Below are 72,089 nucleotides of genomic sequence, written 5' to 3'. Positions count from 1 at the left end.
ACAATGACTCTATTTTCTACAATTTTTAAAATTGTAGAAAAAAAAACATGCCTCAGAAACATGTCTCAGAAGCCATGTGCTCACGTAAATTTTTATGTGTACAAATATCTGTCTGCAGTCTCTACCATCCCCCCTGTTGGCACGTAGTCCTTTTTCCCATGTGTCTGTCCTGTAAGATAAGAAAACAAACATTTTGGCACAGTTTTCGCTCTTTTGTAAGAGCATTCTGCTGGGACGCTAGACATTTGCATCACAATTTGGATTGGAGCTTGTGTAGCTGCCTTTGCTGTGCTTTCATTTCCTCTTGACACTTGAGTCCTGTGCTTTGGTACGTGCCTCACACTTGCACACAGTCACTCCCTGTGGGACTAAAATAGAGTCTAATAGGTTAGACACCAGTGATGCATGTTCAATTTGTTTACCTGTGGGTGTCAGAAATCCTTCCACAATGTCCCAAAATCATGTACAACCCCGAAAGCATCCTGCACCATTTATACAGACAGCAACCTGCTGTTTTTTGTTCCATTAGGATTAAGGAAACTGCATGAGGAACTAGTAGGTTACAGTCCTGATATCCCTCTAATCCTCTTGAAGCTAATAGGGCTAGTGATGTAGCTGCCATTGCTTTAAGGCTGTGTGGCAGCCCTGCGGCAACAGTAGTTTCCCCCCATGTTTTTGCAGCAGTACTGATGACATAAACCTCTTTTTTTCACAAACAGGTTGAGTAAAGGGTTGTTGTGGGTCTACCAAGCCCAAGGTCGGGGCTGTGGTCCATGCTTGTTTGAGTTTCACAAAACTGTCATTTCCTTCCTCAGTCCAGGTCAGTGCATCTGTAAGTCTCAGTCCATGGTCATGTGTCATCCTCTGCAGAGACTGTGCCATCTGGGCATAGTCAGGGATGCCCAAAAATGCCATCATTTGTTTTTTTGTGCTTGGTTTTGGAATTTTTAAGATGGCTTAGATCCTGTCATCTGACATTCTCTTTCCTTCTTGGGAAATCAGTTGGCCTAGGAAGGTTACTTCCTTTTTTACCCACTGCGGTGTAGAAAGACTGGCTTTGTGGCCTTGTGTTGCTAAATACTGTGGCAGTGCCACTGTATCAGTCTTACAGGCCTCTTCTGTTTCTGCGCACAAAAGGAGAACATCCACATACTGAACCCGTTTACTACTGCAGGGAGGGTGAAATCCCTCCAAGTTCTCATGTAGAGCTGCAGAGTACACTGTAGGTGATCCTACATAACCCTGACTCATTCTTGTGAATGCATGCATGTTTTTTCTTTAATTGTGAATGCAAACCAGAATTGCTAATCTGGATGTACTGGTATGCTGAAAAATGTATTTGCTAGGTCGACTGCAGTAAAACACTTACTGTTATTTGGTACCTGTGTTAGGATTGTGTGAGGATCAGGTACTGCCTGGCATGGACTGCATCATTCACTGCTTTTAAATCTTGGACAAACCTCCAAGTCATAAACTGGCCTTCCTGCTGTGCCTTTTTGACCGGAAAGATAGGTGTGCACACAGTTGAATCTGGACATGGCAAAATTACTCCCTTTTCTAGTAATGCATTACAACTGGTGTTATTCCCTCAATAGCCTCTGGTTTAAGTGGATACGGGGTTCTGCATGATCTGTAATCAGATTTAGGCGTCACAATTATTAAAGGTGCTGCATTATTCATCATACCCATAGTTCATTTGAAACATCTGTCAGCCTTGGATCAGAGACAGTCAATGATGACTGACATAATTTTGGCCTCTTTGTGAGAGTATATGCACTGCATGTAATCCCACAAATATAAAACCAAATGATTTAGTGAGATTTATAATGGGCACCAGTTAGCAAACCTGACTCTTTTCCTTCTCCACTGTTTCTCAAATCCTTCATCTGGTCCTGGAGTGTGTTTGACATAAGCAGTGCAGTGTAAATCTTCAAGTTGCATGCAGTCTATCCCACTGGTGGTTACATGTTGTTTAGCAAAATCTCTCTTTCTGCCACCAACAAATTGGTCACTGATAATTCCACTGGGGAAACAATTTTCTGAACCATTAACATTTCTATATCATCAAGTGTGTGTGTTTGTCTCACCCTCTTCCAGGTCTCTTCCTGTCCCCACTGGTTCTTCTTTGTTACTTTATCGTTGGCTTGTTTTATTACCTAGCATACCCCAGCACATCAGCGAGCCAGTCTCTGTCCACATGAATGCAATGTTTAATCGCATTGTTTTTGATTTCTGGTAAAGGTCCTTCAACAAGGCTGGGCACTCCATGGAATATCCTGGTCGAGTGGTCAGGCTGCATCACCAGTTGCTTCCACATGACCCATGCCAAAGCCCAGTTTCCATTTCAGCAGTCTCTGACTTTCTTCTGAAGTCAGGCGATGGTGACACATTAGTTCCTGGATTTGCAGGCAGAATTCACCTCCTCCTACCTTGGAGGGGTGTTGTAGTTCCTTCAGGTCACTGTGTCTCCATGGGCGGTACACATGCATGGTTAATGGCGCACCATTCTGCCCTCCCTGTGGATTTGGTACCTCCACAATAGGCATAGTTACCACTGCTCCATCGGTTCCTCTTGGCTGCCTCAAAAGAGAGAACAGAATGTTTCCTTGGTGAGAGAGGTCATGTGATGACGGTGATAGTAGCAGTTGAGCTGGTGATGAACATGCAACTGCCACAGCTTCTACTCATGCATGGTGCTCTTGGCACTGCTGCTCAGCAGCATGTCGAATGTGGTAGGCTACGCCTGGTGGGGAGAAGAGTGGGTCGTCAGTGTCTCCCACTGCTGCTAATCCATCAAGATCTGGACATCTGAGGCTGCTGTGTGTCTGTGAGGCTGGCTGTGTTGGTGGAGGCAGGGTTCAACAGTTGGCATCTCCTTCAGGTTGTGACTGGTACGGGGGTGGTTGCGGTGCTGTTGCAGGGGGACAGTCCAGGACCAGCCCTGGGTGAGCTTTCTTATCCGCTTTTTCCTTATCTGTCTCTATTCTTTTTCATATCACTCACAACACTCTCTTTATCCCATACACAAAGGTCTGCCAACCGACATCCTTTTTGCCTTTCTTTTCCCTTTTATAGTTTACATAGTTGTTTTCTCAAATTTTCAGATTTTCAGTCTGATTTAAACTAAACAACCATGTGCTGGAAACCCACATTCATTCCACAGTTTCAGATGTGCACATGTCCATTCACCATGTTTATAACACATCATCTTTGCACAGCCTTCATAATCATTTTTGTCCCCTCCCCACACAAACGCTTTATACTTTCAGCCTCCACCCAACACAACTATCAATACAAGAATCTTGTGTACAGTCACACTTCTCTGTCTGCAGACACCTGTTTCCTGCAAGATAATCGATAACAATTCCATATATGGAGTCATGCCTGTCTCATACAGTTTCCAGTTCTTGCATTTAGTTTCCCTTTTTTCAACCATCACTTCTTAGAATCGGGGTCACCATGTATCATGCGCTACTGATAACCTTTCCTATTTCTTCTTTTCCTAACAGACATTTTGCATAAAACAGAACAATGTGATCACAACATATAAAGATCAATAGACAGGGTCAAGAGTGTATCATATTCTTTAAAGACAGAACTAATCAACTGAACACACTTGTACACCGGATTAACGATCATCAAAATATTAATATATGTATTTTCTCCAACAGTACACTTCTAATGATCATTTTTTTCCCCTCCACAGTGTGTTTCCATGTGCTCTGTGTAAAAAGTAGTATAAATAGGGAGCTGATGATGTCACAGTGTTTGCTGGGGCCAAAGTTTGAAAAGTAAAAAAAAAATCTGGGGGTGTTGAGTTAGAGTGAAGTGATCTCATCTCTGAGGCTAGCAGCTCCAGGCTACATTAGCTGCTACTAGCATACCTGTTGTGGAAATTTAAGATGAATTCACAGGGAGCAAGTTGTTTTTCAGAGTTTTATTGCAATATCCAAGGTACACATTTGCAAATGCAGATCTCTCAGTTTGGCTGAAAGAGATGCCTGAATGATTATTTGTACAAAATAAATTACATGCATCATAACACAATACAGTTGTCCTTTGTCCATTCACAGCTCAATCTAAAGGGGTTTCTGCACCTGCGTCTTTATCTGCTGAGTTTTAAGGTTGACAGCCGAATCACAACTTTGCCTTTGTTAACATTCTGGCAACCGGTGGTTGTAAATGCTCACACGAGAGGAAGAAGACACACTCTGCACTCAGCCATAAGACAGTATAGGACTAATAGAAGACCAGCCTGGTCACCAGAATAAAACGTTGGCATTGTATGTTTCTGCAAACCATGAATATGTTGAATCTCTACATTTCATCATGTGTAATACGTAGCATATCAACATTTCAACAATACATATATCAATGTTTCTGAAGTGACATAGTTCACATGAGATCTATATGAACTGACTTTCTCATTAGCAGGAGGAGGGGTCGGTGGATGGCTAGGAAGTTAGCTGCAGCAGAGAGCACGGGTCAAGACCACCTCGAAACCAATGCCCACTTCCCATTTCAACCAAGATGTTGACCCTTTTTCCGGTGACAAAACTGGGTGTCTTTAGTGAGATGTCATTAAGTGAGATGACATTAGCAGCCGTTTTTTTTATTTTATTTTATTATTTTAATCCAAACCATGATCTTTCCCTTCCCTAATCTTTCCCTAACCTTGTGCCTTAACCTAACCAGACCTTAACCCATAAGAACCCATGGTGACACAGGTGTCACCAACCCTTTCAGTGTTCTGGAAAATTCCTTATACAGCTTTATCCTTGATTTTAACTCATGAAGTCCCTAAGTGACATCTACTGAACATCCTGGTGCAGTCATGTGACAATGTGTGAATCTGTGTACCCATGTGACATCACTTCCAAAATGGTCAGCAAATGTGACAGAACTAGCTAATTTTAAAAAGCTTGTTTTTTGTTACTAAAAGGTAGGTTTCAACCCATTTAAAAATTCTGATGCTTTAATAAGACGTCCTGTATTACATTTAACCTGTTCTGACCACATTTCTTGAAAAGAATTGATATAAAACAAGTTAGGGAAATATCGTTATTACATATATGTTACATTACAGTTCTTTGACACTGAAGGTAGAATTTAAAAAAAAATTGTTCCTTGAAATGTGTTCCTTGTGGTCCATTTGGTCTGTTTTATATTCCCCATAATTTTCCTTTAAGGAGAAATGGGTCTGGGTTCTTATGGGTTAACCACAGTGTTGTCACATCATAAAACATCATTATTCAACTGATAATAGCCAACATTGAAACATAGACATTCAACATATGAAATGTAGACATTTCGATCCATGGTTTGCAGAAACGCCAACGTTTTATTCTGGCGATTGGGTTGAGAAGACAAAGAGCGCACATAAACTTAAGACAATAAAACATAGGAGTAAAAATATCCATTACGTAACGCACCACAATCTCCAGGTGCATTGTGGATAATGTGGGCAACATGTTTCGAAAAGGAAGAAGAATGTGTGGACTAATAAAGACAATATCTCTGGTTTTGCCGCATCAATTTTCATCCATTTCATTCCTTTCATCCAAAAACTGTCCATCATGAGTCTGATGATGTCACAGGAGTGAAATGATGAATCTGTGGAGGATTATTTTAAGGTAAACCTCCAAACACCAAGTAAATGGACTCTAAAAAAATCTCTTTACTTCATCTAAAGTGTGTGAAAGCTGAGAGGATCTGAGTCTTAATTCACTTCACGCATCTCGGGTCAGATAGCTTTCAGATCTCAAGAGATCCGAGTGTAATTGTATCTAAGGATCATTCTGGTGATTTACTATGTTTACGTCATGTTTGGATCTAAACCGACAATAAACTGATCTACTAACAAGTATTGTTTGTGTATCCAAAGCCTGATATATCTTATTCCTTTTGTGCTGTGACCTCTGTTGTTGTTCAAAAACATGACATGTTCCTTAATTATGAAGAGTTTGGTCACGTTAGTTTGTTTAAAAACAGCTCCAAAGACTAATAACAGCGATCATATTGTCAGTCTCTGAAAAGTATTTCTGTGTCAGGAGGAAAAATATAGAGAATCACAAGAATTAGCCTGTAAATCATGTCTGGATTTTATTCTGATATGACACCTGAAATGTTTGAGTGTAAACGTGTCTCACTGATCCTGCTGTGTTTGTTCCTTCAGAGGAAGAAGAAGGACTTGACAAGCTTCACTGTTCCCGAAGATGTCACCTTTGCTTACAGCCTGATGGAGATCACCACTGAGGACAATACTCTGGGTGAGACACAACTCTCTCTGTTACTGCGTCTCTACTCACCCACACAACACATGTTAGTGCTGCTGTAAATCACATCTGCACAGTTTGAACACATTCTTTTTAAAAAAAGACGGAAGCTATCTCTTCCTGTTTATCCCCACCTATTTATCAGTAATAATAGTCTATAAAGAGTAAATACATGTTTATAACTCTTTGTTATGTATTAAAAATCAGTCTATAAAGAGATAATAAATGGTTTATAATTCGCTATAATGTAGCTGTCAGCAGATATAAGTGTTTATTAATGTATTAGTCAACAACTATAACTCCTCCTGTTGACACCTTGAAGTATTTCCTGCTGTATGAACAAATAATGAATGACATTATAATAAAACACAGCGGTCATAATACAAAATAGGTCTCCATAGGAGAAGTAAATAAACACTTACAATTTCCTTATATCTGCTTATAACTACATTATAGTGAGTTGTAAACCATTTTAAACTGTTTAGATACTGATTATTAATGATAACAAACATGTTTACAGGTGTGAAGACAGGTGAGATGAGCACATTCTGCCTTCGGAAATATAAGATTCTTTTGTTTTTGTGTGTTTATACGTCTGGTGTTTGAATCTAGATAGACAACACAGGTTAATATAACAGCAGATGGAGATGAAGAGATAACTTCATAACTTGTTCTTCACTTTTGTTCAGGTATTCCACCTCGATTCATCAATATGGAACGTTATAACAAAGGTCTGTTTTTAGCTTTCTATCAACTTTTCAACTTATTTTTACTGAGAAGCTCAGTTCTGTTGTTTACTGCTCATCTCTGTCTTCACTGTCATACTGATGCTGCTGCTGTTGACTCCATCTTATATCCAATAACTTATAAATTGATACCATGGAAACCTCGGCAGGATGGTGGAAGGTCAGCACAGATGGAGACGACGAGACGCTGCAACAACTGACGGAAGGTCAGTTTGAGTCCTAAATGTCCTCACAATGTAACCTCATTTAAATCATATTCGATACCTGAGTTTCTGAGACTTCTACATCATCAACAAGATCAGTCATCACCTGAAAAACCTGGTGTTCATCATCTGCCACATGTTAGCTGCCCTCTTGTGGCGAAAACTGATTTTGCAGTGGTTTTTCTCAAAAATTGCGATAAAATTTGACATGTTTTGTGCTCTTTTTGTGGCAAAATTGCAGGAATTTGGAAAAATTGCAAGCAAAGGAAAATAATGTGAAATAATGAAGGATAAAATCTAATCACTTCCTATGCACTGCGATGACATAAGTTACCACGACACAAAATCCCACAATTGGTCCAAATCACAAGCAAGCTCTCGCAAATATTGCGGAGATTTCTTGAATTTGTGTTAATGATTGTGATCGCAAAATCACAATTTCATGGAGGGACTGGTTGAATATTATTAGGGACTGAGCCCAAGAGGCAGAGGACTACTGTAAAACAGTAGCACTGTAAAACAATGAGTATTTTTCTATGTCCAGCTGCAGTTACTTATTGTACTTATGTCACACCTGACAGTACACATGTCAATCAAACTTTCAAAATAAAAGCACACCGCACTTGTTACAAATATCCCTCATTTTTAAAAGGCAAAATGATCTGATCCTGGCGGGCCAGAGTGCGAGGTCCCGACCAACGCTGCTTGCAGCTTTAATTATTATTATTATTATTATTATTATTATTATTATTATTATTGCAGTGCAATGCAGGAAATTATGGAAGGACATTACGTTCACCAAAGAAAAATAAATTGGATACCTTATCTCATAGTCATATTTAAGTATCTTATAATTATTAATAATTATAATTATGAGATAGTTTTCTCATAATTATGAGATCCTCATCTTGTTATTATGAGAAAAGTTTGAAGTTGTCAATCATCATTTGAGAAGACAGAAGCATAATGACGCTACTTGATTTCTGATCTTGAGGTTGATATGCTGACGGATGTGAAATACAGCAGTAGTAGGAGCAGGAGAGAGCAAGTCACAGTGAGCAGAATCAGACAGTGATCTTGTGAGCAACAGCAACTTATGAGCAGTGTCAAGAAGCAGAGACTGTACTACATCGTATCATGCAGGAAACATACAGAGAAAAGACTAGAGATGGTTACACAACTACAGTAATTAGGGTGATCAGAAATCAGTCTGGAAGTATATAGGGAGGGCAAAGATGACTGCTTGTTGTTTTTAATGTTTAGTAATCAACATCATGTAAAAATATTTCTTTTCCTGACAGGCAGTGAAAACCTGATATCAGATACAAATTTAGCATCATTACATCGACCTTTGTTATGTTGTGTTGAACTTTCCTACTTTACTCACTGGATTAAATGGTAACTGCTGTTGTGTTTCCTGCAGACATATTTCAGAAAGCAGCTCTTCTGCAGCCGCTGGAAGACCTTCGTGAGTCAAGACGTCGTGATCTGTTGAAAACACTCAGTGAGCTTCTGCAAGACAGAGACGCTCTCTCTCTTCTGGAGGAAACAGTAAGACCAATGTTCACAACAGTCAGGGTGAAAACCTGTGCGAAGCTCTGTGTGGTCCTCCAGAGGTTTCTGGAGGGAACATTTAACATTTATCACGTACTGGAGACATGATATATGTCACACCTTCATCTGTTTCCTCTCTTCAGTTGGATCAGAGCAGTAAAGGAGTGTTTAAGCGTCCACAGTCTCCAGCTGTCTCTTCATTCATGGATCTTCTTGATGTTTCTGAAGTCTTCAATTCTCAGAAGAATGCTGCTCACCTGCTTGTCAGCGCCATGGAAGGTATGGACTGACACACACTACACACTGATTTAGCAGAATCTACAGCACATGATGAATGAATTAAAACATTTTCTGTTATTTTTTCTCCCCAGGTTTACCAGATGATGCTGCAGCTCTTCTGGCTACCTGCAGTCCTGAAACACTAAGAGTCCTCCAGCAGCTGGTTGGTTTATTCCCTCACTAACATCTACATGCCAGTCCCTCCAGGATTTTGCAGTTTTTTGTGATTATTGCAGCCAAAATTATTTGATTGTGCAGTGGCTGCTTGACAACTGTGATACAATATGCAATTTTTTATGCAGTCTGCTTGCGGTAAAATTGGGGGAATTTAGAAAAATTGCAAGCAAAGGAAAATAATGTGATTTCAAAAAAAACCTACTACCAATGAAGAGTCATATGCAATCAATCAATCAATCAATCAATTTTTATTTATATAGCGCCAAATCACAACAAAAGTGATCTCAGGGCACTTTTCACATTAGAGCAGGTCAAGACCGTACTCTTTAATTTACAGAGATGCTTTTGCTGCTTTGACCAGTTGAGTTGAGAGAGAGAAAGAAAGAGGGAAAGGGGAGGAGGGGGGGGCAGAATAACAACAATCATAACAATAACAGCAGCCAGGGAAGGATGCCAACAGGACCGCGAAGGACCACGAAGGCTCAGCCTGCAACCCAGGGTTTCCTGCGAGATGAGAAAGTACAAAAAACTCTAAGGAAGAAGCAAAATTAGTTACATGCATTGATGTTACATGAATGCATACAGATGGAGAGGAGGAAGAGGAGAGAGGAGCTCAGTGCATCATGGGAAGTCCCCCAGCAGTCTAGGCCTATAGCAGCATAACTAAGGGCTGATCCAAGGTGAGCCTGGTCGGCCCTAACTATAAGCTTTATCAAAAAGGAAAGTTTTAAGCCTACTCTTAAACATAGAGAGGGTGTCTGCACCCCGGACCGAGTCTAGAAGATGGTTCCACAGGAGAGGAGCCTGATAGCTGAAGGCTCTGCCTCCCATTCTACTTTTAAAGACTGTAGGAACCACCAGTAAGCCTGCATTCTGGGAGCGCAGTGTTCTAGTGGGGTAATATGGTACTCTGAGCTCTTCAAGATATGATGGTGCCTGACCATTAAGGGCTTTGTAAGTTAGGAGAAGGATTTTAAATTCTATTCTGGATTTTACAGGAAGCCAATGTAGCGAAGCTAAAATGTGATCTCTTTTTCTAGTTTTAGTCAGTACACGTGCAGCTGCATTCTGGACCAGCTGGAGAGTCTTTAGAGACTTGTTAGGGTAGCCTGATAATAAGGAATTGCAATAATCCAGCCTAGAAGTAACAAATGCGTGGACTAGTTTTTCTGCATCTTTTTGGTAGCAGGATGTGCCTGATTTTTGCGATATTACGTAAGTGAAAAAAGGCAGTCTTTGAAATTTGATTTATGTGGGAGTTAAAGGACGTATCCTGATCAAAGATAACTCCCAGATTCCTTACAGTGGAACTAGAGGCCAGGGTAATGCCATCCAGAGTAGCTATATCATTAGATAATGTGTTTCTAATCATTTCCTTCGATAAAAAGCATACTAGATATCACAGAAACAACTATATTTCAGTGGTATTTTTTAAATGTATATTCTGAACATGAGAACAATGGGCTCAAAGTTATATAAAAAAGAAAATACTGTACCTCAGTTCCAAATTGAATCAAACCTCATTTGGGAACGTTTGGGAATTGTTTTGCTCGGTCTATGGCATCATTTTTGTTGGCAGGTGAGATTTGTCTGTCTTCCACCTGAATGCACCTGAATCCTTGCTGAAGTTGTGGTTATCTCATAAAATTGCAAGCTCTCGCAAATATTGTGGAGATTTCTTGAGTTTGTGTTAATTATTGCGTTCGCAAAATCACAATTTCCTGGAAGGACTGACATACTCTAAATGTTGCTATTATAGTATTGATCTCATCACAGCAACATTCAAGAACATCTTTCTCTGTCTGTCTGTGTCTTGTCTTGTTGTTCAGGTGAACAGCCTGGAGGAGAACGCTCAGGTCAAACTCCCAGAGTCTCTGCCTGCCTCCCTGCAGGAAGAAGGAGAGCTCCGCTGGGCGGCCGAGCTTCTCTGTTTGACCGATCAGACGCTGACAGAGCTGAGAGATCAGTGGGACAGACCAGAGTTCCCACCAAAATTGCTGCTGGAGCTTGTGTGTCTCGTCGTGCAGGGACTCAGCTTGATGAAGCCCAAAACACACTCATAATGTAGTCAGCTCTTCTTTTATTATAGAGTCAGTATTAAAGGACAGGTGACAACAGTCAGGTGTCCATATGAACAGTGACAGAGGTTTCCTCGCTCTAATCATTCCTCCTGGTAATACTGGCTTCTAAAAGATTCCCTTCAAATGTGCTTTCAGTGTAAGTGATGGAGGCCAAAATCCACAGTTTGTCCACACAGTCATTTTGTGCAAAAATGCATTCAAAAGTTGATCTGAAGCTTATATTAGGCTTCAAGTCTGTCAAGAAAAAGACACTATAGGTTGTAAATTAATGTTTAATGACAGATGCCATCAAATGGCCATAGTAATTATGACCCAGGGAAGTGACGCAATTCAGATGACATTAGGTGACTTCCTTAGTAGGAGGAGGCAGGTTGGGTGGATAGCAAGATAATTGGTTTTAAGGGCAATAATGGACTTAGGGGAAGGAGACTGCTATTTGCTTCATGTTTCAACCACCTAAGGAAGGAGAAACCACATTTCAAATAATGATTTTAACCCCAAACATGATCTTTCGCTAATCCTAACCAAGTGCTTTTTGTGCCTAAACCTACCCAGACCTTAACCACAGAGTTGTCACATCATAAACCATCATTATTTTTTAAAAGTGATTTTTAACGGTTTTTAACGGTTTTTAATGGTTTTTACGCTCCTATTTTGGAAAGCAGTACATTATGCTTCAGTGGGTCATTCTGGAGTGCAGATAGAATCAACGTATTTCCTCCAGAAATAAACTTAGTTTTTATGGGTGCTATGTCATCCATAATTTGTGTCACTGGCAAATTCTGCCTAGTCAATTAAAGATAATAATATATATATAGGCATTACACTTATCACTACTCAGAGTATACTCCATAACCATCAAAAATAAGAAAATAAATGCATATAAAAAATATAAGTGATGCAACTTATTGTCAACTCTTAGGTATTAATGTAAGACACTACATACTGATTAAGGTAATAGCATTTTAAAGTCTACACTCAATGCTAAGCATATAAGCTAATGACTAACAAATTTCAATAGAAACTCAAGGTATAGTAAAATGAAAGCATTCCAATGCATAGTCTAAACCAAAACATTCAAACATTGTTACACATAGATATCACCACCATAATTCTGAAGAAGTTCAGTCTACAACCCATGTACTTTGCGTACAGTAGAGGGTCACCGCCATGGAGAGGTTACTAGCACTTAAGATGCGTGGTGGTATGGAATCCATCTCTTCAACACCCTGGTAGTCATAATACATCACCAACTTGGTAACACAAACAGGTTCCAATTCTGCTGAATTAGGTTTGCACTGCGCTACCATCTTCTTAAGGTCAGTTGCAAATATTTTCCCACAAATCTTAGGCTCTGGAAGTCTTTTAATAATAGCCTGTAACTCTGTTATTTTCCAGGGTCTATACACATGTTGAACACTCCCAGCCCCATCGGGGCATTCTAGCATTGGCGCAAAAAATGCACTTTCCAAAGAACCTCTAAATGCTCCTCCTTGTACAGCTATAGATGAAAAATCCAATGTTGGAGTTGACATCATGGGCTGCTTTTTTCTGCATTGTTACTAGGCTCCATATAGGAGTAGAAAGACATGGTGTCTCTTGAGGTGCCAATGTAGGTGTCTTCAAAGCCTGTATATGATGGAGATGACTGGTCAGTAGATGGTGCTGCAGCATCTCCTCTGCTATCTGGTGCTATAGATGCTCCCACTGCAGTTCCACCTTCCACCTGCAGGTTATGTTGTTGTTCATCAGGGAGAGCCCCAGCTCCTGGCTGTGGAGGATGTCTTACTGCTGAGCAATCCAATAAATCATCCACTGTACGTACACTGAAGCCCCTCCCTCTGCCTCTCACTGGCAGTCACAAACACACCCAGAGACTATTGTCTCATTAAGAGCAGATATATAGAGGTAGCACACAGATCTCACTCTTGATGCATTTTGTCCCATGTGACTAGAGAACAGGCTAGTCTCCTGGAAGGCATTTTAAACAATCTGTTGCCAAGGCCCTGCAGGCTGGATAACCTGCTTTGAAGGTACACACACTTTCGTTACACACTTTCAACCAATTGGCAGATCTAGTCACCTCATGCCTCCTCATTCACCTCATGCATATCACATACAGACGGATGACAAATTAACGGATCATCACCATCATAAAGTGTCTAAGTAAGGTGTTGTGCCACCACGTGCCAACAGAACAGCTTCAATGCACCTTGGCATTGATTCAACAAGTCTATGAAACTCTACTGGATGGATGGAACAACATTCTTCTAAAAGATATTCCCTCACTAGGTGTTTTGATGATGGTGGTGTAGAGTGCTGTCTAACACCTTGGTCCAAAATCCCCCTGAGGTCTTTAATAATGTCTTTTGCATAGATCTAAATGCAGATGTCACTTTAGACAAGGTTGTACCAAACCATTTCATCGCACTACATTTGGGCAGTCAGCTTTCTCTGTGAAAGCCACAACTCAGTGGAATGCCCTACCTGATGATATGAAAAACTGTAGTTCAATCAATACATTCGAGGCCAAATTAAAAAATCTACTAAAGACCAATCAACTGGGTGACCACTGAGTCTAGTTTACATTATTAATTTCTAATTGACATTGTGGATGTATGTGATGTGCTGTTGTGTGTAGTTTTGTATTTTGTATGATGTGTTCTGTGTTTTTTTTTTGTTTTTTTTGCTTTGCACTGTTTGTTGTTGTGCTGTTGTATGTTTTGATTGTGGGGGGCTACGGATGCAAATTAGCTTCAAGCTAACTCCGGTGCAGTGCATCTTTAATGTTTAAAACTGCACACCGTCCCAATCAATAAATCAAATCAGTCAGTGTTCTTATTGAGACACCAGCCAGTTAAGCAGTCCATGTGACTGAAGCTCCTGCCATCCGTGCCCCAACAGTGACCCTCTTTCAAAGTCACCTAGATATTTTCCTTTTGCCATCTTGATACAGATTCAGAATCAACTGGGCCTGCTCAATATTCTTTTACATGCCACAGAGCATGATTGGATGTTAATTGCTTAACGGTACCATGCAGTGCACCTGTGTGAAAATATCTGCATTTATTGCATTTTTTTCTCCAATCATTTATTCAGATTTTTCCTTGAATTTGTCACCCATCTGTGTATGGGAGTTGGGATGGGAGTTGTACATTCTTAAGACATAGGAAACCAGAGAGTTGGGAGGTGCAGAGGGCCCACTATTTGTATCTGTATTTGTTTAGGCAGCAAAATTATTTGTATTTGTATTTGAATAAAAGTGGAAAGAGGCTTAAAAATCCTGTTTTTGTTATGCTTTTATTTGTAGAAAATTAAAGTGTTACAATAAGTGTTCATGAAGTGTGTGTCAGTAGCTCAGCTTTATCTCTGGCAAACACCCCCAACTCTGGGAGTGATGTCCAAATTAGGAAATATGCATCATGTAGCGAGTGGATGTGACTCCCCTTGTTGAGACCTGCTGATAGATGTAACCATGGAGTTGAAGACAAGAGACTGAGATAATGATGTAACCGACCTGCGCGCTGGTATCTGACAATTTTTTTTTTTCCCAAAACAAATAATTTTTAAAATATGTGTATGAAACAAATATTCGTAAAAAAAAACAACAAACAAACAAAATAAAAAACACTTTTTGTGACCCCTTAACATGTTTTTCTTACTCCAAAACCCAGAGCTTTGCCTTCTTGGGTATGAAACAGGATGGGGAAGACCAGAGGGGTGTACTATGAAGAGAGATTAGTGGGTTAGTGAGGTATGTTGAGCCTAAAGCCAGGGTTTTTAATGTCACGAAGGTAGCTCTCTTTTAATCTGGCTAGATCACCATGGTAACTTATGTTGCATTCACTGTCACTTTTTTGCCACTTGCTCTCTCACTAAACCACTGACTTGCTACACACACACTACACGCACTGCCCCATTCCTCAAAAGGAGCTACGTTACCAAGAGTTTCTCAGGTAATGACACAGAGGTCAACTCACATTTCGGAACAGTGCTGCACAGAGGCTCTCAAGCGCTATTGATTTCTGAATTAATGGATATTTGGTGTTATTTTTGGCATTAGAATTTTTTTTGGCCTGGTGGGGGTTCTCATTGGCCTGGTGGCCGCCCACCAAGAGCCGGGTTCTGCTTGAGGTTTTTACCTGTTAAAGGGGAGTTTTTCCTTACCGCTGTCGCCAAGTGCTTGCTCATGGGGGAATTGTTGGGTCTCTGTAAATTAAAGAGTACGGTCTTTACCTGCTCTATGTGGAAAGTGCCTTGAGATGACTTTTGTTGTGATTTGGCGCTATATAAATAAAAATTGATTGATTGATTGATTGATTGATTGAAGTGTGTATACATATCTACATATTTATATACATTGTTGCTATGGATGAACAATAAGTCACTTAACTTATAAAACATTTTACTGGATGGTAATTAGTGTTTTGTTCAGTGCTTGTTAACAAATTCAAATATAGGTCAAATTTGACCCATGAACACTAAGGACGTAAACCTTCAAGAAACTGGACTGTCAGCCCTCCAGGAAGTGAATGAATGAGTGAAGGGGGAGAAGTGAATTTACATTGTGTAAGTGTGTGTGTGTGTGTGTGGCTAATAAAAAGACAGACTTAAAGTGAAAGTTCTCTGTGAAGCTGTGTTTGTGGTGAGTTGAATCTTGAGGTAACACTGTCAGGTGTTACAAATGTCAGTGATTCTATACAGTAGCATCCATATGATTTAAATAGTAAAAGAAACATTATAGAGGCTAGGGACATAATAGTGTAAAGGACCAGTAGAATTAATCAATCCATACATTTTATTCACAAAACACTGTAAGGGAAAACAAACAAACAATGGGATAATTTGGGAACAGAGCTGAGTGCTGTAACCGAGTTATCTGCTCACCAAATGTGTGTGTTGGTGTGTGTGAAGGAGCATATATGTGCGTGGTTAGTAAGAGGAGAAAGGAGGTGCAGCAGGAAACAAACTGTATGTCACTGTTTTGAGAGCCATAGTTTCCTGCACTGCTATTTTCACTTCGTGTCTCAGTCAAACTCCGACTTACAGAGCAGAGGACAGAAGCAGCTCGACCACAAGAGTAAAACAAGGTAAAGAGTCGGTCTGATCTTTCTGCTTTGCATGCTGAGGTTTTTAAGCGTTAAGATCTGAAACTCAGATTTTTAACCGACCGTAAACTCAGTTTGACAGGAAGTAACGAGGACTTCGTGTTTTTGTGTCCACAGAGATGTTTGCAGCTAGAACCAAAGCAATTGTGAAGTGTCTGGGCGCGGAGGGAGATCTCATCTACAACGAAAATGCCAAGCAGAAGATTGACATGCTGACTCTGGTCAAAGTCAGAGTCAAAAAGAAAGTCTTTTGGTCAACCGTCGAGTACAAGATCAGCGATCAAACACTGCTCGACCTGCTGCAGGAGCCGGACATCTCCCCAGGTGTGTTTTCTGACACAAAACTATATGTAAACAGCAGCAAAAGTACCAAAAACACATTATAAAAATACTTCATTACATTTAGAAGTCTTGTATTTAAAATACAGATGATCAGCTTCATGTAGCTAAAGTTTCACAGTAAAAGTACAAAAGTATTATTCATATGTAGCCAGGCTAAAAATACCAACTTTGTTACAATGTATGTACATTGTAATAAAGTTGATGTTAAGATTAAATTAATTCAAGGTTAAAAGATACATCATAAATATGGTTAAAAAGCTATTTCCTGAAAGATTAAAAGGTTCAGTGGAATAAATAAGTTTAAAAAAATATATAGTGATAAATATTTGTTTTATTTTGAAGAGTTCATAGTGGTAAAAGGAAGTAGTATTCCAGAGTAAGTTAATACTCGTCATTCATTGGTTTAAGTGAGTGGGATCACACAGGTGTGTAAAGAGAGAGAGAGAGAGAGAGAGGAAGTAGAGTGTGAGTAAAATCGTGTGACTGTAATTTTCTGAGAGCAGGTGGAGATACCTATACTCGAAGTTTGTTGTACAGTTGTTCACGTTTGTTTGTTTATTAGCTCATTATTAAAGTGAATGGACTTATAGTCACTGTGTAGCTAACCCAGTTTATGTTCATTGTTTCTAAAACTAATTCCAGTGTAATGTTTGGTTATTTCCTTCACTAGAAGTATTTAATAGTGGATATCAGTGACAGCTTTGTTTAAAGGAGTGAGTTTAAATAAAGCTGAGTCTAATAAGTGTATTACAGTTCATTAGCAGTGAATAAAGGGACTCAAGACAAATAAAATAGTGTACATAAACAAAAGAGAAACAAGATAACATCTAAGTATTATCTATTGTACATTAAGGTAGTTGATTTAAAGAACTCAGGGCCGATCCCTGATTAGGGATAGGTGGGCTACACATCTTTAATAAGATCTTCGTGTTTTTTTATGTAAAATATAATATTACTCTAAACTATAGCCATCACCTATATATATATATATATATATATATATATATATATATATATATATATATATATATATATATATATATATATATATATATATATATATATATTTATAAAACGAAGTTACACCCCAGCCACCCTACTTCCCTCTGATAAAAAACAAACAGTTCCTTAGTAGCATAAAATGTCAAAATTATGAGATCTTTAGTGAAAATTATGCAATATTTAGAAAAAGCTCTGAGATACTGAGGTAAAATGTCCCTGCAGAATACACAGAGGAGGTTCTGATGAAGGATTTTGAGAACCTTAGTGACAACAGCAGTGGAGGCCGTGCAGCAGCAGGAGTTGATCCAGCAAAAGCTGGACTGGAAATGTCTGCAGCTGTGGACACTGTGGATGGAGTGTCCTCCTTCACTCTGGAGAAAAAGACTGTGGACATCCAAAAACTGAGGAAGAGCTGCGCTGACAAGTACGTCTCTGTTTGTCTCTGAGTGTCAGAAAAACTGCAGTTTCTCTGCTTTGTTTCCACATGTGAAGGCCTCTCAGTCAATTATTGGTAAGAATATGGACTGAAAACTCATCAAAGATCTCACATGGGAATAACAAAGTGTTGTTTGATAGGTTTAATTCCATATTCTCATGTTTAATTAAATATCATCAACCCTCCTCCTCTCGTCTGTGTTCCCTGCAGGAAGATAAAGGAGGAGATGGTGAACATGCTGAAACTAAAGGAGACGGAGAAGCTGACTTTTGTTTACCAGACGGTCTACAACACTGCTGATGTCACGTTTTATGGCAAAACTGGAACGGACAACTTTGTGTCGGCAGTGTGGGAAAAATTTGCGTGTTTGCTGTGGGTGAGTGTTTGTGTCTTCGAGAGAAAAACTACAGAGAATAAAAACTACTGTCAAAAGATATGAGCTACAAATAATTTCTAAATGACTGATGATCAGAGTCAAAGTCTGTTTCATGTCAGAACAATAAACTGACAATAATGTTTTCAAACTCAGAAGCCAGTCAAGATTCCTGTTTAGCAGAAAAACAACATGTAAAGTAGGAGATGGACATTTTTTGACAAAAGAAAAAAAAAACTGGTGATTCTCAACAAGCAAACAATCAAGAACAGCATGAAGACGCCCATCTTGTCCTCAGGTTCACTACTGATTTTGCATTTTTTAGTTGTATAACTGTAACTTGTTCAACTGAAACATGCAGTTCATGTTCCTTTTAAAATTTGACACCTTTACTGGATAGCCAAGAGTATAGAGATGTCTTCATGATTCAGTTGTAAGTTAAAAATCCAGTTAAAAGGTGAATTAATAATTTAAAAATGATAATCCTTTTAGAGACTGAGGTACTCATGAAGGTCTGGGTCATCAGACTCCAATAATTACACTAAAGATTAACTTAAAGAACCAACTAAGGAGTAAAAGATTATTTGTATTATTCATCATAGACAATAACTCTATTTTCTACAATTTTTAAAATTTCAAAACATGTCTCAGAAGGCATGTGCTCAGCTAAATTTTTTGTTTGTACCAATATCTGTCTGCAGTCTCTACCATCCCCCCTGTCCTTCTTCCCTTGTGTCTGTCTTGTAAGATAAGAAAACAAACATTTTGGCAGTTTTCGCTCTTTTGTAGGAGCTTTCTGCTGGGCTTTAACCAGTTCAGCTAAGGAGACAGAAGGGATTATAGGAGAAGAAACACTAGACATTTGCATCACCGAGTCCTGTGCTTTGGTACGTGCCTCAAACTTGCACACAGTCACTTCTTGTGTGAGTAAAATAGATTCTAACAGGTTAGAGACCAGTGATGCATGTGCAATTTGTTTACCTGCGGATGTTATAAATCCTCTCATTTTCCACAATGTCCTGAAATCATGTACACCGAAAGCATCCTGCACCATTTATACAGACAGCAACCTGCTGTCTGTATAAGACAGGAAGTGTAGCAGGATTAAGTACAGGACGGGTTATGGTGACATTTGGAAGGGTTAGTAGGACATCATTGTAATGCATCATTCTTGCAGGTGTTAAATTGCTCGTTTTGTGTTCCATTAGGATTTAGGAAACTGCATGAGGAACTAGTAGGTTAAGGGTCTGATATCCCTCTGATCCTCTTAAGGCTAATAGGGCTAGTGATGTAGCTGCCATCACTTTAACGCTGTGTGGCAGCCCTGCTGCAACAGTATCCAATCTTGATGAGAGTTAGACTACAGGGGCCAGATGCATAAATGATACGTACACAAAAAACCATGCATACACCATTTCCAGCACATAAACTGGTATTTATAAACACAGAATATGAGCACATCACACAGTACTGATGACATAAACCTCTCTTTTTCACAAACAGGTTGAGTAAAGGGTTGTTGCCAAGCCCAAGGTCGGGGCAGTGGTCATTGCTTGTTTGAGTTTCACAAAATTGTCATGTCCTTCCTCAGTCCAAGTCAGTGCTTCTGTAATGTCTCAGTCCATGGTCATGATTCATCCTCTGCAGAGGCTGTAACATGTTAGTGAGCCACACCACTGCACTGGGTTCCTTCATTGTGAAGAGTTTGGTCCTATTAGTTTGTTTAGAAATGGCTCAAAAGAATAATAATAGTGATGACAGTTTCAGTCTCTGAAAAGTATTTCTGTCAGGAAGAAAAATATAGAGAATCACAAGAATTACCCTTGAAATCATGTCTGGATTTTATCCTGATAATAGACACCTGAAATATGTGAGTGTAAACGTGTCTCAGTGATCCTGCTGTGTTTGTTCCTTCAGAGGAAGAAGAAGGACGTGACAATCTTCACTATTCCTGAAGATGTCACCTTTGCTTTCAGCCTGATGGAGATCACCATTGATAACAATACTCTGGGTGAGACACAACTCTGTCTCTGTTACTGCGTCTGCTGTAAATCACATCTGCACAGTTTGAACACGTTCTTTTAAAGAAAAGACGGAAGCTATCTCTTCCTGTTTACCCCACCTATTTATCAGTAATAATTAGTCTATAAAGAGTTAAAACATGTTTTTAACTCTTTGTTATGTATTAAAAATCAGTCTATAGAGAGATAATAAATGGTTCATAATTCACTATGATGTAGCTGTCAGCAGATATAAGTGTTTATTGATGTAATAGTCAACAACCATAACACCTCCTGTTGACACCCTGAAGTATTTCTCGCTGAATGAACAGATAATGAATGACAATATAATAAAACACAGCTGTCATAATATAAAATAGGTCTCCATAGGAGAAGTTATAAAATACTGAAGTAAATAAACACTTAAAATGTCCTTATATCTGCTTATAACTACATTTTAGTGAGTTATAAACCATTTTAAACTGTTAAGATACTAATCATTAATGATAAATAGGTAAATAAGTGTTATGGTCCATCTAAAAGCTACAGACGAGTTCTTCTTCTGTGAAGGAAAAGTAAGTCGTTCATGTGACCAGGTATTGTTAATTCACAAAATTATTCGGTGAAACATCATCGGCTGTAATAACTCAATCATTATTATTAAATGTCAGACAGATGATCAATGATTTAGTTTGTAGCACACAACTTCATAAATTCTTCTTCACTTTTGTTCAGGAATTCCACCTCGATTCATCAATATGGAACGTTATAACAAAGGTCTGTTTTTAGCTTTCTATCAACTTTTCAACTCATTTTTACTGAGAAGCTCAGTTCTGTTGTTTATTGCTCATCTCTGTCTTCACTGTCATACTGATGCTGCTGGTGTTGACTCCATCTTATATCCAATAACTTATAAATTGACGCCACGGAAACCTCGGCAGGATGGTGGAGGGTCAGCACAGACGGAGACGATGAGACACTGCAAGAGCTGACGGAAGGTCAGTTTGAGTCTTAAATGTCTTCACAATGTAAACACATTTAAATCGTATTTGATACCCGAGTTTCTGAGACTTCTACATCATCAACAAGATCAGTCATCACCTGAAAAACCTGGTGTTCATCATCTGCCACATGTTAGCTGCCCTCTTGTGGCAAAAACTGATTTTGCAGCGATTTTATGTGCTCTTTTTGTGGTAAAATTGCAAACAAAGGAAAATAATGGGATTTAAAGAAAAAAACTACTACCAATGAAGAGTCATATCTAATCACTTCCAGCACGCTGCAATGAAATAAGTTACCATGACACAAAATCCCACAATTGGTCCAAATCACAAGCAGTTTGTTGATTTGCCCATTTCATGTGAGAAAGTTGTGGTAATTTAGCAAAATTGCAAGCTCTTGCAAATCACAAATGTTGCGGAGATTTCTTGAATTTGTGTTAATGATTGCGCAAAATCACAATTTCATGGAGGGTCTGCTACCGTCCCGTACTTAATCCTGCTACACTGGCGGAATATTATTGTTATTATTATTATTATTATTATCATCATCAGTGCAATGCAGAGACTGTACTACATCATATCATCCAAGAAACATACAGAGAAAAGACTAGAAATGGTTACACAACTACAGTAATTAGGGTGATCAGAAATCAGTATAAAAAGTAGTCTGGATGTATATGAGGAGGGCAGAAGATGGCTGTTTGTTTTTTTTTTAATGTTTAGTAATCAACATCATGTAAAAATATTTCTTATTTTTTTCTGACAGACAGTGAAAACCTGATATCAGATACAAATTTAGCATCATTACATCGACCTTCGTTATGTTGTGTTGAACTTTCCTACTTTACTCACTGGATTAAATGGTAACTGCTGTTGTGTTTCCTGCAGACATATTTCATAAAGCAGCTCTTCTGCAGCCACTGGAAGAACTTCATGAGTCGAGACGTCATGATCTGCTGAAAAAACTCAGTGAGCTTCTGCACAACAGAGAAGCTCTCTCTCTTCTGGTAGAAACAGTAAGACCAATGTTCTCAACAGTCAGGGTGAAACCTGTGTGAGGCTCTGTGTGGTCCTCCAGAGGTTTCTGAAGGGAACATTTAACATTTATCACTTACTGATGACATGATATATGTTTGTGATCTTTAAAAATGAATAAATAGCACGTATGGACACGTTAGTACTGCATTAAGACTTGACACAAACGGAACCTTTCCTTTAAGGTTTGACTTAAACTTAATCACTGACTGGAGACACAAAGTTGTAGTTCAGGATGAAAGCAGCGGCCAGTCAGCACATCTCTTCCTCTGTTTCCTCTCTTCAGTTGGATCAGAGCAGTAAAGGAGTGTTTGAGTGTCAACAGTCTCCAGCTGTCTCTTCATTCATGGATCTTCTTGATGTTTCTGAAGTCTCCAATTCTCAGAAGAATGCTGCTCACCTGCTTGTCAGCGCCATGGAAGGTATGGACTGACACACACTACACACTGATTTGACAGAATTTACAGCACATGATGAATAAAATAAAGATTTTTCTCTGTTATTTTTTCTCCTCAGCTCTACCAGATGATGCTGCAGCTCTTCTGGCTACCTGCAGTCTTGAAACACTGAGAGCCCTCCAGCAGCTGGTTGGTTTATTCCCTCACCAACATCTACATGCCAGTCCCTCCAGGATTTTGCAGTTTTTTGTGATTATTGCAGCAAAAAATGTTTGATTTTGCAGAGACTGTTTGACAATTACGATACAATTTGCAATTTTTTATGCAGTCCTTTTGCGGTAAAATTGCAGGAATTTAGAAAAAGTGCAAGCAAAGGAAAATAATGTGATTTTTAAAAAACCTACTACCAATGAAGAGTCATATGTAATCATTTCCCTCGATAAAAGGCATACTAGATATCACAGAAACAAATATATTTCAGTGCTTATTTTTAAATGTATATTCTGAACATGAGAATGATGGGCTAAAAGTTATATAAAAATTAAATACTTTATTAAATAAACTTTCACCTCAACATTAGAACCATATAAAATTAGTCCATAATGCCATTGAAATAAATGCATTAATGTAAAAATATAGTTTCATTTCCAAAGTGCCCATTTTTATGTATGAGGTAGATTATGTCCATCTTTGCTGTCTGAATAACATCAGCTTGTGTTCTTCTGACTAACTGAATCAAACCTCCTTTGGGAACATTTGGGAAATGTTTTGCTCGGTCTATGGGATCATTTTTGTTGGCAGGTGAGATTTGTCCATCTTCCACCTGAATACTTGCTAAATGTGCTGCGATAACATAAGTTACCACCACACCAGATGCCACAATTGGTCCAAATCACAAGCGAATCCCAAGTGATTTGGCCATTTCACATAGTAAAGTTGAGGTTATTTCGTAAAATTGCAAGCTCTCGCAAATATTGTGGAGATTTCTTGAGTTTGTGTTAATTATCGCGTTCGCAAAATCACAATTTCCTGGAAGGACTGACATACTCTAAATGTTGCTATTATAGTATTGATCTCATCACAGCAACATTCAAGAACATCTTTCTCTGTCTGTCTGTGTCTTGTCTTGTTGTCCAGGTGAACAGCCTGGAGGAGAACGCTCAGGTCAAACTCCCAGAGTCTCTGCCTGCCTCCCTGCAGGAAGAAGGAGAGCTCCGCTGGGCGGCTGAGCTCCTCTGTTTGACAGATCAGACGCTGACAGAGCTGAGAGATCAGTGGGACAGACCAGAGTTCCCACCAAAATTGCTGCTGGAGCTTGTGTGTCTCGTCGTGCAGGGACTCAGCTTGATGAAGCCCAAAACACACTCATAATGTAGTCAGCTCTTCTGTTATTATAGAGTCAATATTAAATTACGGGTTTCGCCATTTTTCCATTGCGTCTTAACACAACAGTCAGGTGCCAATATGAACAGTGTAAGAGGTTTTCCAGGCTGTAATCATTCCTCCTCTTCATACTGGCTATTAAAAGATCTCTTTCAAAATCCACAGTGTGTCCACACGGTCATTTTGTACAAAAATGCATTTAAAAGTTTATCTTAAGCTTATATGAGGGATCAAGCCTGTCCTCCCAAGAAAAAGGACATTATAGGTTGTAAATTCATGCACCAAAGATGACCTATAGTTACATTTGAATGACTGACGCCATCTAGTGGCCATAGTGATTATGACCTAGGGAAGTGACGCTGTTCAGGTGACATTAGGTGACTTCCTCAGTAGGAGGAGGCAGTTTGGGTGGATAGCAAGATAATTGGTTTTAAGGGCAATAATGGACTTAGGGGAAGGAGACCGCTATTTGCTTCACGTTTCAACCATGAGTGTCATGTTTAAGGAGGAAGAAACCACATTTCAAGTGATCATTTTAACTAAGTGGTTTTTGTGCCTAAACCTACCCAGACCTTAACCACAGCGTTGTCACATCATAAACCATCATTATTTTTTAAAAGTGATTTTTAACAGTTTTGGAAAGTGGCATATTACGCTCCTATTTTGGAAAGCAGTACATTATGTTAGAATCAACCTATTTCCTCCAGAAATAAACTTAGTTTTTATGGGTGCTATTTCATCCATAATTTGTTAAATAATTTGTGTCACTGGCAAATTCTGCCTAGTCAATTAAAGATAATAATATATATATAGGCATTACACTTATCACTACTCAGAGTATACTCCATAACCATCAAAAATAAGAAAATAAATGCATATAAAAATATAAGTGATGCAACTTATGCAACTTAACTCTTAGGTATTAATGTAAGACACTACATACTGATTAAGGTAATAGCATTTTAAAGTCTACACTCAATGCTAAGCATATGAGCTAATGACTAACAAATTTCAATAGAAACTCAGCATATAGTAAAATGAAAGCATCCCAATGCATAGTCAAAACCAAAACATTCAAACATTGTTACACATAGATGTCACCACCATAATTCTGAAGAAGTTCAGTCTACAACCCATGTACTTTGCGTACAGTATAGGGTCACCGCCATGGAGAGGTTACTAGCACTTACGATGCGTGGTGGTATGGAATCCATCTCTTCAACACCCTGGTAGTTATAATACATCATCATTACCTATTTGTTCATCTCACTCTTTCAAACTATCTCCATCTTCCTGTGTCATATGAGACACACACTTATACGTATGTGAGTAATATTTCACAAATACTTCACTATTATGAGCCTCAACAAAATCATACAACTCTTGTATAGCTAAAAATAGTCTATATTCCAACAATAATCATACTTGGAAACAGTCGGGGAGTGGCATACCATAACAGTCAAAGAATCATCAACAGCATCAGATTTTTCAATACTAAACCATTTTCAGAATCACTTATTTGGGGTTGTTCAAGATCCTCCTGACAAAAGGTGGCAAGATTTAAAGCTTGCATAGACAGTCACAACCCTTGAGATGATTGATTCCTATCTCCAAACAATCTGCTCACAGACATATTACCAGGTGTTGGGCGTGATGTTCCTCATTCGCCATCCCATTCCTCTAGCATTATGGCAGTACAATCTTTGGCCCAGTGACCCATTTGATGACACCTCCAGCAGATATCGCTTTCTTCTTTGTTGTCAGAAGAGAAGCTCCTCATCCATGGCCTCTGTCAGCTGAAGCATAGTAGGCAGGCCGGACCAGCTGAAGCTTCTTGGCTGTTGTTGGATTTCTTCATTTCTTCATTTATTGGTTTCTTTCATCTTGAACAACAGTCTCAGCCCTTATACAATATCTCTTAACGTCATTCAGTCTGGCACTCTGCTATGCCACACAATGCCTGATAAAAATGACTCTTATCTCTGGGCACAGACCATCCACCAGGGTCTGAATGAACTGTCTGTCCCACACAGAATCATTGGTGGTATCAGAAGGTTGATCGTGGCTGCTATGCATAACAAGTTGGAGACAAGGCAGTCAACTGGGTTTGGTAAGGAGAGGTTTTTGCAGTTTCACATGGGGCAGCTGAGTCCCAATTAGCTGGTTTGACTTCTCCACAGACGAGACCCAACTTGGTAACACAAACATGTTCCAATTCTGCTGAAATAGGTTTGCACTGCACTACCATCTTCTTGAGGGCAGTTGCAAATGTTTTGCCACAAATCTTTTAAAATAGCCTGTAATTCTGTTATCTTCCAGGGTCTATAAACACATTGAACACTCCCAGCTCCACTGGGGCATTCTGGCATTGGCGCAAAAAATGCACTTTCCAAAGAACCTCTAAATGCTCCTCCTTCTACAGCTATAGATGAAAAATCCAATGTTGGAGTTGACATCATGGGCTGGTTAGCATGTGCTTTTTTCTGCATTGTTACTGGGCTCCATATAGGAGTAGAAAGACATGGTGTCTCTTGAGGTGTCAATGTAGGTGTCTTCAAAGCCTGGTCTAGTAGACCAGTATATGATGGATGTGAATGGTCAGTAGATGGTGCTGCAGCATCTCCTCTGCTATCTGGTGCTATAGATGCTCCTGCTGCAGTTCCACCTCCCACCTGCAGGCGATGTTGTTCACCAGGGAGAGCCCCGGCTCTTGTCTGTGAAGGATCCTGATGGGCAAGCCAAGAAATCATCCACTGAATACTGACCATAGTTGTTTTAGGGCTGTTGTGAATCATCTGACCTGTGTGACAGACCCTTCAACCAATGGCATCCCATTCCCTAAGGCATTCTAACATATACTCATAATCTCAATCAGAAGGCCCTGTAGGATTAGGAGGATTTATAAATTCCTGCAGCAATGCTATCTGAGATTTTTCAAAAGAGCCATCTTGTGGCCATTTTGGGTAAAACTCTGCTACATGATCACAAAAAGGCAGTGTATAATAAATTGAGCCTGTCACTTCCTCAACAAGAGCTCTAGGAGTCATCTGAACTCAATCTAGCTCCACATCTCAGTGGAAACCTCCAAATAATGTGGAAATTGTCTGAAAACACTAAACACACATATGAAATAATACACAACTGCTGCTGGGTTGAAGATTAAAAATTATTATTGTACAATAAGGAGAGAGAACACGCAGAAAAATTTGCATCAGCTTGTCTCAACGAACAAAGAGCAAAGCTAATCTATTAGAGTTTCTGAAGATACAAAGAAATGATCGGTGTATATTATTTTAAACACTTGTGATAGGTAGGCTTTTGGCCTAGTCATGCCACCATCTTTTTCCTCGTTTTCCTCTCCGTGGAAGCCCCTCCCTCTGCCGCTCACTGGTAGGAGGCACACAGATCTCACTCTTGATGCATTTTGTCCCATGTGGTTAGGGAACAGGCTTGTCTCCTGGAAGGCATTTTAAACAATCAGTTGCCCAGGCCCTGCAGGCTGGATAACCTGCTTTGAAGGTAACTGTTGTACCGGAGCTCATCACAGTGAAGGCATTGTAAGTTGATAATGCCCCTGGGTTGCCTTGAATGTCCTGTGGTTGCTTGAAATAGCACTGACCCTGGAGCCAGATCTGGGTTACTAGATACTGAGTTGTTTGAGGGTTGTCATAGCCACTGCTGTTTTGCCTGTGTAACCTTGCTGCTAGTTGTGCCTCCTTTTTGTACATGTGTTCATCATTTATAACTGGATCCAGCTTATAGGTGGATGGCCATGGGAATGTTGGTGCCAACTGCTAGGACTTGCTAATGTTTTTTCGTATTTTTGTCTTTTATGTGACCTGACCTCAGAAGTGTACCATTGACGTCCCTCTCCCCTTCACTGCATATGGTGGTCTGATGTGGTAACTGTTTGCACTTTAACTCTGTCTTTAAAGGTAACCCCCTACATGTCTGGGTCCTAAAGATTTTGAGGTGGTTCACACTTACTGATTTTATCTTTTTCTGTAGCGTTCATGGGAAGTTGGCACTAACATTTTGCCTCTTTTTAGGACTGTTGTGCTTTTATTGAGTTGTATGAATAAAACTGCCCAAAACCTGATTTTATAACTATTGTTCAATAAATTGCCCATCCAGCGTCAGAATCCATGTCTCTGTGTTATTTTGGTACTATCTGCGAGGATCCCAAAATCAAGTTAAATTTACATACAAATACAAATACAAATACAAATAATACACATCCTATTACTGAATGTAAAATTAAGGCAACTTTCGGTTTTCTTACTTTAAATTTAATGTGAAAAAAAGTAAAAAAAAGTAAAAAAACACTTTCCGTCAAATAACGGTAAAAAAACCTTTAGTTATTCTACAAAGAATTTTTTTAAAAATACAGATATTTACTGTAGACATTATCTGCATTTTTACAGTCCAACTGTTGTAAAATTAAAACCAAAAAATATAAACCTAATTTACCTAATTTAAATAATGGCTTGTTCTATACAGTATTCTTTTGTAATTATCCAGTTTATCCTTAAGACTGCCCCATCAAAGCACAAATTTCTGGATGTAAAACACAAAAAAATTATGTAAAATTATATTCAAATGATCCTCCTTTAACACCCATTAATGGTATCTTGAGAGCTTTAGGCTTTAATTGTATGTGATTATCTCATCTATTTACAGTAAATTCCTGGTAAAAATATTGGTTTGATACTATACAAAAAAATCGGATTATGCGAAAATGGCTTACAAAAACATAATTTTAATAATCATTACCTTATATAAACATTATCTGAGAGTAATTACAAGCAACTATCCAATAGATCTACAGACTTTTCCAATTAATGTATGAGATTTACTGTATATAAATAGTATTTGACAGTAATTACAAGCAACTATCCAATATATCCATCTGACACTCTTCCTCAGAGGTATATTTTTGGTAGCTCCCTCAATTTGTTTTGTGCATTGCACTGTGGGAGAATATTATCCAATAGCACACACAAAAATAAACCAAAAGTCAATTCTGTCACTTCTCCATTATGAACACACTAAACATTTAAACCTGCTGTATACTGAATGAGTGATCCAACTGTGGTGGATGACGAATGAGCAGAATACTCTGAATGAAACTTAATGACTCTTTTGTCGACGCTACTGCTGTGTTTTTTACATATATATTGTATAGTCTGAATATACATTCATATTTCTATCTCCAGTGGATTGGAAATGTGTTTTACTTCTTTAGGGGAGTGTCAATCAAAGACAGTCTATACGGACCCACGCGCTCCTAAGTAGAGGGTCATATATTGTTATGACCCAGCCTAAGAGAAACCCTGGTGCAACATAAAAATGACACTCCATCTCCCCAGCTGCCAAAAAAAAAAGCAGCAACAAGGGATTTTGCAGCCTTTCAATGTTTATTTCATAGTTGTGCTTTCAGGGTGAGATAACAGCAAAACAACAAACAACAGGGAACTAAAGCTTATCAACCTAAAATTGCCTATTTAAACATAAAGAAACAAAAATACAAATCACTGACACAACTCCTAACTTAACAGAAACAGGAGGAAAGATATTAAAAAAAATGCCATCCACCCCTACAGAAACTGGGCTGTTAAATATATTTACAAAGTTATTTACAATACTGTACACAGTGGGTCAGAGAAGCAGAACAACAACAGCAACAACAATAACAATAGATACATGACTAGCAACAGCAGGAACAGCAGGAGAAGCACATCCCCACGTCAGCGCGGTCCATGGGGTTTCCTGCGGATGAGAAAGCACAAAGAACTCAGGGAAAGAAGTCAAGTTAGTAACATGCGTTGATGGTAAATGAATACATACAGATGGAGAGGAGGAGAGAGGAGCTCAGTGCATCGATGGAAGTCCCCCGGCAGTCTAGGCCTATAGCAGCATAACTAAGGGCTGGTACAAGGTGAGCTTGGTTGGCCCTAACTATAAGCTTTATCAAAAAGGAAAGTTTTAAGGGCGTCTGCCCCCCTGGACCGAATCTGGAAGATGGTTCCACAAGAGAGGAGCCTGATAGTTGAAGGCTCTGCCTCCCATTCTACTTTTGGAGACTGTAGGAACCACCAGTAAGCCTGCATTCTGGGAGCACAGTTTCCTTGTGATTATTTTTGCTTGTATATCTACATTTTAGTTTGTCAATAAAAGTAATTGTCTAACCAGCTGTTTCCTGACTCTGTGGACGGGTCGACATGGGAAAGGTCAATCCAGGTACTTCTCCTTTTCAAAACAATTCTGATATTTTAACCTTTGTTCACAATCCAGGGTTATGTTCTTCCAAAATCCCTCTCAAAGACAAAATTTCATCCCAATTATTTGTCCTGTGTGTAGAAACTCTAATTGGAAGCTTTTTCATACCTCCCAGTGCCTGGCATAATATCAGATATGTAAACAGTAAAAATATCAAGTAAATTGCAGCCATTTTGTGAAAACACACATCATCCACCCTTTTTTCTTTTTCTCTCTTTTTTTTTTTTTGAAATGGCATTTTAACACCATTACTTGTACTTGTTCACTTCAGTTAATGATCGTCACTCAGCTCTTGTTCACTCCTCCTCTGTTACACTGCTGCACAGAATACCACGGGAGGTGAAGGTAAACGTTTATGTAATTTTATGAATTACTGTTCTCAGTTTACTCACAACGTGTCCCCATATGCAACCACTAATACAACTGACTTCTCCTCAAAAAATTTTCTCCTCTTCTTTTTAACCCTCTCCACAATTTCCCTACTATGGCAAGTAACCTAGGTCACAAAAAACATGCCCCTCAATATTATTCCATTTACTGCCTGAACTTTGTGTTTGGTCATCTAATTGGTCATCAAGCCATTATGACCAAATAATGATTACTTTGTTTAGGTGGGATCTGTCACTGTATATTTCACAAAACAAGTAAAAGGCAACTGCGGTTTTCAACATATTAAAAATGCAGTTGGAGTTTATGCTTCCTGTTTGGGACTTGACAAAAGTAAGAAAAATAAAACTTTCCCCCAAAAAATAACCTTCACAAATCTAATCAATATCTTATACTTTTATGAGCTTGTCTTGTGTTTAGACTCAACCCAAAGTCACGTCTCCAGCTTGTCCAGAATGCAGCAGTTCAGATTATTAGAGGAGTAGAAAGATGTGGTCACATCACTCAGTTGCATATTTACCTTAGTTACTAGATTGCTTCAGAGCTGTTATTTAAGATTTAACTGATCATCTGATGTGATAAGGTCGGTTTTGAAGTCAACAGGAAATTAGAGGGATTGACATGAACTTGATCTTCGTTGTAACGTCACTTATCAGTAGTCGCACAAAAAAATAAACAAGACGTGGCAAACTTTGTACAGACCAGAGACATTTAGTCTGATGAAGTGCATTTGTCCACTCAATTTATGTTAATCCATTGAATCTAATTAACTCAGAATATTGAGTTGGTTTTTCTTTTTGTTTGTTTGTGTCTTTTTGTTTTTGAGGTTTTTCTTTTAACATATATTGTGCCATACTAAGCATGTTCTGTAATGAAATGTTGAAAGTAGAGCTGAAAGGAAAGCCCAATAAATTGATTAGTCAATCAACAGAAAATTAACAGGTAGCTATTTTGATAATCGATCAATTGTTGCAGTCATTTTTAAGTATAAACGCCAATAATTTGATAGTTCTAGATTCTCAAATGTTAAAATTAACCATTTGTAGGAAATTTTGATAGGTGTTTTGCACAATTTTCTGATGTATAAAAAAATAAACATTGGTCAATTGAGAAAATAATCACCATATTAATAGGTAGACCAAAATCCAGAGTTGCAGCCTTATCTGAAGTAAGCGTGGGAGACAGTACTGAGATGATGCTTACACAGAGTGAGATATTCAATTCCAGCATCACATCAAACACATTAAACAGCAGGAGATTTGGTTTTTTGATTCATGACCTCAGTATTTATAAAATCTTTACTACGGGAGGACCGGATGTCACACTTTTACTGAGGAAACTGAGTGCAATATTGAACATACTAGAAAAGTTACATTTTAACAGAAGAAGTCAGGACAGCAGTGCTTTGAACTAAATGCTCGCAATGACAATGCTAACATGCAACTAACATACTACTAAATTAGCACTAAACACAAAGAACATCTATGGATGATGGCAGTGGTTTGGTCATGAACAAGAAATAAGTTTTGACCTAATGATGGCACTAAATGAAAGGCTAGGGGAAGGGTTCAAAAAAGTTATTAAATGTAATCCTTAGGGGGACAGGTACCAAATTTCATTGCAATCCATCTGATAGCTGTTGAGACTGGTGGGTGTATGGGTGGATTTATAACTGAGTGTTATATATTAGGAGAATTTATTTGCAGTCACTCACGTCTTTGCTCTCCACCTGGAATAACAAAAGAGAAAGCGATTTACACACATGTAATAAAGGAGTGTATACTACTACTATGCAGAATGACATTAATATAAACACATTACAAACAGGGATTTTGTAGGTTCTTTGTTTTGTTTCATTAAAGCATCCATTTCCATCTAAACTGGCTGTAACTTTGCAGCAATATCAGCAGAGGTGTAAGAAGTACAGGACAGGAGATGTGGTTCACACCGATTAAGCAAGCATAATGTATGTTTTTTTACCTCTATTTTTCCATTGAAATGAATACAGAATGAAGCAATATAACTAAACGTAATGAGCAGAAACATTATGTACTGTAGCCTCACTGGGGCCATCCCATAATTTGAACTTTAATTAACTGGTTAAAATAGGACAGAAAGAAATTGGGAAAATTCGAAGAAGCCCTACATTTATGCAAATTAGTTGCATAAATGTAGGGCTTAAATTGTGAATAATATTTGGCAAGAGGTTGATTGTGGTGAAAGAAGTTTGAGTTTCATACTACTTAGCAAACTTTTTTTTTAAACGAAATTGAACTTTACATTTTTCATATAAAAATAACATCCTAAAAGCCATCCGTGAATACCACATGTTAGCGTATATGGCAATTCAATATAGTTCTGACCTGATTATCATGTAATAATTTTTTCCTCCTATACTTCATTTGTGTGCAGTTGGTGAAGTTAGACATGTTTCTTTCTTTTTTTTAGTATTAAAACTACTACAATTTCATGGAACTTGGGTATTCAGGTTAGTGAAATTCAGAAAACACATTTATGCCACTTTTTGTGCAAAGAGTACATAATTTCCATTTGAAGACTGTGTTCATTTCATGTAATTTTGGTAAAATGTAAGCTTTGGTATTGCTACAAACACAAAGAGATGAGACAGTAAAGAATGAGTTTGAAGTAAAGGGAGGCTGAGGTGAAGGTATAGTACATGGTAAAGCACAGCTGATGGTAGAAGTAGACATTGTAAACATTAGATTTATAACTGAGTGTTATATATTAGGAGAATTTATTTGCAGTCACGCACCTGGTGGACCTACTGGATGGTGGCCTGGAATAACAAAAGAGAAAGAAATTTACACACACATAATAAAGAAGTATATACTGAACCTGAGACTCAAGGAGAAGCTGTGATTTCCTGCACATAGCAAACATCCCTAAATTTTAACCTCAAATGTAAAAAAGTAGAAGTTTCAAATTTTCCACGGAATGTGTTATAAGTGACAGTCAAAGAAAGGTCATTGCTTTGTACAAAGTCATAAAACATCAGCATGTAACTGGTAGATGTCCTGGTGGAAGACCATACAGTGCTGCTTGAAAGTTTGTGAACCCTTTAGAATTTGCTCTATTTCTGCATAAATATGACCTATAACACGAGTCTGCCTGTTTTGCATCTTTAAGTTTTTATTCACGCTTTTGTATTTTACTTTTTGAATTTTGCATTACTTATTTTTGAAAAAAAAAATCCAAATAAAACTGGTTTGTATTTTTGTACACTCCAACCAAAGTTCCTGACTTGTGCTCATCTCTGAGGTCTTCTAGTATCTCCTTCCAAGTAAGAGGGCGCCCCCTTGGGATATGGCTGACATGAGATTTAAATTTATTTGGATTACAAATTTATAATGAAATTTGCTAAGGATGAACTTGCAATATATATTAATTAATAGAATCTGAAAGGTTTAGATTTAATGATTGAGATCAACCTGCTGCACATGTGATAAAGGTATAATTTCAGTACATAATCAGGTTGACAGGTTTATTATAGGTGTTTAACTGGCTAAACTGTTAGGGCCAGGGCATCGACATTGCCCCATAAAACCGGGCAATGCCCTCGACCGTCAGAGTGGACCTCCTCCAGTGATGACCTATTAGAAGGCCATCTTGGAGTACTTTCAAACCTCCAACACCTATTTGCACCAATACACTTTGTTGCAACCCAGCTGTCAGGCATTCCTTACTAAATAGGCCCGTTTAGAGCTGTTCAATGACAGCTGGTGATTATAGAAGACAGGCTGAAATCTGGTTCCCTAAGCAAGGCTAGGATGGTCTTGCGTGTAGATTTTGGGAACCCGTTTGATACCTGTGTCAGATTTAACTGATCATCTTACGTGATAAGGTCGGTTAATTTTGTTTGATTTGGTCTAATTTGGTTAATTTGTGTTAATAAACTTATTTTCTGTTAAAACTAATCATGGTGTGTGTCCTATTTTATTGTGGTCATTATATATATATATTTACTAAAAAGATTATTTTATTGCATATATGTTTCACAGTGAAAAGCTTTCAGTCATAAAACAATCTTTTGTCTAAATGTAACCTTTGTATCATTGTGAGAGTGAGAGACAACCAAGAAACAACACTTTCCTCCTTAGCCTATGACAAGCTGGTACCAGAGAATTTCTGGCATCTTTGCTCAAAAAGATTACAATTAACAATTATGAAAATTACTGGCAATTAATTGTCGATCATATCAGCAAATCAATTAATCAACAAATAAGTTTGGCTCAAGAGTCCTACTCCCATGTGTAGTGGGGCAAAATACTAACTTTTGCCCCGGGGCCCTGTAGGAGGTAAATCCTGCCATGTTCATAAGGAGTATTTTTACTGCAGTATTTTTATTGCACTGCAGTATGTACTTTGACATATTCTTTGATACTATATCAGTAGATATCTAGAGATATCATTGATAAGCGGGTTTTGAGTGTTTCCACATAATGTTCCTGTGGTGCAGATGAAGAGAAATGCGTGTTCTTGCTGTTAATGACGGAAGGAAGATGAACTCATGAGTGAGATTATCATCTTATTACTGAAATCAACCCGAGCTTGTTCGGTTAAATATAGGCCTTATTTGTTTCATGTTTTGGTCTTGATTACTTTCATAGTCTGGATAAGAAATAATTTGATCACATGATATAAATTACATAAGTTATATGTAAAATGTATGTTATAATGCTGCTGACTCAGAATCAGAGGACTATTATTACAAGTAAGAAACAGGTCAAAGTGTTCACAGCTGAAAGGAACAGAGTCCAACTCACATTTGCTTATTTTCTTATTCTACTTTCAATTCTTCCACCTCAGGTTTGGTTCAGGGCATGTAAGGAGTCATCTTTGTCAGTGACCTCCTGTTTTAGAGCTTTGAGCTGTCTAAGTTACTGCTCATGTTTTTTGTAAATACATTTAATTGTTTTTATACCTTTGACAACACACTTGTTATATTCATTTTGCTTGATGCAGTTTTTACTTGATTTCAGCAGGATATGAATGATCGCCTTTATTCAGTTTTAATTGGTCTAATCTTTCACTCCATGTTGTAATTTGATGAATTTTCTGTCAGTGTTTGATGTGCCAGAATTGAGACCCAAACCTAAAATGGGCAAAATTTAGCAGGTTTTATAATGTAGGAAAAAAAGTTTGTCTGTGTTTTTAAAGTAATAATTTTTGCTTGTATATCTACTTTTTAGTTTGTTAATAAAAGTAATTGTCTAACTAGCTGTTTCCTGACTCTGTGGACGGGTCGACATGGGAAAGGTCAATCCAGGTTTTTCTCCTTTTCAAAACAATCCTGATATTTTAACCTTTGCTCACAATCCAGGGTTGTGTTCATCCAAAATTCCTCTCAAAGACAAAATTTCATCCCAATTATTTATTCTGTGTGTAGAAGATTTTTCATACCTCCCAGGGCCTGGCATAATGTCAGAAATGTCTCTTTCTTTGTCCAACTGTAAAAATATCAACTAAATTGTTGCCATTTTGTGAAAACACACATCATCCACCCTTCTTTGTTTTTTCTTCTTTTCTTTTGAAATGGCATTTTAACACCGTACTTGTTCACTTCAGTTAATGATTGTCACTCAGCTCTTGTTCACTCCTCCTCTGTTACACTGCTGCACAGAATACTACGGGAGGTGAAGGTAAACTTTTATGGAACTTTATTTATCACTGTTCTCAGTTTACACATAACATGTTGGCATATGCAACCAATAATGCAATTGACTTCTCCCATAAAAACTCTTCTTCTCCTCTTCTTTTTAACCCTCTCCACAATTTCCCTACTATGGCAAGTAACCTAGGTCACAAAAAACATGCTCTTCAATATTATTTCCCATTTACTGCCTTATATCATGTTGAAGAAGTTTACTTTAACTGTTACTGTAGATTTCACAAAGTACATAATAAAAGGCAACTGCAGTTTTCAACATATTAAACATGCAGTTGGAGTTTGTGCTTCCTGTTTGGGACTTGACAAAAGTAAGAAAATAAAACTTTCTCCAAAGTAAAGATAATCTTTACAAATTGAACCAGTTTTTTACATATTTTATACTTTTAGAAGCTTGTCTTGTGTTTAGACTCAACCCAAAGTCACATCTCCAGCTTGTCCAGAATGCAGCAGTTCAGATTATTAGAGGAGTAGAAAGACGTGGTCACATCACTCAGCTGCATATTTACCTTCGTTACTAGATTGCTTCAGAGCTGTTTTTTAAGATTTAACTGATCATCTTACGTGATAAGGTCGGTTTTGAAGTCAACAGGAAATTAGAGGGATTGACATGAACTTGACCTTCGTTGTAACATCACATATCAGTAGTCGCACAAAAAGATAAAGTGGACGTGGCAAACTTTGTACAAACCAGAGACATTTAGTCTGATGAAGTGCGTTTGTCCAATTAATAATGTCCAATGTCCAATTATTAATCCAGAATATTGAATTGTCTTTTTGTTTGTTTGTGGGTTTGTTTCTTTTAGATTTTTTGGGTTTTTCTTTTTACATATATTGTGCCATACTAAGCATGTTCTGTAATGAAATGTTGAAAGTAGAGCTGAAACTATAGCTCAATTAATTGATAAGTCAATCAACAGAAAATGAACAGGTAGCTATTTTGATGATCGATCAATTGTTGCAGTCATTTTTAAGTATAAACGCCAATACTTTGATGGTTCCAGATTCGCAAATGTTAAAATTAACCATTTGTAGGAAATTTTCATGGATGTTTTTCACAATTTTCTGATGTATAAAAAAAATAAACATTGATCAATTGAGAAAATAATCGGCATATTAATAAATAAAGTGAGATATTCAATTCCAGCATCACATCAAACACAGTAAGTGGCAGGAGATTTGCAATTTTGAGTCATGACCTCAGTATTTATAAAATCCAACAAAGAACATTGGTCATGAATGAGAAATAAATTTTGACCTGATGATGGCACTACATGAAAGACTAGTGGAAGGGTTCAAAAAAGTTATTACATTTCATCCTTGGCGTAACAGGTACCAAATTTCATTGCAATCCATCCAATAGCTGTTGAGACGCTTTATAAGCTGTAAGTGAATATGCAAATAAATACAAGGACTTACTATTTTGTTAATGTTTTGTATTTCCTGTATGCACATATACAGGAAATACCCCAGGTGTCACCTTTTCTTGGCCTTGTGATTTACCTGTCTGCTCTCTCTGCTGGTCCTCCAGCTGTTGGCCAAACATTTTATTCAGCTGGGGTCGTTGTTGTTGTTTTGAAGATTGTTTTGTTTTGCTTTGGTTGCTGTGATCCTGATGGGACAACGTCTTAAGGGAGGGGATGGGGTGGGTGTCACATTTTGTTTGGCCTTGTGATTTACCTGTCTGCTCCCTCTGGAGGTGTTCATGAGGGCAGCAGACAACAGCTGAGGGTCCACAGGGTTCCCAGGTTATTTAAGTCCAGGCTGCAGCACAGCTCAGTCTCACATTCTTCTCTGACTGCTTACGGCTGCTGCTGGTTGCGGCTCTCTGTTCTCCCCTTCAGCTACTTGGTTTGGTTTAGTTCTCTTTCTGTAGTTTGGTTATGTTTTATGTTTGCTTTTGACTCTTTGGTTGCTTGTTTGTTTATTTTTGTAGATCAAATGACTTTTGTATCCGTTTATAATGTGTAATGAGGTGAGATTATTCCCATAAGCCTCTAGGGGTTTTCTAAATCTCACCTGCACAATTTGTTTCTTCTCTTTTGTTGTGTTGTTTTATGTTGTTTTGCTTTTACTGTGCAAATAAATAAATAAAAATAAATAAATAAAGTTTACGTTCTTGCATCTTAAAACACTCACATACACACTTTATATTCATGCACATCACACATCAATGACTCTACCGATTTCCACACTCCATATTGTGAATGTTTAGTTAATTTTGTTTGATTTGGTCTGATTTGGTTAATTTGTGTTAATAAACTTATTTTCTGTTAAAACTAAGCATGATGTGTGTCCTATTTTGTTGTGGTCATTATATATATATTTACTGAAAAGATTATTTTATTGCACATATGTTTCACAGTGAAAAGCTTTCATCATGTCTTACTTTGTACTTTCTTTAAATATTCACCACTTTTAAAACAAAAAATCTTTTGTCTAAATGTAACATTTGTATCATTGTGAGTGAAAGACAACCAAGAAACAACACTTATGTGATCAGCAAACATCCCTCTTTGGCATAGTTTGTTTAATGCTTTCCCCCTGCTGGTGAGAAATGTGCAGTACATCCTATATGTACATTCATTGAGCACTTTATTGGGAACACCTGTGCAATCTAATACAATCCAATACAACAGCTCTGACATAAATTCTACTTTTACGAAACTTATACATTTTCAGTTTTTGTTGACATTGTCAGAAAGGTGATAACTTTGTGTTTATTTATGAGGTTATAGTGGGTGATGGTGGTGAACTGGAGTGCATTATAAATTATTGCAAACATTTTGTCCCCCTCATGTATGTTAATAGGGTGGAAACTTTTTACTCCACTACATTTATTTCACGGCTAGAGCTTCTTTTCACATAAAGACTAAAATGTAAAACCAAGCCAAGAGTATATAACCTTGTTAAGATTAGCTCCACTTTGACAGCAATAAAATGCTGCTTACAGGTTACTGCATCAGTAATAATGTTGCTAATATTCACAAGTAAGGCTGGATTACCAACCAGGCAGAGCAGCAACTGACCAGACCCCCAGTCTTTGGCAATGACCCCCTGTTTCAGAGCTTTGAGCTGTCTAAATTACTGCTCATATTGTTTTAATACATCTAATTCTCTTTATATCTTTTACGACACATTTGTTTTATGCACTTTGCTTGATGCAGTTTGCTTGATTTCAGCAGGATATGAATGATTGCCTTTGTGTAGTTTTAATGGGTCTAATCTTTTATTCCATGTTGTAATTTGATGAATTTTCTGTCAATGTTTGATATGCCAGAATTGAAACATGGTCAGTGTGAACAGGAGGAATGATTGTGGCAAGAAAAACCTACTTCAGTGTTCATTTGGGCACCTGACTGTTGGATAAGAGAGGCTTGAAAAACTGTGAACCTGTCCTTTAACATATTCTTTCATCTGACCAATAGCCCAAACCCAATTATATAAGAAATATATGTCATATATAAGAAAACTAGCAAATATTCACATATGACAAGCTGGTACCAGAGGATTTCTGGCATCTTTGCTCAGAAAGATTACAATAAATAATTATGAAAATTTCTGAACTCATGAGTGAGATTATCATCATATTACTGAAATCAACCCGAACTGTGTCTTGTTCGGTTAAATGTTTCATGTTTTGGTCTTGATTACTCTAATCATATAAATTACATAAGTTATATGTAAAATGTATGTTATAATGCTGCTGACTCAGAATCGGAGGACTTTTATTACAAGTAGGAAACAGGTCAAAGTGTTCACAGCTGAAAGGAACAGAGACCAACTCACATTTGCTTATTTTCTTATTCTACTTTCAATTCTTCCACCTCAGGTTTGGTTCAGGGCATGTAAGGAGTCATCTTTGTCAATGACCTCCTGTTTCAGAGCTTTGAGCTGTCTAAGTTACTGCTCATGTTTTTTGTAAATACATTTAATTGTTTTTATATTTTTTTATATTCATTTTGCTTGATGCAGTTTGCTTGATTTCAGCAGGATATGAATGATTGCCTTTAAGCAGTTTCAATTGGTCTAATCTTTTATTCCATGTTGTAATTTGATGAATTTTCTGTCAATGTTTGATGTGCCAGAATTGAGACCCAAACCTAAAATGGGCAAAATTTAGCAGGTTTTATAATGTAGGAAAAAAAGTTTGTCTGTGTTTTTAAAGTAATAATTTTTGGTTGTATATCTACTTTTTAGTTTGTCAATAAAAGTAATTGTCTAACTAGCTGTTTCCTGACTCTGTGGACGGGTCGACATGGGAAAGGTCAATCCAGGTATTTCTCCTTTACAAAACAATCCTGATATTTCAACCTTTGCTCACAATCCAGGGTTGTGTTCATCTAAAATTCCTCTCAAAGACAAAATTTCATCCCAATTATTTATTCTGTGTGTAGAAGATTTTTCATACCTCCCAGGGCCTGGCATAATGTCACAAATGTCTCTGTCTTTGTCCAACTGTAAAAGTATCAATTAATTTGTTGCCATTTTGTGAAAACACACATCATCCACCCTTCTTTGTTTTTTCTTCTTTTCTTTTGAAATGGCATTTTAACACCGTAATTGTTCACTTCAGTTAATGATTGTCACTCAGTTCTTGTTCACTCCTCCTGTGTTACACTGCTGTACAGAATACTACGGGAGGTGAAGGTAAACTTTTATGGAACTTTATTTGTCATTGTCCTCAGTTTACACACAACATGTTAGCATATGCAACCAATAATACAATTGACTTCTCCCGAAAAAACTCTTCTTCTCCTCTTCTTTTTAACCCTCTCCACAATTTCCCTACTATGGCAAGTAACCTAGGTCACAAAAAACATGCCCTTCAATATTATTTCCCATTTACTGCCTTACATCATGTTGAAGAACTTTGTGTTTGGTCATCTAACTGGTCATCAAGTCAATATGACCGAATAATGATTTCTTTATTCAGGTGGGATCTGTCACTGTAGATTTCACAAAGCACGTAATAAAAGGCAACTGCAGTTTTCAACATATTAAACATGCAGTTGGAGTTTGTGCTTCCTGTTTGGGACTTGACAAAAGTAAGAAAAATAAAACTTTCTCCAAAGTAAAGATAATCTTTACAAATTGAACCAGTTTTTATATATTTTATACTTTTATAAGCTTGTCTTGTGTTTAGACTCAACCCAAAGTCACATCTCCAGCTTGTCCAGAATGCAGCAGTTCAGATTATTAGAGGAGTAGAAAGACGTGGTCACATCACTAAATTGCATATTTACCTTAGTTACTAGATTGCTTCAGAGCTGTTTTTTAAGATTTAACTGATCATCTTACATGATGAGGACAGTTTTGAAGTCACCAGGAAGTTATAGGGTGCTTTTACTCACTTTTGTTGCAACATCAGGTAATATCATGTATCAGTTGGCGCACAATAAGATAAAGAGGACGTGGCAAACTTTGTACAGACTAGAGACATTTACACTGATGAAGTGCATTTGTCCACTCAATTTATATTAATCCATTGAATCTAATTAATCCAGAATATTGAGTTGTTGATTTTTTGTTTGTTTGTTTGTTTTTAGATTTTTGGGTGTGTGTGTGTTTTTTTAAGGTGTATTATATATATTTATCTGACCAAGACTCAAAAACCCAAATACATAAGAAATATATATAATATATCAGAAAAATAGCAAATATTCACATATGAGAAGCTGGTAACAGATAATTAATACTTATGTACTTTTAGTTAAGCAATAGTTTGAATGCATGGCTTTTGCTTGTAATAGAGTATTTTATGCTGTGTTACTGTCACTTCTAAAATTCAATGCATAATCTAAATAGAAGGACAATAACCACCAAAGTCCATAAATGAAACCTGCAGACCTAAAAAAAAAAAAAAAAAAAAGTCACACACGCTGGTCATTTAAACATAAAATACTATCTTCTGACAATATATAAGTTATTCTTTGATATTATATCAGTGGAGGCGTAGAAATATCATTGATAAGCGGGTTTTGAATGTTTCCATATAATGTTCCTGTAGTGCAGATGAAGAGAAATGCGTGTTCTAGTTATCAATGACGGAAGGAAGATGAACTCATGAGTGAGATTATTATCATATTACCTGAATCAACCTGAGCTGTGTCTCGGTTGGTTAGATGCGGTCAGCTGACTCAGTCACATCATCTAGTGTCCAAATCATCTATTTGAAGAGGGGATGGCACTTCAAACAGTGAAGCAGTAACACCATCGGACATTACATTACATTTTATTTTAACCCGCTTTTGCAGCCATGACTTTAAAGACTCGATGGTCTCACCTGTTTCTCCTTTTGTCTTGCGTCCAGACTTGTCTTTGTCAGTCAGGTAAGATATCGCTTTGTTTTTTTCCATCACTAATGTTTTATGCTGTCATGAAAACATTCAGCTCAGGTAGATTTAAAATCCAAAAAGACTTGGTCATAACCTAGTAGCCTATATGGCTGGACCGTGTATGGTGAATGTGTGAAATTGTGGACAATTTGTTACAGAGATAGTCAGTGTCAGGGGCGCCGGATTCATTTCAGAAGTGCGGGGTGATCACGGACGCACACACGGTTCCATTCATATATTTTCTGGGGTCGCGGACACAGATATTGTATGTTCATGTATATGCTTTATTACAAACAATCCTACCGTATAAACCTGGAATCTGTGTGTAACAGCTGACCTCTTTATATACAGTCAATGGTGTAGATGGGTAGCAGAACACAGAACATTATTTACCGTTAGATCCTTGCCGATCCTGTTAATGAATTTACTGCTGCTGTGCCAGGTGCGTGAATGCGCACATCACTAATGTATCGTTTCAGCTGCTGTGTGATGCTGCAGGTATTTAAAAAAGTAAAAAGGAAAGAATCTGACGCACAGCCAACTGTGGGGAAAAAACATCATTACTGATGTTTTTGCAACATCCTGGATTACATTCAGTGACACATGAGCGATATTAATGTACAATTCAGTCTCAAACTGTAACCTTTTCTGACGGACATTTCAGTAGATTATGTTATAGATGCGACATACTAGAGAAGTAAAAGAAGCAAATACATGAAAGTTGATTTGTGATGTTGGAGTGCTCTGTGTGCGCACCTCTGTTGACTAAAGACACACAAACTGTGTCTTTTACTCTATCTGCAATTTTCATTTACTAGCAGCCTCCCTTTACTTCGTGCTCACTTTTCACTGTCTGATCTATTCATATTCGTAGCAGCACCAAAGTCAACATCTTATCCAAATTTACATGGAATGATCAGAAAATTCGAATGGAAATGATGTACTCTTTGCAGAAAAAGAAGCAAAAGTTTGTTGTTTTTTTTTCAATTTCACTCCCAAGTTCTGAGAAATTGTAGTAATTGTAATACAAAAAAACAACATGTCTAATTCCACCAACTACACACACAGGTCAGAACTATATTGAATTATTGCCATATACACGTATTCATGAAACGCATTCAGGGTGGTTGTGTACATTTTTTTTTATGACAAAATGTAATGCGCAATTTTGTTTGAAAATAAAATGTTTGCTAAGCAGTATGAAACTCAAACCTCTCCCACCACAATCAACCTCTTGCCAAATATTATTCACTATTTAAGCCCTACATTTACACAACTAATTTGCAATAACTATTTTCATTCACTTGTAAGATTCAGTGCCAATGCATGAAGTAGTGTGATGTTCATATAGTGCGAAGAAAAGAAACTGATCTCTTTTTATCTTAATTTATTTCTTGGAATTTTCCCAATTTCTTTCTGTCCTTCTTTAACCAGTTAATTAAAGTTCAAATTATGGGATGATCCCAGTAAGGATACAGTACATAATGTTTCTGCTCATTATATTTAATTATATTGCTTTATTTTGTATTTATTCCTGTACTCCTGCACCTCTTGCACCTCTGCTGATATCGCCACAAAGTTACAGCCAGTTTAGATGGAAATGGATGCTTCAATAAAACAAAACAAAGAACCTGCAAAGTCCCTGTTTGTAATGTGTGTATATTTATGTAATTCTGCATAGTAGTGGTATACACTCCTTTATTACGTGTTTGTAAATCTCTTGTCTTTCGTTTTTCCAGGTGAATATGAACTAGGTGAGTGAATGCAAATAAATTCTCCTGATATATAACATTCAGTTGTAATTCTAATGTTTACAATGTCTACTTCTACCATCAGCTGTGATTTACCATGTACTATACCTTCACCTCAGCCTCTCTTTACCTCGAGCTCACTTTTCAGTCTCATCTCTTCATGTTCGTAGCAGCACCAAAGTCAACATATTATCCAAATTCACATAAAATGAAAACAAAATTCAAATGACACTGATGTACTCTTTGCACAAAAAGTGGCATAACTTTATTTTCTCAATTTCATTAACCTGGATACCCAAGTTCTGGGAAATTGTAGAAGTTCGAACACCAAAAAAAGAAAAAAAGAAAAAAAAAACATGTCTAACTCCACCAACTGCACACAAATAAATTAGAGGAGGAAAAAATATTATGTGATAATCAGATCAGAACTATATTGAATTATTGCCATAGTATACACTAACGTGGTATTCAGATCTGCCTTTAAGGGTGCATATATATAGTTATTTGTTTATGAAAAAAATAATGTGTAATTTTGTTTGAAAAGAAAATATTTTCTAAGCAGAATGAAACTCAACCCTCTCCCACCACAATCAACCTCTTGCCAAATATTATTCACTATTTAAGCCCTACATTTATGCAACTAATTTGCAATAAATATTTTCATTCACTTGTAACATTCAGTGCAAATGCATGAAGTAGTGTGATGTTCATATAGTGCAAAGAAAAGAAACTGATCTTTTATAATCTTAATTTATTTCTTGGAATTTTCCCAATTTATTTTTGTCCTATTTTAACCAGTTCATTAAAGTTTAGATTATGGGATGGTCCAAGTGATGATATGGTACATAATGTTTCTGCTCATTATACTTAATTATATTGCTTTATTTTGTATTTATTCCTGTACTCCTGTACCTTTTACACCTCTGCTGATATCGCCGCAAAGTTACAACCAGTTTAGATGGAAATGGATGCTTCAATAAAACAAAACAAAGAACCTGCAAAGTCCCTGTTTGTAATGTGTGCATATTTATGTAATTCTACACAGTAGTAGTATACACTCCTTTATTATGTGTGTGTAAATGTCTTTGTCTTTTGTTACTCCAGGTGAATATGAAGAGGGTAAGTTACTGCAAATAAATTCTCCTACTATATAGTGTTCAGTTATAATTCTAATGTTTACAATGTCTGCTTCTACAATCAGCTGTGCTTTACCATGTACTATACCTTCACCTCAGCCTCCCTTTACCTCAAACTCACTTTTCACTGTCTGACCTCTTCATGTTCGTAGCAGCACCAAAGCCAACATATTATCCAAATTCAAATAAAATGAAAACAAAATTCAAATGAAACTGATGTACTCTTTGCACAAAAAGTGCCATAACTTCATTTTCTCAATTTCACCAACCTGGATACCCAAGTTCTGGGATATTGCAGAAGTTCGAACACCAAAAAAAGAAAAAGAGAAGAAAAAAAAAACATGTCTAACTCCACCAACTGCACACAAATAAATTAGAGGAGGAAAAAAATACTACGTGATAAACAGATCAGAATTATATTGAATTATTACCATAGTATACACTAACATGGTATTCACATCTGCCTTTTAGGGTGTATATATATATATATAGTTATTTTATATACGAAACATGTAATGTGTAATTTTGTATGAAAAGAAAATGTTTTCTAAGCAGAATGAAACTCAAACCTCTCCCACCACAATCAACCTCTCGCCAAATATTATTCACTATTTAAGCCCTACATTTATGCAACTAATTTGCAATAACTATTTTCATTCACTTGTAGCATTCAGTGTCAATGCATGAAGTAGTGTGATGTTCATATAGTGCAACGAAAAGAAACTGATCTTTTATCATCTTAATTTATTTCTTGGAATTTTGCCAATTTCTTTCTGTCCGTCTTTAACCAGATAATTAAAGTTCAAATTATGGGATGATCCCAGTAAGGATACAGTACATAATGTTTCTGCTCATTATATTTAATTATATTGCTTTATTTTGTATTTATTCCTGTACTCCTGTACCTCTTACACCTCTGCTGATATCGCCGCAAAGTTACAGCCAGTTTAGATGGAAATGGATGCTTCAATAAAACAAAACAAAGAACCTGCAAAGTCCCTGTTTGTAATGTGTGTATATACATGTTATTCTGTATAGTAGTAGTATACACTCCTTTATTACGTGTTTGTAAATCTCTTTGTCTTTTGTTTTTCCAGGTGAATATGAACTAGGTGAGTGAATGCAAATAAATTCTCCTGATATATAACATTCAGTTGTAATTCTAATGTTTACAATGTCTACCTCTACCATCAGCTGTGCTTTACCATGTACTATACCTTCACCTCAGCCTTCCGTTACCTCAAGCTCACTTTTCAGTCTCATCTCTTCATGTTCGTAGAAGCACCAAAGCCAACATATTATCCAAATTCACATAAAATGAAAACAAAATTCAAATGAAACTGATGTACTCTTTGCACAAAAAGTGCCATAACTTTATTTTCTCAATTTCATTAACCTGGATACCAAAGTTCTGGGAAATTATAGAAGTTCGAACACCAAAAAAAGAAAAAGAGAAAAAAAGAAAAAAACATGTCTAACTCCACCAACTGCACACAAATAAATTAGAGGAGGAAAAAAATACTACGTGATTAAGAGATCAGAATTATATTGAATTATTGCCATAGTATACACTAACGTGGTATTCACATCTGCCTTTTAGGGTGTATATATATAGTTATTTTATGTACGAAACATGTAATGTGTAATTTTGTATGAAAAGAAAATGTTTTCTAAGCAGAATGAAACTCAAACCTCTCCCACCACAATCAACCTCTTGCCAAATATTATTCACTATTTAAGCCCTACATTTATGCAACTAATTTGCAATAACTATTTTCATTCATTTGTAACATTCAGTGCCAATGCATGAAGCAGTGTGATGTTCATATAGTGCAAAGAAAAGAAACTGATCTTTTATCATCTTAATTTATTTCTTGGAATTTTCCCAATTTATTTTTGTCCTATCTTAACCAGTTAATTAAAGTTCAGATTATGGGATTGTCCCATTGAAGATATAATATATGATGTTTCTGCTCATTATATTTTATTATATTGCTTTATTCTGTATTCATTCAAATGTAACAATAGAGGAGGAAAAAAACAACATTATGCTTCTTTATACAATGTGAACCACATCCCCTGTCCTGTGCCTCTTACACCTCTGCTGATATTGCCGCAAAGCTACAGCCAGTTTAGATGGAAATGGATGCTTTAATAAAACAAATCAAAGAACCTACTGAATCCCTGTTTGTAATGTGTGTATATACATGTTATTCTGCATTGTAGTAGTATACACTCCTTTATTACATGTGTGTAAATGTCTTTGTCTTTGGTTTTCTAGTTGAAGATCTTTTATATGAACCAGGTGAGTAATTGAAAATAGATTCTCCTAATATATAACATTCACTTGTAATTCTAATGTTTACAATGTCTGCTTCTACCATCAGCTGTGCTTCACCATGTACTATACCTTCACCTCAGCCTTCCTTTACCTCAAGCTCACTTTTCAGTCTCACCTCTTCATGTTCGTAGAAGCACCAAAGCCAACATATTATCCAAATTCACATAAAATGAAAACAAAATTCAAATGAAACTGATGTACTCTTTGCACAAAAAGTGCCATAACTTTATTTTCTCAATTTCACCAAACTGGATACCCAAGTTCTGGGAAATTGTAGAAGTTCGAACACCAAAAAAAGAAAAAAAGAAGAAAAAAAAAACATGTCTAACTCCACCAACTACACACAAATAAATTATAGGAGGAAAAAAATACTACGTGATAAACAGATCAGAATTATATTGAATTATTGCCATAGTATACACTAACGTGGTATTCACATCTGCCTTTTAGGGTGTATATTTATCGTTATTTTATATACGAAACATGTAATGTGTAATTTTGTATGAAATGAAAATGTTTTCTAAGCAGTATGAAACTCAAACCTTTCCCACCACAATCAACCTCTCGCCAAATATTATTCACTATTTAAGCCCTACATTTATGTAACTAATTTGCAATAACTATTTTCATTCACTTGTAGCATTCAGTGTCAATGCATGAAGTAGTGTGATGTTCATATAGTGCAAAGAAAAGAAACTGATCTTTTATCATCTTAATTTATTTCTTGGAATTTTCCCAATTTATTTTTGTCCTATTTTAACCAGTTAATTAAAGTTCAGATTATGGGATTGTCCCATTGAAGATATAATATATGATGTTTCTGCTCATTATATTTTATTATATTGCTTTATTCTGTATTCATTCAAATGTAACAATAGAGGAGGAAAAAAACAACATTATGCTTCTTTATACAATGTGAACCACATCCCCTGTCCTGTACCTTTTACACCTCTGCTGATATTGCCGCAAAGCTACAGCCAGTTTAGATGGAAATGGATGCTTTAATAAAACAAATCAAAGAACCTACTGAATCCCTGTTTGTAATGTGTGTATATACATGTTATTCTGCATTGTAGTAGTATACACTCCTTTATTACATGTGTGTAAATGTCTTTGTCTTTGGTTTTCTAGTTGAAGATCTTTTATATGAACCAGGTGAGTAATTGAAAATAGATTCTCCTAATATATAACATTCACTTGTAATTCTAATGTTTACAGTGTCTGCTTCTACCATCAGCTGTGCTTTACCATGTACTATACCTTCACCTCAGCCTTCCTTTACCTCAAGCTCACTTTTCAGTCTCATCTCTTCATGTTCGTAGAAGCACCAAAGCCAACATATTATCCAAATTCACATAAAATGAAAACAAAATTCAAATGAAACTGATGTACTCTTTGCACAAAAAGTGCCATAACTTTATTTTCTCAATTTCACCAAACTGGATACCCAAGTTCTGGGAAATTGTAGAAGTTCGAACACCAAAAAAAGAAAAAAAGAAGAAAAAAAAAACATGTCTAACTCCACCAACTGCACACAAATAAATTATAGGAGGAAAAAATACTATGTGATAAACAGATCAGAACTATTTTGAATTATTGCCATAGTATACACTAAGATGTGGTATTCACATCTGCCTTTTAGGGTGTATATATATATATATAGTTATTTTATATACGAAACATGTAATGTGTAATTTTGTATGAAAAGAAAATGTTTTCTAAGCAGAATGAAACTCAAACCTCTCCCACCACAATCAACCTCTCGCCAAATATTATTCACTATTTAAGCCCTACATTTATGCAACTAATTTGCAATAACTATTTTCATTCACTTGTAGCATTCAGTGTCAATGCATGAAGTAGTGTGATGTTCATATAGTGCAAAGAAAAGAAACTGATCTTTTATCATCTTAATTTATTTCTTGGAATTTTCCCAATTTATTTTTGTCCTATTTTAACCAGTTAATTAAAGTTCGGATTATGGGATTGTCCCAGTAAGGATATAGTACATAATGTTTCTGCTCATTATATTTTATTATATTGCTTTATTCTGTATTCATTCAAATGTAATAATAGAGGAGGAAAAAAACAACAATATTCTTCTTTATACAACGTGAACCACATCCCCTGTCCTGTACCTCTTACACCTCTGCTGATAATGCTGCAAAGCTACAGCCAGTTTAGATGGAAATGGATGCTTTAATAAAACAAATCAAAGAAACTACTGAATCCCTGTTTGTAATGTGTGTATATTTATGTTATTCTGCATTGTAGTAGTATACACCCCTTTATTACATATGTGTAAATTTCTTTCTCTTTTGTTATTCTAAATCAAGATCCAGTAGGTCGAAAAGGTGCAGTAGGTGAGTGACTACAAATAAATTCTACTAATATATAACATTCAGTTGTAATTCTAATGTTTACAATGTCTACTTCTACCATCAGCTGTGCTTTACCATGTACTATACCTTCACCTCAGCCTCTCTTTACCTCAAACTCATTTTTCACTATCTGATCTATTCATGTTTGTAGCAGCACCAAAGTCAACATATTATCCAAAATTAGATGAAATGAAGACAGAATTCAAATGGAAATGATGTACTCTTTGCACAAAAAGTGACATAAGTGTGTTTTCTCAATTTCATTAACTTGAAACTGATCTTTTTTAATTTTAATTTATTTCTTGGGATATTCTTAATTTCTTTCTGTCCTATTTTAACAGGTTAATTAAAGTTCATATGATGGGATGGTCCCAGTGAGGGTACACTACATAATGTTTCCGCTCATTATATTTAGTAATATTGCTTCATTCTATATCCATTCATGACAATGAAACATGTTCATGTTTTTGCTTCATGTCTAATTTGTCTAAAGTGCCTGTAAAGCAAGTTATGCACAAAGTCAGATTTCTGATTTTTTTGAACTGATGTGGTGTTTTGCTCTGTTCATCCTCTTTCCAGCCTCGTTGTCAAGATATACTGTAGGAAAGAATTAACAATACAATTAACAATAGCAATAGAATTAAAATAAAATTATTAACAATAGAATATCTCATTGCATCTTCCCTGTGCTGGGCCACAAAAAGTCTTGATCAGTATTTCTTATCATGTTGATGTGTTTTGAATATTTAGTTTGGATGATGTGAATTATGAAGTTCAAGGATCACAGGATTTAGTTGTAATGATGTCTACATGTGCTTTTCTTTTGGCAATCCCTCAATCAAACAAAGGTAGCGCGGAGAATTTAAACCCAAAAACTATTTTCAAGTTATGATTTTGAACAGTCACATTTCATAAGAACTGATATTAGCAGCTTTCTCCTTCACAGGAACAAGTAGGTTACTGGTAGTGATAGTAAGGAGGCAGTTTGAGCATGATATTGTCTGGAAGGGATTATTTGGTGCTTCTGGTTTTATGGAATGAAATGTGAGATTATTATATAGTTTCCACAAGCAGGCCAAAAGAACTTTTCATTAAAGTTGAATAGGTCACAATTTTACCATTGTTGGTAAATTGAGACTTCATTTGCTCTGTCTAGTGTAATATGTACACTTCTGGCAGTCTGAAGTGTACTTTATAAAACATCTAACCTACTTATGCTATTTGTGCATCTTGTTTGTAAATTCATCAATATAACGAGCCTCTGATACCGCTGTGTGTTTTTCTGTTCGTTGACTTGACGGGTGGAAGAAGCAAATCAACATTGTTTATGGGGTATTTTTATATATTTCTCAAGAACCACTCATTCAAACAACTTCACACATCAACATTGCACTTCCTTGATTCCCAGCAATAGACCTACCAAGTACGAAGTAGATTGAATGAACACTTCTCAAGCTATAGGCTGGATGAGAATTACTTTGATCAAAATATATGATAAAGTTATATGTAAAATGGATGTTGTTGTAATGCTGCTGACTCAAGCTTAGAGGACTATTATTACAAGTAGGAAACAGGTCAAAATGCTCACAGCTGAAAGGAACAGAGTGCAACTCACATTTGAGTTTCAGATGTAGTCAAATTATAGTTTGTTCCTGCATATAAACTGGCATACTTCTGCTTTTCACATGTTTTCATATTGTCACTTCACAACAGGTGGAAGCGCCCCTGGTATAGAGAGCCGACGTGGGGTGGATGGCAACCCCCAAGACAGTGAAGCACTGAGCAATGGTCCACCGCCACTAAATATAAAAGGTGAGTGACTACAAATAAATTCTCCTAATATATAACATTCAGTTGTAATTCTAATGTTTACAATGTCTACTTCTACCATCAGCTGTGCTTTACCATGTACTTTACCTTCACCTCAGCCTCTCTTTACCTCAAACTCATTTTTCACTATCTGATCTATTCATGTTCGTAGCAGCACCAAAGTCAACATCTTATCCAAATTCACAAAAAATGAAAACAAAATTCAAATGAAAATGATGTACTCTTTGCACAAAAGGTGGTATAAGTTTATTTTCTCAATTTCACTAACCTGGATACCCAAGTTCTGGGAAATTGTAGAAGTTCGAACACCAAAAAACGAAAAAAAGAAAAAAAAAAAAAAACATGTCTAACTCCACCAACTACACACAAATAAATTATAGGAGGAAAAAAATACTACATGATAAACAGATCAGAACTATTTTGAATTATTGCCATAGTATACACTAACATGTGGTATTCACATCTGCCTTTTAGGGTGTATATTTATCGTTATTTTATATACAAAACATGTAATGTGCAATTTTGTATGAAAAGAAAATGTTTTCTAAGCAGTATGAAACTCAAACCTTTCCCACCACAATCAACCTCTTGCCAAATATTATTCACTGTTTAAGCCCTACATTTATGCAACTAATTTGCAATAACTATTTTCATTCACTTGCAACATTCAGTGTCAATGTATTAAGTGGTGTGATGTTCACATAGTGCAAAGAAAAGAAACTGATCTTTTATTATCTTCATTTATTTCTTGGAATTTTCCCAATTTCTTTCTGTCCTTCTTTAACCAGTTAATTAAAGTTCAGATTATGGGATGATCTCAGTGAGGATATAGTACATAATGTTTCTGCTCATTATATTTAATTATATTGCTTTATTCTGTATTTATTCCTGTAATCCTGTACCTCTTACACCTCTGCTGATATCATGGCAAAGTTACAGCCAGTTTAGATGGAAATGGATGCTTCAATAAAACAAAACAAAGAACCTGCAAAGTCCCTGTTTGTAATGTGTGTATATTTATGTAATTCTACATAGCAGTAGTATACACTCCTTTATTACGTGTGTGTAAATCTCTTTGTCTTTTGTTATTCTAGGTCAAGGTCCAGGAGACGGTCATCCATGTGAGTGACTAAAAATAAATTCTCCTAATATATAACATTCAGCTGTAATTCTAATGTTTACAATGTCTGCTTCTACCATCAGCTGTGCTTTACCGTGTACTATACCTTCACCTCAGCCTTCCTTTACCTCAAGCTCACTTTTCAGTCTCATCTCTTCATGTTCGTAGAAGCACCAAAGCCAACATATTATCCAAATTCACATAAAATGAAAACAAAATTCAAATGAAACTGATGTACTCTTTGCACAAAAAGTGCCATAACTTTATTTTCTCAATTTCACCAACCTGGATACCCAAGTTCTGGGAAATTGTAGAAGTTCGAACACCAAAAAAAGAAAAAAAGAAGAAAAAAAAAACATGTCTAACTCCATCAACTACACACAAATAAATTATAGGAGGAAAAAATACTATGTGATAAACAGATCAGAATTATTTTGAATTATTGCCATAGTATACACTAAGATGTGGTATTCACATCTGCCTTTTAGGGTATATATATATATAGTTATTTTATATACGAAACATGTAATGTGTAATTTTGTATGAAAAGAAAATGTTTTCTAAGCAGAATGAAACTCAAACCTCTCCCACCACAATCAACCTCTCGCCAAATATTATTTACTATTTAAGCTCTACATTTATGCAACTAATTTGCAATAACTATTTTCATTCACTTGTAGCATTCAGTGTCAATGCATGAAGTAGTGTGATGTTCATATAGTGCAACGAAAAGAAACTGATCTTTTATCATCTTAATTTATTTCTTGGAATTTTCCCAATTTATTTTTGTCCTATCTTAACCAGTTAATTAAAGTTCGGATTATGGGATTGTCCCAGTAAGGATATAGTACATAATGTTTCTGCTCATTATATTTTATTATATTGCTTTATTCTGTATTCATTCAAATGTAATAATAGAGTAGGAAAAAAACAACAATATTCTTCTTTATACAACGTGAACCACATCCCCTGTCCTGTACCTCTTACACCTCTGCTGATAATGCTGCAAAGCTACAGCCAGTTTAGATGGAAATGGATGCTTTAATAAAACAAATCAAAGAAACTACTGAATCCCTGTTTGTAATGTGTGTATATTTATGTTATTCTGCATTGTAGTAGTATACACTCCTTTATTACATATGTGTAAATTTCTTTCTCTTTTGTTATTCTAAATCAAGATCCAGTAGGTCAAAAAGGTGCAGTAGGTGAGTGACTACAAATAAATTCTACTAATATATAACATTCAGTTGTAATTCTAATGTTTACAATGTCTACTTCTACCATCAGCTGTGCTTTACCATGTACTATACCTTCACCTCAGCCTCTCTTTACCTCAAACTCATTTTTCACTATCTGATCTATTCATGTTTGTAGCAGCACCAAAGTCAACATGTTATCCAAAATTAGATGAAATGAAGACAGAATTCAAATGGAAATGATGTTCTCTTTGCACAAAAAGTGACATAAGTGTGTTTTCTCAATTTCATTAACTTGAAACTGATCTTTTTTAATTTTAATTTATTTCTTGGGATATTCTTAATTTCTTTCTGTCCTATTTTAACAGGTTAATTAAAGTTCATATGATGGGATGGTCCCAGTGAGGGTACACTACATAATGTTTCCGCTCATTATATTTAGTCATATTGCTTCATTCTATATCCATGCATGACAATGAAACATGTTCATGTTTTTGCTTCATGTCTAATTTGTCTAAAGTGCCTGTAAAGCAAGTAATGCACAAAGTCAGATTTCTGATTTTTTTGAACTGATGTGGTGTTTTGCTCTGTTCATCCTCTTTCCAGCCTCGTTGTCAAGATATACTGTAGGAAAGAATTAACAATACAATTAACAATAGCAATAGAATTAGAATAAAATTATTAACAATAGAATATCTCATTGCATCTTCCCTGTGCTGGGCCACAAAAAATCTTGATCAGTATTTCTTATCATGTTGATGTGTTTTGAATGTTTAGTTTGGATGATGTGAATTATGAAGTTCAAGGATCACAGGATTTAGTTGTAATGATGTCTACATGTGCTTTTCTTTTGGCAATCCCTCAATCAAACAAAGGTAGCGCGGAGAATTTAAACCCAAAATCTATTTTCAAGTTAGTATTTTGAATAGTCACATTTCATAAGAGCTGATATTAGCAGCTTTCTCCTTCACAGGAACAAGTAGGTTACTGGTAGTGATAGTAAGGAGGCAGTTTGAGCATGATATTGTCTGGAAGGGATTATTTGGTGCTTCTGGTTTTATGGAATGAAATGTGAGATTATTATATAGTTTCCACAAGCAGGCCAAAAGAACTTTTCATTAAAGTTGAATAGGTCACAATTTTACCATTGTTGGTAAATTGAGACTTCATTTGCTCTGTCTAGTGTAATATGTACACTTCTGGCAGTCTGAAGTGTACTTTATAAAACATCTAACCTACTTATGCTATTTGTGCATCTTGTTTGTACATTCATCAATATAACGAGGCTCTGATACCGCTGTGTGTTCTTCTGTTCGTTGACTTGACGGGTGGAAGAAGCAAATCAACATTGTTTATGGGGTATTTTTATATATTTCTCAAGAACCACTCATTCAAACAACTTCACACATCAACATTGCACTTCCTTGATTCCCAGCAATAGACCTACCAGGTACGAAGTAGATTGAATGAACACTTCTCAAGCTATAGGCTGGATGAGAATTACTTTGATCAAAATATATGATAAAGTTATATGTAAAATGGATGTTGTTGTAATGCTGCTGACTCAAGCTTAGATAACTATTATTACAAGTAGGAAACAGGTCAAAATGCTCACAGCTGAAAGGAACAGAGTGCAACTCACATTTGAGTTTCAGATGTAGTCAAATTATAGTTTGTTCCTGCATATAAACTGGCATACTTCTGCTTTTCACATGTTTTCATATTGTCACTTCACAACAGGTGGAAGCGCCCCTGGTATAGAGAGCCGACGTGGGGTGGATGGCAACCCCCAAGACAGTGAAGCACTGAGCAATGGTCCACCGCCACTAAATATAAAAGGTGAGTGACTACAAATAAATTCTCCTAATATATAACATTCAGTTGTAATTCTAATGTTTACAATGTCTACTTCTACCATCAGCTGTGCTTTACCATGTACTTTACCTTCACCTCAGCCTCTCTTTACCTCAAACTCATTTTTCACTATCTGATCTATTCATGTTCGTAGCAGCACCAAAGTCAACATCTTATCCAAATTCACAAAAAATGAAAACAAAATTCAAATGAAAATGATGTACTCTTTGCACAAAAGGTGGTATAAGTTTATTTTCTCAATTTCACTAACCTGGATACCCAAGTTCTGGGAAATTGTAGAAGTTCGAACACCAAAAAACGAAAAAAAAAAGAAAAAAAAAAAAAAACATGTCTAACTCCACCAACTACACACAAATAAATTATAGGAGGAAAAAAATACTACATGATAAACAGATCAGAACTATTTTGAATTATTGCCATAGTATACACTAACATGTGGTATTCACATCTGCCTTTTAGGGTGTATATTTATCGTTATTTTATATACAAAACATGTAATGTGCAATTTTGTATGAAAAGAAAATGTTTTCTAAGCAGTATGAAACTCAAACCTCTCCCACCACAATCAACCTCTTGCCAAATATTATTCACTGTTTAAGCCCTACATTTATGAAACTAATTTGCAATAACTATTTTCATTCACTTGCAACATTCAGTGTCAATGCATTAAGTGGTGTGATGTTCATATAGTGCAAAGAAAAGAAACTGATCTTTTATTATCTTCACTTATTTCTTGGAATTTTCCCAATTTCTTTCTGTCCTTCTTTAACCAGTTAATTAAAGTTCAGATTATGGGATGATCTCAGTGAGGATACAGTACATAATGTTTCTGCTCATTATATTTAGTTATATTGCTTTATTCTGTATTTATTCCTGTAATCCTGTACCTCTTACACCTCTGCTGATATCACGGCAAAGTTACAGCCAGTTTAGATGGAAATGGATGCTTCAATAAAACAAAACAAAGAACCTGCAAAGTCCCTGTTTGTAATGTGTGTATATTTATGTAATTCTACATAGCAGTAGTATACACTCCTTTATTACGTGTGTGTAAATCTCTTTGTCTTTTGTTATTCTAGGTCAAGGTCCAGGAGGAGGTCATCCATGTGAGTGACTAAAAATAAATTCTACTAATATATAACATTCAGCTGTAATTCTAATGTTTACAATGTCTGCTTCTACCATCAGCTGTGCTTTACCATGTACTATACCTTCACCTCAGCCTTCCTTTACCTCAAGCTCACTTTTCAGTCTCATCTCTTCATGTTCGTAGAAGCACCAAAGCCAACATATTATCCAAATTCACATAAAATGAAAACAAAATTCAAATGAAACTGATGTACTCTTTGCACAAAAAGTGCCATAACTTTATTTTCTCAATTTCACCAACCTGGATACCCAAGTTCTGGGAAATTGTAGAAGTTCGAACACCAAAAAAAGAAAAAAAAGAAGAAAAAAAAACATGTCTAACTCCATCAACTACACACAAATAAACTATAGGAGGAAAAAATACTACGTGATAAACAGATCAGAACTATTTTGAATTATTGCCATAGTATACACTAAGATGTGGTATTCACATCTGCCTTTTAGGGTGTATATATATATATATATAGTTATTTTATATACGAAACATGTAATGTGTAATTTTGTATGAAAAGAAAATGTTTTCTAAGCAGAATGAAACTCAAACCTCTCCCACCACAATCAACCTCTCGCCAAATATTATTCACTATTTAAGCCCTACATTTATGCAACTAATTTGCAATAACTATTTTCATTCACTTGTAGCATTCAGTGTCAATGCATGAAGTAGTGTGATGTTCATATAGTGCAAAGAAAAGAAACTGATCTTTTATCATCTTAATTTATTTCTTGGAATTTTCCCAATTTATTTTTGTCCTATTTTAACCAGTTAATTAAAGTTCGGATTATGGGATTGTCCCAGTAAGGATATAGTACATAATGTTTCTGCTCATTATATTTTATTATATTGCTTTATTCTGTATTCATTCAAATGTAACAATAGAGGAGGAAAAAAACAACATTATGCTTCTTTATACAATGTGAACCACATCCCCTGTCCTGTACCTCTTACACCTCTGCTGATATTGCCGCAAAGCTACAGCCAGTTTAGATGGAAATGGATGCTTTAATAAAACAAATCAAAGAAACTACTGAATCCCTGTTTGTAATGTGTGTATATTTATGTTATTCTGCATTGTAGTAGTATACACCCCTTTATTACATATGTGTAAATTTCTTTCTCTTTTGTTATTCTAAATCAAGATCCAGTAGGTCGAAAAGGTGCAGTAGGTGAGTGACTACAAATAAATTCTACTAATATATAACATTCAGTTGTAATTCTAATGTTTACAATGTCTACTTCTACCATCAGCTGTGCTTTACCATGTACTATACCTTCACCTCAGCCTCTCTTTACCTCAAACTCATTTTTCACTATCTGATCTATTCATGTTTGTAGCAGCACCAAAGTCAACATGTTATCCAAAATTAGATGAAATGAAGACAGAATTCAAATGGAAATGATGTTCTCTTTGCACAAAAAGTGACATAAGTGTGTTTTCTCAATTTCATTAACTTGAAACTGATCTTTTTTAATTTTAATTTATTTCTTGGGATATTCTTAATTTCTTTCTGTCCTATTTTAACAGGTTAATTAAAGTTCATATGATGGGATGGTCCCAGTGAGGGTACACTACATAATGTTTCCGCTCATTATATTTAGTAATATTGCTTCATTCTATATCCATGCATGACAATGAAACATGTTCATGTTTTTGCTTCATGTCTAATTTGTCTAAAGTGCCTGTAAAGCAAGTTATGCACAAAGTCAGATTTCTGATTTTTTTGAACTGATGTGGTGTTTTGCTCTGTTCATCCTCTTTCCAGCCTCGTTGTCAAGATATACTGTAGGAAAGAATTAACAATACAATTAACAATAGCAATAGAATTAGAATAAAATTATTAACAATAGAATATCTCATTGCATCTTCCCTGTGCTGGGCCACAAAAAATCTTGATCAGTATTTCTTATCATGTTGATGTGTTTTGAATGTTTAGTTTGGATGATGTGAATTATGAAGTTCAAGGATCACAGGATTTAGTTGTAATGATGTCTACATGTGCTTTTCTTTTGGCAATCCCTCAATCAAACAAAGGTAGCGCGGAGAATTTAAACCCAAAATCTATTTTCAAGTTAGTATTTTGAATAGTCACATTTCATAAGAGCTGATATTAGCAGCTTTCTCCTTCACAGGAACAAGTAGGTTACTGGTAGTGATAGTAAGGAGGCAGTTTGAGCATGATATTGTCTGGAAGGGATTATTTGGTGCTTCTGGTTTTATGGAATGAAATGTGAGATTATTATATAGTTTCCACAAGCAGGCCAAAAGAACTTTTCATTAAAGTTGAATAGGTCACAATTTTACCATTGTTGGTAAATTGAGACTTCATTTGCTCTGTCTAGTGTAATATGTACACTTCTGGCAGTCTGAAGTGTACTTTATAAAACATCTAACCTACTTATGCTATTTGTGCATCTTGTTTGTACATTCATCAATATAACGAGCCTCTGATACCGCTGTGTGTTTTTCTGTTCGTTGACTTGACGGGTGGAAGAAGCAAATCAACATTGTTTATGGGGTATTTTTATATATTTCTCAAGAACCACTCATTCAAACAACTTCACACATCAACATTGCACTTCCTTGATTCCCAGCAATAGACCTACCAAGTACGAAGTAGATTGAATGAACACTTCTCAAGCTATAGGCTGGATGAGAATTACTTTGATCAAAATATATGATAAAGTTATATGTAAAATGGATGTTGTTGTAATGCTGCTGACTCAAGCTTAGAGGACTATTATTACAAGTAGGAAACAGGTCAAAATGCTCACAGCTGAAAGGAACAGAGTGCAACTCACATTTGAGTTTCAGATGTAGTCAAATTATAGTTTGTTCCTGCATATAAACTTGCATACTTCTGCTTTTCACATGTTTTCATATTGTCACTTCACAACAGGTGAAAGCGCCCCTGGTATAGAGAGCCGACGTGGGGTGGATGGCAACTCCCAAGACAGTGAAGCACTGAGCAATGGTCCACCGCCACTAAATATAAAAGGTGAGTGACTACAAATAAATTCTCCTAATATATAACATTCAGTTGTAATTCTAATGTTTACAATGTCTACTTCTACCATCAGCTGTGCTTTACCATGTACTTTACCTTCACCTCAGCCTCTCTTTACCTCAAACTCATTTTTCACTATCTGATCTATTCATGTTCGTAGCAGCACCAAAGTCAACATCTTATCCAAATTCACAAAAAATGAAAACAAAATTCAAATGAAACTGATGTACTCTTTGCACAAAAAGTGCCATAACTTTATAGTCTCAATTTCACCAACCTGGATACCCAAGTTCTGGGAAATTGTAGAAGTTCGAACACCAAAAAACGAAAAAAAAAAGAAAAAAAAAAAAAACATGTCTAACTCCACCAACTACACACAAATAAATTATAGGAGGAAAAAAATACTACATGATAAACAGATCAGAACTATTTTGAATTATTGCCATAGTATACACTAACATGTGGTATTCACATCTGCCTTTTAGGGTGTATATTATTGTTATTTTATATACAAAACATGTAATGCATGTGCAATTTTGTATGAAAAGAAAATGTTTTCTAAGCAGTATGAAACTCAAACCTCTCCCACCACAATCAACCTCTTGCCAAATATTATTCACTGTTTAAGCCCTACATTTATGCAACTAATTTGCAATAACTATTTTCATTCACTTGCAACATTCAGTGTCAATGCATTAAGTGGTGTGATGTTCACATAGTGCAAAGAAAAGAAACTGATCTTTTATTATCTTCATTTATTTCTTGGAATTTTCCCAATTTCTTTCTGTCCTACTTTAACCAGTTAATTAAAGTTCAGATTATGGGATGATCTCAGTGAGGATATAGTACATAATGTTTCTGCTCATTATATTTAGTTATATTGCTTTATTCTGGATTCATTCAAATGTAAAAATTGCGGGGAAAAAAACCTACATTGTGCCTTTTTATTTGGCATGAACCACATCCCCCGTCCTGTATCTCTTACACCTCAGCTGATATCGCCGCAAAGTTACAGCCAGTTTAAATGGAAATGAATGCTTTAATAAAACAAAACAAAGAACCTACAAAGTCCCTGTTTGTAATGTGTGTATATTTATGTTATTCTGCATAGTAGTAGTATACACTCCTTTATTACATGTGTGTAAATCTCTTTGTCTTTTGTTATTCTAGGTCTAGGTCCAGTAGGTATAAACGGTCCACTACGTGAGTGACTACAAATGAATTCTACTAATATATAACACTCAGTTATAATTCTAATGTTTACAGTGTCTACTTCTACCATCAGCCGTGCTGTGCCGTGTGTACTGTACCTTCACCTAAGCCTTCCTTTACCTCAAATTCACTTTCCACTGTCTGATATATTTATGTTCCTAGCAGCGCCAAAGCCAACATCTTATCCAAAATTAGATGAAATGAAGACAGAATTCAAATGGAAATGATGTACTCTTTGCACAAAAAGTGACATAAGTGTGTTTTCTCAATTTCACTAACTTGGATACCCAAGTTCTGGGAAATTGCAGTAGTTTCACCACCAAAAAGAAACTAAAAAAAGAAGTATGTCTAACTCCACCAACTACACACAAATAAATTATAGGAGGAAAAAAATACTACATCATAAACAGATCAGAACTATTTTGAATTATTGCCATATACACTAGCATGTGGTATCCATGTATGGCTTTTAGGGTGTATATATATAGTTATTTATGTACGAAATATATAATATGAAATTCTGTTGAAATTTTTCCACCTGCCAGGTACAATGAACAGTTCTCAAGTTATGCGAAGGACAATCCTACATACATGCATACAGGCATGGTCAGTGGAAGTGTCTGTAATGTGCATTCCTGGATATTAAATGTTCATTTGCAATTTTCTGTAGTGGTCCCAGTAATATTTGCTGGTAAAGTGGAGCGTATCACATGACATGGTTACGGTACGTTTGAGTAAAAAAGGGTGTAAATGCGGTTGCAAGAACAATACTTTCTACTCATATCTTGGGATGTTTCATCTGTTTCACCCTGTAGATTCTCGTTTCTCGCTCTACATTGAATGTTTTGTCAGAGTGATTATTATTATTAAGCTATAGGCTGGATGAGAATTACTTTGATTAAAATATATGATAAAGTTATATGTAAAATGGATGTTGTTGTAATGCTGCTGACTCAAGCTCAGAGGACTATTATTACAAGTAGGAAACAGATCAAAATGCTCATAGCTGAAAGGAACAGAGTGCAACTCACATTTGAGTTTCAGATGTAGTCAAATTATAGTTTGTTCCTGCATATAAACCTGCATACTTCTGCTTTTCACATGTTTTCATATTGTCACTTCACAACAGGTGGAGGCGCCCGTGGTATAGATTACCCAGGTGGGGTGGATGGCTACTCTCAAGACAGTGAAGCACTGAGCAATGGTCCAACACCACTAACAGGTGAGTGACTACAAATAAATTCTCCTAATATATAACATTCAGTTGTAATTCTAATGTTTACAATGTCTACTTCTACCATCAGCTGTGCTTTACCATGTACTATACCTTCACCTCAGCCTCCCTTTACCTCAAGCTCGCTTTTCACTGTCTCATTTCTTCATGTTTGTTGCAGCACCAAAGTCAACTTCTTATTCAAAATTAGAAGAAATGAACAAAGAATTCAAATGGAAATTATATACTCTTTGCACAAAAAGTGGCATAAGTGTGTTTTCTCAATTTCACTAATTTGGATACCCAAGTTCTGGGAAATTGCAGTAGTTTCACCACCAAAAAGAAAATAAAAAAAGAAGTATGTCTAACTCCACCAACTGCACACAAATAAATTATAGGAGGAAAAAATTACTACATGATATTCAGGTCAGAACTATATTGAATTGTTGCCATATACACTAACATGTAGTATTCATGTATGTGGTGCGAACCACATCTCCTGTCCTGTACCTCTTACACCTCTGCTGATATTATGCTTTTTTATACAACGTGAACCACATCTCCTGTCCTGTAGGCTACCTCTCACACCTCTGCTGATATCGCCACAAAGCTACAGCCAGTTTAGATGGAAATGGATGCTTTAATAATACAAAAGAAAGAACCTACAAAGTCCTTGTTAGTTATGTGTGTACATTTATGTAATTCTACACAGTAGTAGTATACACTTTATTACATGTGTGTAAATCTCTGTCTCTTGTTATTCAAAGTATATTTCTACAACCTCCAATAAGTGAGTGAATGCAAATAAATTCTTCTAATATGTAACATTCAGTTGTAATTCTAATGTTTACAATGTCTACTTCTACCATCACCTCAGCCTCCCTTTACTTCAAACTCACTTTTCACTATCTGATCTATTCATGTTTGTTGCAGCACCAAAGTCAACATTTTATTCAAAATTAGATGAAACGAACACAGAATTCAAATGGAAATGATGTACTCTTTGCACAAAAAGTGGCATAAGTGTGTTTTCGCAATTTCACTAACTTGGATACCCAAGTTCTGGGAAATTGCAGTAGTTTCACCACCAAAAAGAAAATAAAAGAAGAAATATCTCTCACTCCACCAACTACACACAAATAAACTATAGGAGGAAAAAATTACTACATGATAATCAGGTCAGAACTATTTTGAATTATTGCCATATACACTAGCATGTGGTATCCATGTATGGCTTTTAGGGTGTATATATATAGTTATTTATGTACGAAATATATAATATGAAATTTTGTTGAAATTTTTCCACCTGCCAGGTACAATGAACAGTTCTCAAGTTATGCAAAGGACAATCCTACATACATGCATACAGGCATGGTCGGTGGTAGTGTCTGTAATGTGCATTCCTGGATATTAAATGTTCATTTGCAATTTTCTGTAGTGGTCCCAGTAATATTTGCTGGTAAAGTGTGCTGAAGTAGCGTATCACATGACATGGTTACGGTACGTTTGAGTGAAAAAGGGTATAAATGCGGTTGCAAGAACAATACTTTCCACTCATATCTTGGGATGTTTCATATGTTTCACTCTGCAGATTCTCGTATCTCACTCTGCATTGAATGTTTTGTCCGAGTGATTATTATTTGGGGCGCTTTAACTACATGTTCAACCTCTGTCATGACTCTATGTGTCCCAGTCGATGATCATGGAGGCTGCACTGGAAATTATGAATGAAAATTTTGACAGCGTTTTGCGTGCAAATTCAGGAAGCTCATCTCTGCCCAGTTACCACAATTGCAGTCAAATCAAGCGCACCTGCAATGCAGTCACCCCATAGAAATCTGATATAACAGCTCCATGAGTCGCATGTTTTACCCTCAAGACTCGTATTTAACTGCTGTTGTTCATAGTTTGTGATGTGAAAACATCAGAGAAATAAAAAGTTTGCGTCCTGGTATTAGTTCAGTTATAAAATCCAAACGCACCACAGAGGAAACACAGTCAGTCTGCGCCTCGCTGCTGTTCTCTGTTTCCATCATCTCACACTGATTCATTTTAAAAGAGCAACGGCCAATGGTGAAACTTCATCACTCTGCCGGCCAACCAGTGGTGAAACTTCATTACTCAGGCACTCACTCACTTACAGATAACTGCAGTTACACGGCTGGTCTGTGGCTGGTCCAGCCAAAAAGTACTTCTACATTAACATACGTTGAATATAGGCCCTGTTTGTTTGATGTCTTGGTCTTGATTGCCTTTATAGGCTGGATAAGAATTACTTTGATCAAAATATAAAACAAAGTTATATGTAAAATGGATGTTGTTGTAATGCTGCTGCCTCAAGCTCAGAGGACTATTATTACAAGTAGGAAACAGATCAAAATGTTCACAGCTGATCGGAACAGAGTGCAACTCACATTTGAGTTTCAGATGTAGTCAAATTATAGTTTGTTCCTTCATGTAAACCTGCATACTTCTGCTTTTCACATGTTTTCATATTGGCAGGCATCCCTGATAAAGAGAGCCCAGATGGGGTAGAAGTCAGACCTCAAGACAAAGAATTCCTGAGCAGTCATCTTACAACTATCTTCCTCCCAATCATCTACATCATTGTGTTTGCTGTGGGGCTGCCCACCAACGCCATGGCAATATGGGTATTCCTCTTCAGGACCAAGAAAAAGCACCCGTCGTTGATCTACATGGCAAACCTGGCTCTGGCTGATTTGCTCTTTGTCATTTGGGTCCCCCTGAAGATATCATACCACTTCAACGGGAACAACTGGATCTACGGAGAAGGGCTGTGCAAAGTGCTGGTGGCGTTTTTCTACAGCAACATGTACTGCTCCATCGCCTTTATCACCTGCATAAGTGTCCAGCGTTATTGGGCGGTGGTCCACCCACTGTCCGAGCAGCAGAGGGACAACCGCATACCCGTTGCCGTCTCCATCACAGTCTGGGTGGTGGTCTGGCTTATCACCATCCCTCTCTACCTGTATGACCAACAGGTCAGAATAACAAACTTCAATCCAAAAATCCTTACCTGCCATGATGTCACCAGGGAAAGTCAGGTGAAAATATCAGCTGGCTACTTCCTGACAATGGGAACTCTGGGATTTGTTGTTCCCACTATTGTGTGCATCATATCCTACATCCTCATGCTCAAAGCTCTCAGGAACAGCATGACAGATGCTGCCATCACCAAGAAGCGACGGAAGGCTGTGGTCTTGATGATCACGGTCTTGGTTATGTTTTTAGTGTGCTTCACCCCCAGTAACATCATGCTGCTGGTACACTATATCCTCCTGTTGGGCGAGGCCAACAAACACCTGTACAGATTTTACATCACCACCCTGTGCCTGGCTAGTCTCAACAGCTGCATCGACCCTTTTGTTTACTACTTTATCTCCAAGAATTTCAGGGATCATGTGAAGAACACGTTCCTCTGCAGGAGTGAGAGAACAGTGAAGAGGATGAAGGTGTCCTTCAGGGCTCCGAAAAACTCACAAGAGCAACACACCACGCCTAAGTCAGGAAACACACAGAGCACTGAATGCTAGTGGATTAATCATTATTAAGCTGTTTTATTCCTGATCATTATCTCTCTTCAGATATCGTTTTTTGGTAACACTTAATTTACAGGTCTCTTCATTTGTATATCAAAATAAAATAAAGTGTTACCTTTTTTTTCTTATTCTACTGTGACGTCTTCCACCTCAGGTTTGGTTCAGTACATGTAAGGAAATTTAGGAGTCATCTTTGGCAATGACCTCCTGTTTCAGAGCTTTGAGCTGTCTAAATTACTGCTTATATTGTTTTAATACATTTAATTGTCTTTATATCTTTTACGACAAACTTGTTTTATGCACTTTGCTTGATACAGTTTGCTTGATTTCAGCAGGATATGAATGATTGCCTTTATTTAGTTTTAATGGGTCTAATCTTTTATTCCATGTTGTAATTTGATGAATTTTCTGTCAGTGTTTGATGTGCCAGAATTGAGACCCAAACCTAAAATGGGCAAAATTTAGCAGGTTTTATAATGTAGGATAAAAGTTTGTGTGTGTTGTTTAAAGTAATAATTTTTGCTTGTATATCTACATTTTAGTTTGTCAATAAAAGTAATTGTCTAACTAGCTGTTTCCTGACTCTGTGGACTGGTCGACATGGGAAAGGTCAATTCCGGTACTTCTCATTTTCAAAACAATCCTGATATTTTAACCTTTGTTCACCATTCAGGGTTGTGTTCATCTAAAATTCCCGTCAAAGACAAAATTTCATCCCAATTATTTATTCTGTGTGTAGAAGATTTTTCATACCCCCCAGGGCCTGGCATAATGTCACAAATGTCTCTTTCTTTTTCCAACTGTAAAAATACCAACTAATTTGTTGCCATTTTGTGAAAACACACATCATCCACCCTTCTTTGTTTTTTCTTCTTTTCTTTTGAAATGGCATTTTAACACCGTAATTGTTCACTTCAGTTAATGATTGTCACTCAGCTCTTGTTCACTCCTCCTCTGTTACACTGCTGCACAGAATACTACGGGAGGTGAAGGTAAACTTTTATGGAACTTTATTTATCACTGTTCTCAGTTTACACACAACATGTTAGCATATGCAACCAATAATACAATTGACTTTTCCCCAAAAAAAACTCTTCTTCTCCTCTTCTTTTTAACCCTTTCCACAATTTCCCTACTATGGCAAGTAACCTAGGTCACTAAAAACATGCCACTCAATATTATTTCCCATTAACTGCCTTACATCATGTTGAAGAACTTTGTGTTTGGTCATCTAACTGGTCATCAAGTCAATATGACCAAATAATGATTTCTTTGTTCAGGTGGGATCTGTCACTGTAGATTTCACAAAGCACATAATAAAAGGCAACTGCAGTTTTCAACATATTAAACATGCAGTTGGAGTTTGTGCTTCCTGTTTGGGACTTGACAAAAGAAAATAAAACTTTCTCCAAAGTAAAAATAATCTTTACAAATTGAACCAGTTTTTATATATTTTATACTTTTATAAGCTTGTCTTGTGTTTAGACTCAACCCAAAGTCACAACTCCAGCTTGTCCAGAATGCAGCAGTTCAGATTATTAGAGGAGTAGAAAGACGTGGTCACATCACTCAGTTGCATATTTACCTTCCTTACTAGATTGCTTCAGAGCTGTTTTTTAAGACTTAACTGATCATCTTACGTGATGAGGTCGATTTTGAAGTCAACAGGAAATTAGAGGGATTGACATGAACTTGACCTTCGCTGTAATGTCACGTATCAGTAGTTGCACAACAAGATAAAGTGGACGTGGCAAACTTTGTACAAACCAGAGACATTTAGTCTGATGAAGTGCATTTGTCCACTCAATTTATGTTAATCCAATTAATCTAATGAATCCAGAATATTGAGTTTTCTTTTTTTTGTTGTTTGTTTGTTTCTTTTATATTTTTGGGTTTTTTCTTTTTACATATATTGCGCCATACTAAGCATGTTTTGTAATAAAATGGTGAAAGTAGAGCTGAAACAATAGCTCAATTAATTGATAAGTCAATCAACAGAAAATTATCAGGTAGCTATTTTGATGATTGATGAATTGTTGCAGTCATTTTTAAGTATAAACGCCAATACTTTGATGGTTTCAGCTTCTCAAATGTTAAAATTAACCATTTGTAGGAAATTTTGATGGGTGTTTTTCACAATTTTCTGATGTATAAAAAAAATAAACATTGATCAATTGAGAAAATAATCGGCATATTAATAAATAAAGTGAGATATTCAATTCCAGCATCACATCACATCATCAACATCAACACATTAAGTGGCAGGAGATTTGGAAATTTGATTCATGACCTCAGTATTTATAAAATCCAACAAAGAACATCGGTCATGAACGAGAAATAAATTTTGACCTGATGATGTCACTACATGAAAGGCTAGGGGAAGGGTTCAAAAAAGTTATTAAATTTGATCCTTGGGGTAACAGCTACCAAATTTCATTGCAATCCATCCAATAGCTGTTGAGACGCTTTATAAGCTGCAAGAGAATATGCAAATAAATACAAGGACTTACTATTTTGTTAATGTTTTGTATTTCCTGTATACATATATACACACCCCAGGTGTCACCTTTTCTTGGCCTTGTGATCTATCTGTCTGCTCTCTCTGCTGGTCCTCCAGCTGTTGGCCAAACATTTTATTCAGCTGGGGTTGTTGTTGTTGTTTTGACGATTGTTTTGTTTTGCTTTGGTTGCGGTGATCCTGATGGGACAACATCTTAAGGGAGGGGAAGGGGTGGGTGTCACATTTTGTTTGGCCTTGTGATTTACCTGTCTGCTCCCTCTAGAGGTGTTCATGAGGGCAGCTTGCAACAGCTGAGGGCCCACAGGGTTCCCAGGTTATTTAAGTCCAGGCTGCAGCACAGCCCAGTCTCACATTCTTCTCTGACTGCTTACGGCTGCTGCTGGTTGCGGCTCTCTGTTCTCCCCTTCAGCTACTTGGTTTGGTTTAGTTCTGTTTCTGTAGTTTGGTTATTTTATGTTCTTGCACCTTAAAACACTCACACACACATTTTACACTCAAGCACATCATACACCACTGACTACTGATTTCCACACTCCATATTGTGAATTTTTCATTTTGTTTAATTTTGTCTAATTTGGTTAATTTGTGTTAATTAACTTATTCTCTATTAAAACTAAGCATGGTGTGTGTTCTATTTTGGTGCGGCCAATGAGCCGGGTCATAACAATATATATATTTACTGAAAAAATTATTTTATTGCACATATGTTTCACAGTGAAAAGCTTTCTGTCATTCCTTGCTTTGTACTTTCTTTAAATATACATCACTTCTAAAACAAAACAACCTTTTGTCTAAATATGTTTGAGTATCATTGTGATAGTGAAAGACAACCAAGAAGCAACACTTATGTGATCAGCAAACATCCCTCCTTGGTATAGTTTGTTTAATGCTTCCCCCTGCTGGTGAGAAATGTGCAGTACATCCGATATGTACACTAACTGAGCACTTTATTAGGAACACCTGTGCAATTAAATGCAATCCAATACAACAGCTCTGACATAAATTCTACTTTTTTACGAGGCTTATACGTTTTCAGTTTTTGTTGACATTATGAGAAAGGTGATAATTCTACTTTGTGTTTATTATTGAGGTCGTAGTTGGTGGATGGTAGTGGTGTACTGGAGAGCATTATATTGAAAATTGTTGGAAATATTTTGTCCCCCTCATGTATGTTAATAGAGTGGAAAATTTTTACTCCACTACATTTATTTCATGGCTAGAGCTTATTTTCACATAAATACTAAAATGTAAAGCCAAGCCAAGAGTATATAACCTTGTTAAGATTAGCTCCACTTTGACAGCAATAAAATGCTGTTTAAAGGTTACTGCATCAGTAATAATGTTGCTAATATTCACAAGTAAGGCTGGATTACCAACCAGGCAGAGCAGCAACTGACCAGACCCCCAGTCTTTGGCAATGACCCCCTGTTTCAGAGCTTTGAGCTGTCTAAATTACTGCTTATATTGTTTTAATACATCTAATTCTCTTTACATCTTTTACGACACATTTGTTTTATGCACTTTGCTTGATGCAGTTTGCTTGATTTCAGCAGGATATGAATGATTGCCTTTGTGTAGTTTTAATGGGTCTAATCTTTTATTCCATGTTGTAATTTGATGAATTTTCTGTCAGTGTTTGATGTGCCAGAATTGAGACCCAAACCTAAAATGGACAAAATTCAGCAGGTTTTATAATGTAGGATAAAAGTCTGTCTGTGTTTTTTAAAGAAATAATTTTTGCTTGTATATCTACATTTTAGTTTGAAATACATACAAATACATTTAAAATACATACCCCTCAATATTATTTCTCATTTACTGCCTTAGAGCATGTTGAAGAACTTTGTGTTTGGTCATCTAACTGGTCATCAAGTCAATATGACCAAATAATGATTTCTTTGTTCAGGTGGGATCTGTCACTGTAGATTTCACAAAGTACATAATAAAAGGCAACTGCAGTTTTCAACATATTAAACATACAGTTGGAGTTTGTGCTTCCTGTTTGGGACTTGACAAAAGTAAGAAAAATAAAACTTTCTCCAAAGTAAAGATAATCTTTACAAATTGAACCAGTTTTTTATATATTTTATACTTTTATAAGCTTGTCTTGTGTTTAGACTCAACCCAAAGTCACAACTCCTGCTTGTCCAGAATGCAGCAGTTCAGATTATTAGAGGAGTAGAAAGACGTGGTCACATCACTCAGTTGCATATTTACCTTAGTTACTAGATTGCTTCAGAGCTGTTTTTTAAGATTTAACTGATCATCTTACATGATAAGGACAGTTTTGAAGTCACCAGGAAGTTATAGGGTGTGCTTTTACTCACGTTTGTTGCAACATCAGGTAATATCATGTATCAGTTGGCGCACAATAAGATAAAGAGGACGTGGCAAACTTTGTACAGACTACAGACATATAGACTGATGAAGTGCATTTGTCCACTCAATTTATATTAATCCATTGAATCTAATTAATCCGGAATATTGAGTTGTTGATTTTTTTGTTTGTTTGTTTGTTTTTAGATTTTTGGGTGTGTATGTGTGTAATACTTATGTACTTTTAATGAAGCAATAGTTTGAATGCATGGCTTTTGCTTGTAATAGAGTATTTTACGCTGTGTTACTGTCACTTCTAAAATTCAATGCATAATCTAAATAGAAGGACAATAACCACCAAAGTCCATAAATGAAACCTGCAGACCTAAAAAAAAAAAA

General features: G+C 36.5%; 3 protein-coding genes across 10 annotated transcripts in view; all 3 read left to right on the top strand.

Annotated features, from left to right (window-relative positions):
* The window catches only part of LOC121886036 (gasdermin-E-like), a 17,224-nt gene extending 3,402 nt beyond the window's left edge, over window positions 1-13,822 (top strand). Inside the window, exons 4-10 of the mRNA XM_042395923.1 lie at window positions 6,176-6,269; window positions 6,965-7,006; window positions 7,171-7,227; window positions 8,648-8,775; window positions 8,922-9,057; window positions 9,150-9,220; window positions 11,064-13,822. Coding sequence (XP_042251857.1) covers window positions 6,176-6,269; window positions 6,965-7,006; window positions 7,171-7,227; window positions 8,648-8,775; window positions 8,922-9,057; window positions 9,150-9,220; window positions 11,064-11,297 — 762 coding nt within the window. The 3' untranslated portion in view covers window positions 11,298-13,822. The remainder of the gene's footprint in view (window positions 1-6,175; window positions 6,270-6,964; window positions 7,007-7,170; window positions 7,228-8,647; window positions 8,776-8,921; window positions 9,058-9,149; window positions 9,221-11,063) is intronic.
* Window positions 13,823-15,939: 2,117 nt separating this feature from the next.
* Window positions 15,940-24,523, top strand: LOC121886037. 3 transcript variants are annotated; one of them, XM_042395926.1, is made up of 11 exons: window positions 15,940-15,960; window positions 16,541-16,747; window positions 17,990-18,191; window positions 18,414-18,579; window positions 20,494-20,587; window positions 21,312-21,353; window positions 21,518-21,574; window positions 22,466-22,593; window positions 22,899-23,034; window positions 23,129-23,199; window positions 24,148-24,523. In XM_042395926.1, exons 2-11 carry the CDS (start codon window positions 16,543-16,545, stop codon window positions 24,379-24,381), a joined length of 1,335 nt encoding a protein of 444 aa, XP_042251860.1. In that variant the 5' UTR covers window positions 15,940-15,960; window positions 16,541-16,542; the 3' UTR covers window positions 24,382-24,523. The 3 variants fall into 3 exon arrangements, with proteins under 3 accessions (XP_042251860.1, XP_042251858.1, XP_042251859.1); XM_042395924.1 differs by lacking the exon at window positions 15,940-15,960 and adding an exon at window positions 16,180-16,405; XM_042395925.1 differs by lacking the exon at window positions 15,940-15,960 and adding an exon at window positions 16,180-16,412.
* An 18,357-nt stretch (window positions 24,524-42,880) lies between these two features.
* Window positions 42,881-67,452, top strand: LOC121885143 (proteinase-activated receptor 2-like). 6 transcript variants are annotated; one of them, XM_042394311.1, is made up of 14 exons: window positions 42,881-43,077; window positions 44,823-44,837; window positions 45,939-45,953; window positions 47,068-47,082; window positions 48,252-48,275; window positions 49,443-49,466; window positions 50,648-50,674; window positions 52,406-52,504; window positions 53,617-53,643; window positions 59,003-59,029; window positions 60,761-60,859; window positions 62,039-62,071; window positions 63,210-63,302; window positions 65,796-67,452. In XM_042394311.1, the coding sequence occupies exons 1-14, from the start codon at window positions 43,005-43,007 to the stop codon at window positions 66,845-66,847; spliced, it is 1,623 nt and encodes a 540-aa protein (XP_042250245.1). In that variant the 5' UTR covers window positions 42,881-43,004; the 3' UTR covers window positions 66,848-67,452. The 6 variants fall into 6 exon arrangements, with proteins under 6 accessions (XP_042250245.1, XP_042250246.1, XP_042250248.1 ...); XM_042394312.1 differs by lacking the exon at window positions 49,443-49,466; XM_042394314.1 differs by lacking the exon at window positions 62,039-62,071.
* The last annotated feature ends 4,637 nt before the right edge of the window (window positions 67,453-72,089 follow it).

The sequence above is a fragment of the Thunnus maccoyii genome, chromosome 19, assembly GCF_910596095.1.
Source record: "Thunnus maccoyii chromosome 19, fThuMac1.1, whole genome shotgun sequence".
Lineage (NCBI taxonomy): Eukaryota > Metazoa > Chordata > Actinopteri > Scombriformes > Scombridae > Thunnus > Thunnus maccoyii.
Note: the sequence above shows the minus strand (reverse complement) of the source record. Positions and strands in the feature narration are given on the sequence as shown.

What these genes read in the sequence shown, in the direction of transcription:
- LOC121886037 (XM_042395926.1), top strand. Translation starts at nt 16,543, where the DNA reads ATGTTTGCAGCTAGAACCAAAGCAATTGTGAAGTGTCTGGGCGCGGAG. An exon ending in TATGGAACGTTATAACAAAG is followed by an intron (nt 21,354 to 21,517) that starts GTCTGTTTTTAG and finishes AAACCTCGGCAG; the next exon opens with GATGGTGGAGGGTCAGCACA. An exon ending in GCTTGTCAGCGCCATGGAAG is followed by an intron (nt 23,035 to 23,128) that starts GTATGGACTGAC and finishes TTTTCTCCTCAG; the next exon opens with CTCTACCAGATGATGCTGCA.
- LOC121885143 (XM_042394311.1), top strand. Translation starts at nt 43,005, where the DNA reads ATGACTTTAAAGACTCGATGGTCTCACCTGTTTCTCCTTTTGTCTTGC. An exon ending in AGATCTTTTATATGAACCAG is followed by an intron (nt 48,276 to 49,442) that starts GTGAGTAATTGA and finishes TTGGTTTTCTAG; the next exon opens with TTGAAGATCTTTTATATGAA. An exon ending in ACCGCCACTAAATATAAAAG is followed by an intron (nt 52,505 to 53,616) that starts GTGAGTGACTAC and finishes TTGTTATTCTAG; the next exon opens with GTCAAGGTCCAGGAGACGGT.